Source organism: Cetorhinus maximus, chromosome 18 (genome assembly GCF_964194155.1).
Source record: "Cetorhinus maximus chromosome 18, sCetMax3.hap1.1, whole genome shotgun sequence".
In the NCBI taxonomy this organism is placed as follows: domain Eukaryota; kingdom Metazoa; phylum Chordata; class Chondrichthyes; order Lamniformes; family Cetorhinidae; genus Cetorhinus; species Cetorhinus maximus.
Window position 1 is genome coordinate 41009230 of NC_135896.1, and position 72089 is coordinate 41081318.

The 72089-nt window shown below is 45.3% G+C and overlaps 1 long non-coding RNA gene across 2 annotated transcripts; it reads right to left on the minus strand.

The window, feature by feature from the left end:
* Window positions 1–15115: 15115 nt before the first annotated feature.
* LOC144693477 (uncharacterized) lies at window positions 15116–49065 on the minus strand. 2 transcript variants are annotated; one of them, XR_013579545.1, is made up of 3 exons: window positions 48979–49065; window positions 38746–38979; window positions 15116–15406 (listed from the first exon to the last, which is right to left on the minus strand). It is a non-coding gene; the product is annotated as an uncharacterized LOC144693477 (long non-coding RNA). The 2 variants fall into 2 exon arrangements; XR_013579546.1 differs by lacking the exon at window positions 48979–49065 and adding an exon at window positions 44598–44673.
* Window positions 49066–72089: the final 23024 nt, after the last annotated feature.

A 72089-nucleotide genomic window follows, 5' to 3' on the forward strand; every position in this document is an offset into this window, starting at 1 on the left:
CTCCGGGTGCCATATTTAAAGTGCAGCCACACACAGCTTTCTCAATGTCAGCACCCCAGGACTGTTCCGCTGAAGACATGGCCCTGAAAGCCAAGAAGGCAGCAACCCCCAAATTCAGTGACACCTCACTGGAGTACCTGCTGGATGCAGTCGAGATCTGCCGCCATGTCCTCTACCCCCACACTGGCTGCAGTGGGTCTAGCAAGGTGACCAATCCAGCTTGGGAGGCAGTGGCAGCAGTGGTCAGTGCCAATGCAGTCTGGAAGAGGTCAGCCACCCAGTGCAGGAAAAGGATGAATGATCTCATCCTTTTTGCCAGGGTAAGTCAACCATCTCATCACTCTCAACTCACACGCTCACAAGCCCATCACACATTCACTGGCATCTCACTCACTGCCAGCTCAAGGGACATCACCAGTCACTCTCTCACACACCCTCACATCTCCATCTGGGCTCATCTCCTCTGGAGATTGCCTCCTCATCCCGTCTATGACTCCCTTCACTACCCACACATGCCGGGTGTCCTTATCATCAGCCCCAGCATGCGTCTTGCTCACACACTCTCTGTCTATCTTTATTCAGAACAAGCTCAAACACAATAAAAGGGAGAGGTGGAGTGCCCAACATCAAAGTCCACCCTCAGCGTGCCTGCACTGATGGTGAGGTTGGCAGCATACACACAAGTGAGGGTCCTGCACCAGCTCATCCCTCAGAAAACCATACTGAGTGCTTTTTCGTGTTTTAGAGTTGCCTGCCATGCACTAATTATCTCTCCTTTTTCAAATAGGCTCTTCTGGACAGCATCCGACAGCATCTGCAAGCCTCATCTCCAGGCCTGAAGACAGCTCGTATGAGGAACCAGAGGAGAGCACCATAGAAGACTCGTCACAGCGCTCACCCATACCCTCCACCAGCGCAGAGGCACACACCTCGGTGGGACCTGGCTCTAAAGCAGGCACGGGGTCGTAATCTGGTAAGCACTGCGCACAACCTAGTCTGCAGCAGGCAGAGACAGGGACGTCTGAGGTTGCAGGCATTCGGAGGATTGCTGGAGGCCAGGACTCTGCTGAGTCTGAGTCAGATGACGAGCTTTGGGACTAGGTCCTAAATCAGTTGCTGGAGCTGCAGCGACAGTCAAGGGAATGTCAGGAAGGGACATCAGCTGCATTCCTCAGATTGCAACGTACGATGGAGGAGTCTGAGGTGATAGTGCCAGCATGCCAACTCACTAAGGTCAACACTGACAGGTTGGCGGCCACCGTGGAGACCTTGGTCCAGTACATCGGTCCTGCACTGCTGCAGTAGCAGCACTCCATCGCTGAGCCCTTGGTGGCATCATCAGTGGCTATGTGTGAGGGAGTGGGGCACCTAGATCTCATTCCAGCTTCCCCTTCTCCTCAAGGAGTCAGCCAGGGGCTCTTGGGCACCCATAGGGAGGAGGACCAGCAGCTACACACCCTGGGTCCACCCAGCCAGGTGACTCCAGTACTCTCCAGCCGATCCAAATCCACTCTACCTGTGACCTGATCACCTGCAGCTCCACAGGCCGAGGAGCGTGCACCTGCCCCACAGCAAGACAACTAAAGCAGGCCGGGGCCCTCCAGGTCTCAGCCCCCCAGAGGACGCCCACCAAGGCCATCACAGACAACAGGGTGCAGCAGTCAGCAGGCTGCCTCCATCTCTGCTGTGGATGTACACAGACATAATGGCAGGGTAGGAATGTGAAAAAGTCTTAGGAACACAGTGATGGCATGAGTGCTCACAACATGTATGTAACATACACAAATATAAATAGATTCGCATCCATTTCATGTGTCCTCTTGTGTACGACTCCTTTTTATGATGAGCTGTCAATCAGGTGTGATACCGTGGTCCCTCCCCCAACTTATCGAACATGTCGCTATCATGGGCCTCTTGTCTATGTAGTGTACTTCCATATCATCACAGTGTGTGTCCCTTTTGCATATCATTCTAGACATCAGTGATACTTCAACCTTAATATTAAGTGTACTTGTGGAAGGAACCTCGTTCACATGCTTTGCAGGGTCATGTCATCTTTATTCTTAGCTGTGTAAGTTTAAGGGAGAGTGTTCTCCTATCTCATCTGCTTTCTTGAAAGGTGAAGGCGCAGTGTCTAAGGAAACATGTGTTCACACATGGAGAAGCGTCATACATCATGCAAATCCAATCTCTCTGTCTCTCAGCAGGGTTTTCAGGCTGAGTCCATACTTAGAGCTTGTGTTCACTGCTGTCAGCCAACCGTGTTTTTAACTTTCAGAGTGCACATCTGCTAAGCTCACCAATAAGTGGGGGCAACTTTCCACCTCAAGATGATGAAGCTTGGCCCTCTTTCAGTCGCATTATAGTCCTGGTGCTCAAACCTTAAGCATCTCCCACCGTGCGGTTGAGTGTTGTGCAGGGACAAGGCTCTTGTCACAAATTGGGAACGTAGCGCTGTGTGTCCCCGCCGAGGTCACTGATGCTAATTGAAAATGGTGCTTTCTGGTGGACAATGGAGGCTTTGAGCATGTTCTGGAAATGCACATACTTGCTTTAGACAATGTGGAGGGAGCAATGGGATAGGAGCGAGGATGTACTGAAGCTGAAGTATGATCTTTATTAGCAATGATGTGTGTCCTTAAGGGCTTCATGGTGTGTGTGCATTGTGGGCTTGGCAAGGGCCAAGCTGGCCATGAGGGCACAACGTCAGTGTTAAAGAGGAGCCATTTTAATGTCTGGCAGGCAAGTGTTTGACGTTGTCACGCGCAGATACTCCACATCCTCATTAAGCTGAGGATAAATACAGCCCAGGATTCTGAACTGAGAGTGCTGGGTGTCAGTGTGATTTGGAAGAATGTATCACAGATGACTGAGTCATCTCTAAATGGATTCACAGCAGTGAAAGGTCATCGGCTGCCTTGTCCCAAGTGGGAATTATCTGATTCACTATCGATGTTACACAGAGTGCCTCTTCTGGTCCTTGAGGAGCCCTGTCACATTGAAGGCGTACAGCTACGGGGCCAGTGAGGATCGTGCAACAGCTCCGGGGTCTTGTAGGCTGCCGTTGCGACTGGGATGCTGGACAGATGCTTGAAGAGACAGCACCTTCTGATGTCTGATGCCAGGATGCCCTCCTCCAGTTAACACCTCACCTCAGCAAGGACACATGTTGCCGAGGGTTCATCATCCTTTAAAGGATCAGGACAATGTGAGCCTGATGTGTAACTATTCACTCTCATATCAAAATGAGAGGAATTTCAATGCTGGTGCTCATGTTGGCCCATGATGGAGGGCGCTTGTCCAAGAGGGTGCCCTCTACAACTCATCCTCCTGGTGGTTATCAGGGCCTCACGCGCATGCCTGCCTCGTCTGGCCCGTGCTATGGCCTCTTCCTCGAACTCATCACCCTCCTCCCCTTTGAGGCCTCCTCATCTGAGGAATTGTGCAGCTCCTTCACCTGGTCATCTGGCAAGTGCTCCCCCATTTGCAGCGCCAGGTTGTGCAGCGTGCAGCGAGCCATGATGATCCATGTGACCCTCTGGGAATTATACTGGAGTGCTCTGCCAGATCTGTCCAGGCATCGCAATCGCATCTTTAGGATCCCAATGGTGTGCGTCACCAATGCTCGGCTAGCAGCCTGAGCCTCTTTGTACCTTCTCTCCGCAGGAGTCTGAGGCTGCCGAACAGGCATCATCAGCCACTTCCTTTGTGGGTACCCTTTGTCACCGTGGAGCCCGCCCTTGAAGATGTCCGGGATCTGCGATCTCCTGCCTGAGGCTACTTGCCCTCCTTCCCTAGTACCATCCCAGCCCTGAAGCCCCTTCTCCTGTGTGAGGCTACTTGCCCGCTCCCCCAGTGCAGGCCTAACCCTACAGCCCCTTCTTCTGTGTGAAGCCACTTGTCCCCTTCCCCAGTACAGGCCTAGCCCTGTAGCCCATGAGAATTCACCCCCCACCTTTCTGCTGGCCTGGTAAGTAGAGGTTTGTCTGTGACAACCCCTGAAAGGGAAGTGGTGCTGCTTGTGAAGCCTGGCGCTGATTCCTGTGAGCGCGATACGATGCAAGGTAGGTGAACTAACTTTGTAACAAGGAGCGAAGTACAGGCCGCCAAGTGCATGTCGCTTATACTCTGTTGTGAAACATGTCGTTCTAATTGCCGCCGATGTGCCCGGATGTCCCAGTGTTGGGGGGGGATGATTCCAGCAATGAGACCTTATAATAACATGCAAAAATATTGAAATGATGTTCCTGACGTGCCGCAGCGGGAAACGTGACCCGCCCTTGACAGCTGGGATGCAGAATCGCGGCCTGGTGTTACGCTGCCATAAATCCGACTTTTGGCCTCCTCGCGATATTTTCCGCTCCCACCTGCCACGATCGGGAGTGGAAAATTCCAGCCAATATTGTTTTAGCACCAATATCAGAAAATTCACCTGATAATAATTTAGGTGAGGACAGAAATATTGTATGGTAGATTTCAGATGTTGTTTAAATTTATTTGTATCTTCAGTGTTTAATGTATGAACCATGATGCATGGAGGCAGAGATGAAGAAAAATCAACGTGTCAAAAATTCTCTACTTTTAGTTGACTATTCCCAGTGCAGGAAGCTCTAGCAACAGAAATTTCCTGCCTATTGTTATATTCACAGTTCCAAAGAATAATTTCACAATGGTAAATGTTTACTCCTACAAAATCCCTACGTGTGTTGCATGAAATTCTTGGCATCAGCATCACTCAGCTATAAACCCACAAAAACTGACCATAAAGTGAAGGAGCTATCGGTATCAATCCATAATTACTGGCTAAGTTCAGCCATCTCTAGGACATGCCACAACAGACTGCTACTCCCCCCCTCCAACACCACCGCCCCCTCTCCCACTCATGTAATGTTGGGCAGTACCATCAACTGAATGTTTCCATCTTCAAAAGTCTTTATTCTGACTCCCAGGTGTGTGACTTTTTAAATTGTTTCGCAGTTGGAGTGGAGCAATTGTGAATAAGTAATTAAACTGTCACTGCCATTGATGTGTACATAATTAAAGAGGTAAACACACCTGTGTTACATATTTCTCTTTGACTGCAACCAAATATATCCAGTGGCATTGAAAAGCTATTTATTTTTTCAATTTATTTGTTTACTACACTTGGCATTGTGTCGGAGAATTTTGTGCTCTTCAAAGTAATGAGAATGACAGCCTGGGGAATCGGATGATTTTTTGCGATTTTAACACAGAGATAGTGTTAAAGACATTCGTATTGGTCGGGATTTTCTGGCTCCATCGTGGTGGGACCCGCCGTGGGAGATTTGGCGGTTCAGCCACAAGTCCATTGACTTTAGGTTGGACACAACGATCCCAGCGGCGGGCGAGCAAGGAAAATCCCGCCCAGGGTTAAGTAGATGGCTCTTCCCTAATAACTCCCCAGGTTCAAGGCTGAAAGAGGTGCATTAACCTGGTTAAGTGTCCCAATTCACAGAACAGCTGTCCAGAAAATAAAATAATGCTGCCGTTGTCCATTACAGAAGCAACTATTATAAAAATATATTTTTCCACCTTTATTAGATTTCCATCATGTAAAAGTTTAAAAAAAAATTAATCTAACAATGGTGGGGGGAGGTTGATGCCGTCATTCATTAAGACCATTCAGGCTAATCATGTAAAATTACAGGCTAAGCCTGTGCCAGTACTAGCTCTTCAGCTATTTAGTCTAAGCCAAGGCTGAAAGAGACGCAGTAATCTGGTTAGGTGCCCCAATTCACAGAACTACTGTCCAGAAAATAAAATAATGGCCTGAGCTTCACGCTTGGCGTGTGCGCCAAGCCGGAGGGAACGGAAGCAGATGTGGAATCCGCTCCCGGCCATGGTCATGTTGCAAACACAGTTTCACGCTGGATGGTTAATTAAGGTCCGCCCAGCGTGAAACGCGACTTCTCAATGGTCGGGAAGGGCTGGGTGGGGGCGGGAACCTGTCAGGCGCCGGGTCCAATGGCGATCTGGCAGGCACTTTAAACCAGTAGAGGCAGCTCCCTGAAGGCTGCCAGGGGAGAATCTTTGGAGTGGGTCCAGGAAACCATTTCATTCGAACAATGGCCTCATCAGCGGCTGGAGGCATCAGGTGGGAGGGCAAGTCGGGTGGGCCCTCCACCCCCGCCCCTCCCAAATTCTCGGATGAGTGCCTCGTGGCCCTTGTGGAGGAGGTTGGTGTCAGGCTGGACACTCTATTACCCAGGGATGGCAGGAGGAGACCACTGCGCCTGACCAAAAAAGCCTGGGAGGGGCTGGCAGCTGAGGTCAGCAGCCACAATGTTGTGCAGTGCACATGGGCACAGTGCCACAAAAAGTTCAACGATCTGCTGCACTCGGCAAGGGTGAGTACTGAGTTGGCATAGATCAGTGTGGGGAAGTGTTAAGGGTTGGCCATTTCCCCATGGAGCTCAGGGGTGTTAGAGCCTGAGTGCCAATTGTCACTGACACTGGCGCCGACCAAGGGGGTGAGCCCTGTCTGCTTGACCTGAGTGCCTTGTTGGTCAAGTGCCATGACTTGGATGTGCCCTGTAAGGTGTCCTAGAGAAGCGAGTTGGCCAGGCCACAATGGCGCTGCTGGTAGAGAGTGGACCAATCAATGCTCCTCTGTCATCTCAGGAGAAGAGAAGCTATAACAACAATGAAAGAACTAAGACAGACAGAGGCCCCCAAACCTCCTCATTCTGACGAGGTATGAGATGGATGTCTTGGAGCTGAAGAGCTGCCACCCACCTCATTCAGCCAGTCATGGAGAGGCAGGGGTCTCTGACAAAGGTAAGAGTGCATTGCACAGAGGTGAGAGTGTGGAATTGTGTAAACATTCTTGTGTAGTCTCATCATTGATGGGAGCCTCAAACTTGGAGTCCCCATTGATCATTGAAAGACGATGGCACCATGATGCAGGTCTCCATCGTTTTACCAGGGTGCCTGGCATGCACAGTGACAATGTGATGACTTAAACTAATGACATGTCCTTGTTCTCCCCTAGAATCACCAGCACGTACTCGAATGTAGGATCCCAAAGAGCCACGCTTGATGCCAGAGGATTACTGGGCTTTAGATGCACCTGTGCCATACTCCCTCTCTGCACTGTTCACCAGCTGGAACGTTGGCGCATAGCAGTGGGGGCACTTCACCATCACTTGAGGAGCAGAAGGAGGCAGAGAGTGCCCAGGGCACTGGCAGTCGGACGATTTCTGAGACTGGGACGATGCTGAATTGAAGGCAGGTGATGAGCCTCTGGAGTCATCCATTAGGTGGTAGATGCTGGATGTCTAGCGGGATGTGCAGGAGGATCTAGCGGAGATCCATGAGGGTATGTGTGCCATGGTCTCTGTTGTGGAGGAATCCATGTGGAGCTTGAGCACTGCTTTGACCCTCATGGCCGAGCGCACTGGCTCCTATATTGAGACAGTGGTGACTCTCATGGAGAAGCAGCTCCAGGGGCAGAATCAGGGGTTCCTGGGGTTGCGCTCGGACCTGCAAGCCCTCACACAGGCACTGACCTAGTCAGTATCAGTGTGGGAGGTGGATGAGGCACCCAGTGTCCCAGCTAGCTGCCTGTCCATCAATGGTGAGCAGGGAAGTCCAAAGTGACTTCACAGTGGTGCATGAGCTGCTTGTCATCTCCTCCAAGGGCACCCTGGATGACAGCAGCAGCTACTCTGCCTCTCTGCCAGTGGCATGGCGTCTGATGAGGCTGCGATGACTGGGGAGATGCCAGCCATGGCGCTGGACTCTCCCTCCCAGGCGGAGCCAGAACAGGCTCCACGAGCCAGAGGACAACCGCCAAGGTCATCAAGGCCAACAGGACAGCAGAGTCAGCAGGCTGTCTCCAATGCCACTGCCAGTGAGGGGCTGGGGGGGTGGGGGGGGGGGGGGGGGGGGGGGTGGGGGGGTGGTGGGGGGGTGGGTGGGTGTGCGGGCGGGTGGCACCAAGACTCGCAAACGTGAGTTTAAGGTGCCAAGAGCTCAAGAGGGACGGGTCAAGGGTGATTTTTTTTCTGTCATGTTTTGTTAATATGTTTACTGGTGTGACCATTAACACCATATATTGTTCTGTTCATTTGATGTGAGTGCTAACATGATATAAATATTGCTTTTGTCTTAATGGCCTGAGTATGCTTCGCTTGTTTTGTAGGTGCAGGGCACGCTAATATCTCATGCTGGACATGAGTGGCTCTAAACTTTATTGCACAGGAACTGAGTGGACTTTGGGTTCAAAGGAAAGAGTCATTTTAAACATCCAGGCTGGAGGTGGCAGCCCTGTCATGAGGTGGAAGCAGATTTTTGCCAGCATGACTGACGGAGCGTTGGATCAAGGCCCTGGTGTCCTTGCCCCCCTGAAGGATCCAGAAGTCTGCCTCCATGCCCTCGGTGTTCTCCTCACCCCGCTCCTCGTCTGACTCACTACTGGATTCATCCTCTACGGCCTGTGGAGCTGCCTCAAGATCCTCTTCCTCTAGTGGGCCCCTGTTGCCAGAGCCAGATTGTGGAGGGTGCAGCATGCAACCACTATCAGTGAGGGCATTGTAGTGCACCCCCTGAATGGTCCAGGCATTGGAAGCGCATTTTGAGAAGACCTATGGTCCTGTCTATCTTGTGGAGGCATGACTCTAATTATAACGCTGCTCTGCCTCTGTTCTTGGGTGGTGGAGAAGCGTCAGAAGTCACCTTTTCAACAGATAACCTTTGTCACCCAGAGGCCATCTATCCAGTTGAGCTGGAGCAAGGAACAGCCTCGGTACCTGGGAATGTCTCAGGATGTAAGCATCATGGAAGCTGCCAGGGTACCTTGCACAGACCTGCAGAATCTGCATCTTCTGGTCACAAACTATCTGGATGTTCATCGAGTGGAAGCCCTTCCTGTTGACGAGGGCACTCGGCTGACCCACTGGCACCTTGATGGCCACATGTGTGCAGTCAATTGCACCCTGGATGCGAGGGAACCCAGCAAACACTGCAAACCCTCTGGCTTGTTCAGCCTGGCTGGCCTCATCCATACGGAAATGAATAAATGTCGTTACCCACCTGAACAGAGCTTCTGTCACCAGCTTGACGTAACTGTGGACACCTGATTGGGACACTCCACAAAGATCCCCCACTGACCCCTGGAAAGAGCTGGAGGGCCACTGTGACCTTCAGAGCCACTGGCATGGGGTGTCCACCCACACAGTTGGAGGTGATCTCAGGCCCAATCATCTGACAAATGGAGGTCACTGTCTCCCTGGAGAGGCGGAGCCTCCTTCGGCATTGCACCTCAGGTATGTTGAGGTAGCTGCATCGCTGCCTGTAAACACTGGCAGCAGGATAGTGATGTCTTTTATGGCCCCTTCTGCCTTGGACTACCTGCTGGCCCTGCGCCCCTTGTGCCTGTGCCTCTCCTCCCACAGGTCGCTTCCCTGGAAGCTGCATTGAGACACCTGGCCTCCTCTCCCTTCTGCCCATCTCTTCCTTCTCAGAGGAGGAGGTGCCACCAGCAGAGAGCACAATCCCACATGGTCTACATGGTCAAAATCCTCCATGAGCCTTGGAGGCATCAATGAGTCTTGAAACGAAGCCTGCAAATGCTAAGACTGAAGCTCAGAACCGAGATGTCGCTGTCAAGTTCCAATAAGCAACCAGCAGCAAACTATCTCCAAAACTCCTCACTACTCACAATGGCAATGCTGCTGAACCTTTTTATCCCGCCCTTGGATGAGGTTTTGTTAAAAATGGGCTGCCTGCCTGCCCGTTTTGCCTGTGTGATGAGCGCAAAATTGCACAAGCAACGTAAAATCAGGATCAATTAGCTTTTTAATAGCCTTAAATGGCCCTTTAATTGTTGGCAGGCGTGGCTCCAACGCCCATGTGCGCCCGCCGACCTGAAGATTGCTCACGTGCGGGATGATGTCGTCTTGTGCTATTTCATGTCTGTTCGGGTCTGGCACGCGGTTGCCCGTCTACGAGAAGTAAAATTCTGGCCAATGTTGCCGTTGTCCATTACAGAAGCAACTGTTTTAAGAAGATACTTTTCCCCCTTTATTAGACTTCCATCATGTGAAAGTTAAAAAGAAAATTAATCTAACAATGGGGAGATGATGCCGTCATTCGTTAAAGAACCTGGATTTAAACCCATTCAGAATAATTATGTAAAATTACCAGCTATGCCTGTGCCAGTGTCTTCAACTAGTCTTCAAATAGTCTTCAACTATTTAGTCTAATCCCACTTCTCTGCTCTTTCTACATATCCTTTAATATTCTTCCCTTTTCAAATATTTATCCAATTGTCTTTTAAATAATGCCACAGTCGCTACCTCAATAGCCAACTGTGGCAGTGTATTCTCTATTCTGACAATGTTGTATATGGAAAATAATTCTTAAACTTACTGCTCTGCTCTTCCAATGATTTTCCTGAGTGAGTAGCCCTGCTCTACTGCTGTTGCAGTGAAAAAACCCTGATTGTTCAATCTTTTCTTAGTGTAGGTAAAAGAAAAAAACCCTCTTTAAATGAATTCTTATAACTTATGTTTAATATCATTTTCTAGTTATTCTTATCCATACATTTTCCATAGCTTTTAATATCCTTCCTATAATGAGTGCCCAGACCTGCACACGATACTCCAGCTGAGGGCAGATAAATATCTTGTACTCTCTTGCTTTTACATTCCAATGTCACTACATTAAAAAACTGAATCTCATTTACTTTTAATGTGTCCATTATTGTCTGCACTTCCATCTGTGAAGATCTAGGTATCTGCAACCCAGCTTTCCCTGTTTGTTTATTTTATTAAGAGGTATACTATTTTTGTATTTCTTCTATTCACTGTCCTTTCTTCCAAAGTTTTCAGCTTTATATTTCTCTGAATGAAAGTGTATCCGTTACCGCTCTGATCACTCCACAATCTTCTGCATCAACTTACAATCCCTTGCATTCTTCCTCGTGATGTGGGGCGACCAACTGTCCTGTATTTTAAGGGGTTGACCCTTATTTTAACTGTTTGTCCCATGTCCGTTAAGAGATACCCCTTGTCCTGTATTTCAAGCCAGTCTGTGGAAAAATGTACTCCTGGGAGTCTCCATGATGTGCTTAAATGATTCGAGTGGGACTGCAAGTGAAGGACTCAGCAGCAGAAAGATGATAATGTTGTGACTCAACAAGATAAGTTGTAAGTTTTAGTTGATTTTAATCCCCTACCGCTATGAATATGATTCCAAGACTCCCCCTCCCATGTTGAAACACCACCCCACTCTTCTCATGCTTACCTTACCCCCCCACCCCCACTCTAATGGCTTCTTGCTTTTACGATCACCAGCTCAGCACCCCTCATACCCCTCCACCACCCATCCCCAATGCCCACCCCCACCTCCTCAACCCACCCCCCACTTCCCCAGTCAAGGTCAAAGTGTCCTTAATTTTATTTCATAAGAGCTGGAAACCCTGACCTCGTGGTTTCCTATACCCTTAATTTGATATCATCAGCAACATTTACTTGGATGGTTTCTTGTACTACAGATGGTACGAAAGCAGAAAGCAACAAAACTATACTCCCTAATTTATAGTTCTGCCAAATTAAACTTGCTTGTTTGATGTTTCTGTCTCTCTGATCAAATACGCTGTAAAAATGTTTAAAACTTTTTCCACAATATTTTTCATATACTCCTTCAGAATTCATTTGTTCAAATTTTATTTTCAATAAAACTGTTCACTAAAACACGAAAAAATGTAGGATTATTACAATTTCTGCTGTCTGGAATGCAATTTTACAACATTTTGTGAAGTGTTTTAGCCCTGTCATCATTTCCTCTCGTTTCCCTGAGGTGATAGCAGCCTCTGGCAAAATCAACACCACACACCCAGGGCTGACATTGAAATGGTTTTAACTCTCCCTTTCCCCCAAACTTGGGAATGGAATATTACAACTTTTCTGTTTCAGCCAGTAGTGGGGTTTATCTACTGAGGTACCTGTACTTTTCAAAGGATCAGAAGTAAAGGGTGTTTAGTTACATTAAACTTGATTGTTTCTGTCCAACTTTTTGGTCATTCAACAATTTCAATTCAAAACTCCGTCTGTTTTCAAATGACAGAGAAAAAAAATTCCTCATATGCTCAAACTGTTGCAAAGGTCTAAATTACCATTTAATTTTGTGTAAGAAAGAATGAACTTGTATTTCTATCATGCCTTTCATGAACTGAAGACATCCCAAAGCGCTTTACAGCCAATTAAGTGCTTTTGAAGTACAGTTAATGTTGCAATGTAGGATATCTCAGCAGCCAATCTGCCCACAGCATGGTCCTACAAACTGAAATGTGATAATGATCAGATGATCTGTTTTTTAGTTTTGTGGGATAAGGGATAAATACTGTTCAGGGCACTGGGATGAACTCCACTCCTCTTCTTTGAATAACATCGTGAAATCTTTTATATCAAACTAAGACTGCAGACCATAAAGCAAAAGACAGATTATAATGGGTTGATTTTAATTTGGAGCAAGATTAATTTGTGTGGTCACCTGAAAATGGATACTTTGAAAGCTAGCAAGTTCTGGCTGCACTTAACTGCCGATCTCATTATGGCAAAGTTGGTGAGCTGGCATGCATGCCAACACAGCCCAATGACAGCCACAGAAACTGGCTTTTATTGACAGTAACATTTGTAATGGCATTAGTGGTTTGACAGCATTGGGAGAAGCCCACAGGAGCTTCCTTCGATGGGTCTCATGTACTTCAGCCTGATGCTGTCAGAGTTGGTTTCCTAGTTAATAGTTCGGTAACATAAATAGCATATTAACAGGACCAACTACAATGTAACCCTGCTGTATTTCTATAACAACCTTACAACTCCATTCCCAGAAACAGGTTCCCTGTCCAATTAAGAGTGGTGGGTAGACTGTCGAAGCTGGACGGCCAATCAGAGATCTTTCAGCTTCAGAGGAGCAGCTAGTTGCAGTAAAGGATAAGTAGGTGAGAGGGCGTTTCAGCATGAAGGTTCCCTCTCACCAAAGTTTTAAGAAATTCAAATAAAGCATGGAGAAAGATAAACAGGCCACCACCTCTTTCCAGTGGCCAAAGGGCTCCTTCCAGAGTCACAGTGGGGTTTTCGTTCATCAAGAGGCACCACAGACATGATCTTCACTACACAGTAAATCTAAGAAAAATGCAATGAACAGCTTGGTGCTGTACATGACCTTTTTCAGCTTCACAAAAGCCTTTGACTCTGTCAACCATGAAAGCTTATGGAGAATCCTCCTCATATTTGTCTGCCTTCTGTCACCATACTCCATTTATTCCATGATGGCAGGCAAACCATGATCTTTACCAACAGAACCACCACAGACCCTATCTCAGCGAGGACTGGGGTCTGACAAGGCTGTGTCATTGCACCAACACTCTACTCCATTGTCTTCATGCAATAGTGCACCTCACCTCCAGCAACCTAGCCACAGGTGTAGAGATAATTTAAAGATCAGATGGGAAACTGTTCAGCCCTCATCACTTTCAATCCAAAATCAAAATCACTCCATCTTGAGCCATTGGGCTTCAGTATGCAGATGATGCTTGTCTGTGCATTTGCTCAGAAACTGAGCTTCAGGTCATTTTCGACTCCTTATCTGAAGCAGATGAGAAAATTATCCTTTCTCTAAACACCCGGAAAACTAAGGTTCTCTTCCAACCAGCCCCCATAGCATTACACATTCCCACATGAATTAAGATCAATGGCGAGATCCTGGAAAATGTGGACCATTTTCCATATCTTGGGAGCCTCCTCTCAATGCAGGCACACATAGATGACGAACTTCATCATTGCCATCACTGTGCCAGCTCAGTCTTCGGCCAACTGAGGAAAAGAATTTTTGAAGACCAGGATCTCAAACCCAAGATTAAGGTCATGGTTTACTGGGCAGCAGTGATCCCCGTGTTTCTTTACGCTTCGGAGACTTGGACAACTAAAGCAGGCACCTCAAAGCACTGGTGAAGTAACACCAACAGTGCCTTTGCAAGACCCTCCAAATCCGGTGGCAAGAAAGATGGTGCAAGAGCAGTGTCCTCTCCCAAGCATCTCTGAAGAGGTCAAACATTCCCGCAAACTCATAGGAGTCCCCAGCCTGTGGCTAACCAAAATGGAGAAGGTTAATTTGGGAAGACACTGAACACAATGAGAGACTTCATTGGGAACACGCAGAGGCAAATTCGAGGCTTCAAAGAGAGCGGACAAGCCTCCCAATAACTCATGTACCCTACCCTTCAAGCATCACCTGTCCCGCATGTGGCAGTATCTGCAGACCCACGATGGACTTATCAGCCATCTCAGGACTCATCGAACTGAAGTGGAAGCAAGGAGTCGAAGGACTGCCTAAGAAGAAAAGAAGGTGTTGGGGAGGGGTTGTGGAAGGGCAAGAATCCCTCTAAAAGGTGGTCTGTGGCTACATCTGCATCCATGCAGGCAGGGAGGGCCTGAAGGCCTGGCTGGAGTGCTGGCACCCAGGCCTGTTGTTGGGTGCCTACCTCCAAGCAGTTGAACTGCCTCCTTCGCATCAGAAAACTGTTGACCGACTAGAAAATCCTAATCAGCTTTCATTTAACTGTCCTTAGTGAAAGTGAAAGATGCCGTAGTCCTAGAGGACCATAGGCTGCTGTCTCATTAGAGAGAGATGACTGGTGGTGGGTTTAACCTGAGGGCCACCACACCTCAGGCAAGGGGCAAGTTTGAGAAGGGGGGGCCTTCATGAGTGACCTCAGCCGGTACGGGAATTGAAGGCTCTTAAAGAGCCAAATTGACTGCTCGCCTTGTGGGGGTAGGCTGTCTTGTCAGGCCCTGGAACCACCTCCCTAAAATGGCTGGCACCAGGGAAGATGTTGAAAAGCCGACATGTTGGCCAATGCTAGTATTTTCCACATCCTCCTCTGTTCCCAACCATGGCAGTGATTGAAAATCCTGCCCTCTATATCATTGAACAAAAATGCCTTTAGAACCACATATTCTATTACTATTTTGACAAATAGCATTGTGACTGATTAGGTAACTATAGGTTCATCATTTAATAATGGTATTCACTTATATCTGTGATCTTAAAATCGATTAATATAAAAATATAAATTTGAAAGCAGCTCGTGATGCACCTGCTTTATTAAAGGAGACTTTCTTTGTATTGCAACCTTTTCACTTAGTAGCACCATACAGTTCTTATGCAGACTAACCATTATAAATAAGATATCAATGCCCAAAGATATAAAGTGATTTTATCCATTCATAATTAATCCAATTCAGAAGGTGCTAGTCCTTGATCCTTAGCTGCTACTGATGTGATTGGCAGAAACTCGCAGTTTATTCATGTGCGTCCCTGCTCATAAGAACCGTATTATGTCAATTTAGTATTCCCAAGTGCTGGAAACACATTCCATCTGATGTCCAAAAGGGAAAAAAAAGGAAAATCCATTAAAACATCTATGATAATTCCGGACCACATCTATTAAAAACAACCCAAATAAAGAAATGAAAACAGCAAAGTATTATTTTAAGCATATTTTTGAATAGAACATCAATGTAAACTCGTCTGTTATCTGATCAAGTGATGACAGTGGTGCAACTCTATCAGAAAACAGGACACAGCTGATAAAATAGACAGCTGTCGGTAAAGGAAAAATAGCAGGCTGCATGTTTGCATTATACACCTCCCTCTCTGTGCTCCTGCATAGTATCAAATTGGATACAGTGACTGACGCACACTCTTGGGCAAAGGTCACCCTGTGAAGCTGGGCGGCTTTTACTCACACAGTCTGTATTCAGGATGGAAAAAGATTTTGTATAATTTACAATTATTATTATTAGCGGGCGTTTGAATCATTCAGAAGAAATTATTTGAAGTCTGGAATTAGGTTGTGCTTTGAGTTTCGAGATTTGGAATGATGGGTTTCAATCAATGGACGGGAAGTAAAAATTAAAACTGAAAATTGAAAAAGGGGATTGGAAATTATAAACAAAATTTTGCCCAAAGAAAAGATCTTACAGAGATTTACAGTGATGTTTTTGACCTTCCTAAAATGTATTTTTTTCTCCAAAATAAGATTGTGACCATTGTTCATTTTAACACTTTTCAAATATTCAAAGCTATTATTGTAGATCTTAAGAATTAATATTAAAAGTAAAGAACAATTCAAATAACTCCAAACATAACACAGCAACGTTCTTACAACACAATGTGAACTATTTGCTAACATCTGTTTTTAATGCCTTCAGGCAGTTACTATAATGAGATGACTTCTTATCACAGGTTTCATTTGTGCACTCATCTTGTCACTCACACACTCACCCATATATCTATTCACACACACACCCTGTCGCGGAGTATGTCACAAACACCTGCTGCTGCATTTTAAATCTGTCTCAATACATAATCCTGGAATGGCTTCAGGAGATTAACCCTGTCTTTAGCAACCACCTCTGGGCACCTGCAGGTTATTTCTAAACAGTGTAGCTAAGATTACAACACTAAGATCATGGTTTACCGGACAGCAGTGATCCCCATACTCCCATGTGCTTTGAGACCTCAAAGCACTGGAGAAGTACCACCAGTGGTGCCTTTGCAAGGTCCTTCAAATCCGGTGACAAGAAAGGCAGTCCAACAGGAGCAACCTCTCCCAAGCCAACATGCCCAGCATCGAGGCGTGTGAAGAGATCAAACATCCCAGCTGGCTCATGGGAGTTCCTGGTTTGTGACCGAACAAAATGAACACGTTAAGGGACTTTGTCAGGAACGTGCAAAGTCGAGGCGTTGGAAAGACCGCACAAACCTCCAAACAACTCATCCATCTGATCCTTCAAGCACCAGCTGCCTCTCACGTGGCAGGATCTGCAGGTTGCGCATTGGACTCATCAGCTATCCCAGAACCCATCGAACCGGAGAGGAAGCAAGTCATCCTTGATCCCAAGGGACTGCCTAAGAAGAGCTTAGATTGGCCATTGAGGCTTGTAGCAAGTGAGAGTTTCATCCTGCTCAAAGCCCAAAGACTTTGCTGGGCACAGTACATTCTACTGGCCTGGGAGTGGGCAATGGACGATAAAGGTGCACTATGTCCTTGTCAGAACAGGCGTTTATTCCCTATTTATTCCCTTGGGTCTAGGACACCCACCATGTGAATTCTTGATGTAGAATGTTATTTCTAAAATGGGTTTGTGAAGTGGGAATCAAACATTGCTGGAAATCAGCTGTGCCAGTGATTAATTTAAAGGGGGGAATTTTTAAATCTGCAGTATTCTAGCCTTTTTTATTACACTGGTACTTAATTTCATAAGAACCTTTGTGTCACTTGTTTGGTTTTTGCTGTCCCCAGCATTATTACTGGCACTAATGAATTTCCCAGCAGGGATCCACTATTTAACGTGTTGGAAGACATAGAAGAAGACCTGCAGAGGGATACTAGGCAAGATCAGCAGCACTGTACTGACAGATGTTCTGTGTCCACCTGTTGAGTCCCTCTGCAACTGGAATTGTCCACCTTGCTTTGGTGGATAATTTTGCCAGCCTTTGCAATGATTTTCTTATGCAAAATACAATTTGCGTTTTATGTGTCAAACTGATGGGGAAATTTGTAATTTTTTCATCTTGATTAACACATTGGTTATGTGTCTCCCTTCTTGAGGTGGACCCTACCACTGCTGGGCAGCAGCCGGTACATTTGGTCTCACTTGGTACTTTGGCTTGACATTCCTCTGTCAGGCCAGGGACAAGGAATCTCCCATCCTGGGAATACCGCCTCTAGCTACTCTTATGCTGGAGAAGCTGGAAGATCAATACAAAGAACTATTCCCTTCCTAAATCCTTTCCACCTCCAGCTCTTACTCCTCCTTAAAGTCACCCCTTAAATCTCACATCTTAATGTTTTCTTCTATGCCTTAGTATCCATTTTTTAGTTATGCCTCTGTGAAACACATTACGATAATCTTCAACACTAAACATGGTATATAAATGTAGGTTGTTGATGTCATTGATCACACTATAAGGACAGTGAAAGTGACAATAAAGTTTCTTGCTTAGCTGTTGATGCTCAGTTCACACAGTAAATTTCCATTGAAAATAAATCTAGGAATATAATTTCTAATAATTATTAACTTTGAATAAATGCATTGAATATTTATTAAATGAAGCTGAACATTTGTGGCAAAAGTTTGTTGAGTAGAATTTGCATTTTGGACGCAATTGGGAAATTGCATCCAAAATGCATTTGAATTTACACTGCTTAGGTTACAGTTCAAGTTTCTGTAACATTAATTGTATAATTGCAAATGTAAAATCTTCCATAAAGGAGTGCAATTATCAATAACAAAAATAGTTAATTGGTTATTTAAAAATGGCAACCTGGTGCAATTTTATGAATGAAAATCTCCCAAAATAAGTATTTTCAATAAGACTGACCCGTTCTCCAGTGAATAACCTGATTTGAATCACTGAAAATTACTTTTAAAAAAAACCATATTCATGGTATGTTAATTGTATTGTTAAAGGCAGGGTACTGATTAAGTATATTGAGCATGCCCCCTTAAGGGGCTATTAATGAGCTTATTTGTTTAAATGGTATATTTAAAAGAGTATATAAATGGACAGCTGGGAAACTGGATTGATTGGTAGTTAGGAGGCAGAGATATGTAATGCTGTGTTCTGTAAATAAACCTACTATCAAGAAAATGATTTGTGTCTAGATGTATACTTCCAACATCTGGTTTGGGATCCAGTTAACATATTGAACCATGTAATATTTTAATTGTTGTACACTAGTCAGTTAACTAGTAATTTAAAAGTTTTTAATATGAAAAGACTTTTAAAACATGCCTACTAGTGCCTGTGCGCTGAAGAAAATGAATGCAATGTGAACAGTCTCTTTGAATGAATGCAATCAGAGGCATTTTGCAATTTTCACCTGGGGAAGTGGCCAATTTAGTGGGAGAGGCCTGTTCTGGCGAACTGAATTTTGAGTCAGTGTATTGCAATGCATCTTGGAAGGTCTAATACAGGTAGGAATTATACAATAAATGGCAGAAGCCTTAAGTGCATCGACGGGCAGAGGGATCTGGGTGTACAGGTCCACAGGTCACTGAAAGTGGCAACGCAGGTGGATAAGGTAGTCAGGAAGGCATATGGCATGCTTGCCTTCATCGGCAGGGGTATTGCGTATAAAAGCTGGGAAGTCATGCTGCAGCTGTATAGAACCTTGGTTAGGCCACACTTGGAATATTGCATGCAATTCTGGTCGCCACATTACCAGAAGGATATGGAGGCATTGGAGAGGGTGCAGAGGAGGTTTACCAGGATGCTGCCTGGTCTGGAGGTTATTAGCTATGAGGAGAGGTTGGAGAAACTCGGATTGTTCTCACTAGAGCGACAGAGATTGAGGGGTGACTTGATAGAAGTTTACAAAATTATGAGTGGCATGGACAGAGTAGATAGTCAGAAGCTTTTTCCCAGGGTGGAAGAGTCAATTAGGGGACATAGATTTAAGGCAAGAGGAGAAAACTTTAGAGGAGATGTGCAGGGCAAGTTTTTTACGCAGAGGGTAGTGAGTGTCTGGAATTCGCTGCCAGAGGAGGTGGTGGAAGCAGGTACGATAGTGGTGTTTAAGAGGCAGCTTGACAAATACATGAATAGGATGGGAGTAGAGGGATACGGACCCTGGAAGTGCAAAATGTTTTAGTTTGACAGGCAATATGATCGGCGCAGGCTTGGAGGGCCGAAGGGCCTGTTCCTGTGCTGTATTTTTCTTTGTTCTTTGTTCAAAAGAATTACAGAAAACAAGTGGTTTTGGCATAACTCAGTTCCATTTAAAATTCTCTGATCTTTTATACCGGTTCAGGGGATTCTGCCTGGATTGCGCCTACATAATACTAACATAAACAAGCATAAATGCAGCCTTGCATTATCATAAAACCCATTTAACATTACCTTTTTCTATAGTCAATGTTAACTGATCTGAAACGTTTTGCCATGGAGTAAAATTAAGTGCTGTAAAGCTAGCTAACATTAGTCCTGGGTTAGAACACATCACTCACTTCACATATAGTTTAAGCCCTAGTTTTACCAGATGCTTGGGAGTACAAGTTACACGTGTCTATGCAATCCCTTAGCATACAAAGTATGCCCGTTATTTTTCCTGAACAACCACTGCCTCCATTGGGGAGAGCATGGGGCAACCTCAGCATTGATATGGGAGGTCCAGATCCTAAAGAGCCACGTGCAGAGGAGGCAAATAAGCGGCTTTAATATTGGCAATGAAGAAAGTCTGTCAGGTAATAATTACTCAAAGAACAATGCTGCTGTCCTGGTGGTATATTGCATATGAACTTTACTGCAATAAAGAAAACATTGGCTTTGCTATAGGTCATCAGTCTTGTATTGCATACCATTCCCAGATTTTGTGGAGGCACAGTCCATCATTCATGTGATTGTTGCTTCTAGTACCTGGATGTATTACATGCACCTGCAGCCTAGCAATTTGGGTGGATGGGTTGATTGAAAAATACCTGAGTAACAATCATTCAAGCACTTAAATAAAACCCTCCTGCACTTGGTGCTGTCGGTCAGCATATGTATTAATTACCTCACAATGTTCTTTAACAAGGGAATATTTAGAGATTGTATTTACCCTAAATAATATGGTAATTTATGATTATTACAAGTGAAGTGAAAGGCTTCAAACAGGCTGGTGTGGGTACTTTTTGATGACACATACAATAAAGCTGAAAATATAATTTTCTGTCAAAGGTGGACACTAAATGTTTTCTATTACAATAAGTATGATAAAGTTCCAACCTAAGACTTACCTGAACAAATAGACATAACTTCTGCAATAGGTGCAACATTATACAATCTTCTGCTTTCTGAGGGTTTAAGATTGTCAAGAAAATGTTATGATTTCAAGCCCCAGTTCCAGGTTTTGATATAGCATAGGCTGATAGATTAGTGCAATGCTGAAGGGATCCTGCATTGTTGGAGGAAGCATCAATTGTTCTTTGGATGAGATGTTAAACTGAAGTCCCATCAGTCTGTTCAAGTGGATCTTGAAGATCCCATGGCATTCTACGAAAAATGCAAGGTTTCCTTCAGGTACCTGGCATTCTTTTCTCAAACAATGCCAACAAAAACAGATCAATTAATGAAAGGTCACAAACCTCAAACATTAACTGTTTCTCTCAATGCTGCCAACCTGCTGAGTATTGTCAGCATTTTCTGTTTTAATCTCTGATTTCCAACATCCACAGTATTTTGTATTTATATTAAGTGATCATTTATTATATTTCTGATCGTGAGATTTTGTGTGTATAAAGTGCTGCCCCATTTGCCTACCTAACAACATGCATTCACATTCAAGCAATAAATTCTATGTGAAGCACCTTATGATGATTCTGAGAGATGATATAGTATGTGATTTAAATGCAACTTTTTCCTTTTCTTATTCTGATGTGCTTCATTATTTATGTCTCAGCTGGTAACCTGAAATCTATAGCTTCTTTGCTCTTCTGATATGCAAAGTTCCAATTTCTTAAGATTCTTCCACAAAAGAAATTACATTTTTATATTCACTTTAGGACATCAGGATATCCTTCACAACCAATAAAAAACTTTAAAAGCCTCTGCTGTAATATAGGAAAATAAGACAGCCAGCCAGCTTGCACACAGCAAGGGCCCATGAACAGCTATGAAATAAATAACAAGAAATCTATTTTAGTGATGTTGCTTAAGGGGTGAATGTTGGCCTGTTGAACACTGGGAGGAAATCCCCTGCTCTTCTTTGAATTCTGTCAAGGGACCTTTTACATCGACCTGAGAGGGCAGGCTGGAACTTGATTTAATGTTTCAGTCACACTGAAGTGTCAGCCTAGATTACATACTCATGTCCCTGGAGTAGGAGTTGGACTAGCAGCTTTTTAACTGAGGAAAGAGTGCTCAAACTGACCCAAGCCATAAGTTTCTTAGTAAATGTTCTTTCAGACTTTAACATACTCCTCTGTGAAGCCTATTTTACACATTTGGTAGATAAGCCAGTTCTGCAGTTGTTTCTGATTACTACTTGAAGATGAGTAAAGTCATCCTTCTGCTGTTTGAGGCAATTTTTCAGGAGATGCCAGCACACTGAATCCAACTACTTTGAATGATGAAAAGGTCTCAAACACTATTAACCCAAACTAATACCTAAAGAGGAAGTTTAGAGCCAATTTCAGGCTTAAGCACCAACTTGGTTCAGTGGGAACACTCTCATCCCTAGGTCAGATGGTTTTGAATTGAAGTCCGACTCCAGAATTGCATGGGTATACTAGACTGATGCTTCAATGTAGCATTGACAGAGTGCTGCACTGTTGCAGGTGCCTTCTTTTGGATAAGGTGTCAAACCGAGAGCCTTTAGGTAGATTTAAAGATCCACTGGCGCAATTTGAAGAAAAGCAGTGGAATTCTTCAGGTGCCCTCACTAATGTTTATCTCTCAAACAACACCAGCAAAATCAGGGCAAGTGGTAATTTACCACATTGCTGTGTGCAAATTGGTAACAGCACCTGTCCCTACACAACCAAGTATGTTATGCTTGCAGATATTTCACTTGCATGATACGCTTTAAAAGTAGTTTATTTGCTTTGGAACATCTCAAGGACGTGTAAGGTGCGATATAAATATAACTTTCTTTCCTTCGTAAACCTCAAGGAAAGAATTTTTATACAGTGTCATTCAAGCCCTCGGACATTTCAAAGTGTTTTATAACCAATTAAGTACTTTAAACTGTAGCCACTGTTGTAATATAGGAAAAGAGGCAACCAGTTAACAGGCAACAACACAGCAGTGAGATAATAACCAGATCACCTGTTCTTTTGGTGATTTTGATATCTCCACTGTATTTCTTTGAAGAAGTGGGATCTTTGCATCTGCCTGAGAGGATAACTTCTCATCCAAACATCAGTGCAGCACTTCCTCAGTCTATGGGCAGGCGCGATCGGCGGGGCTGGGAGTGGCCAGGAAAGGTGCTGCTGCCCGCGATTGGCCCCGATCGCGATTTCATGCTGCTGGGCCAATAAAGGCCTGTCCAGCGTGAATGGCGGCTCCCAAATGGTTGGGAAGGGCTGGGTGGGAGAGGGGCCTGTTGGCCACCAGGCCCAATGGCAACCCGGCGGCCGGTTTAAAAACGGTACAGTCAGCCCCTGGAAGGTTGCTAGTGAAAAAGACATCTCCTGTGTTGCTGCAGATGCCAGGCAGGTGGGCGGGTCAGGTGGGCACTCGGCCCCCCCTGGTTTTCTGATGAGTGCTTTGCGGTCGTCCTGGAGGAGGTGGCTGCCAGGAGGAACACACTTGTCCCCAGGGATGGAAAGAGGAGGCCACCGCCGTGCCTTACAAAAAGAGCTTGGGAGGAGGTGACAGTGCTGGTCAGCAGCTATGATGTTGTGTGGCACACATGGGTCCAGTGCCGCAAGAGTTTTAATGACCTACTGTGCTTAGGAAGGACGGGTACCGTGTTGGCATGGATTAGTGTGTTGAAGTGTTAAGATCTGGCTGTACCCCCGTGGAGCTCAGGGGTGTTAGAGTCTGAGTGCCAACTGTCAATGATGCCGGAGCTGGCCAAAGGGGTGAGCCCTGGTTGCTTGCAGCTCAAGGGCCACGACTTGGATGTGTCCTGCAAGGTGCTCCTCAGGTGGGGTTGGCCAGGCTGCAGTGGCACTTGTGGACTAGTCAATGCTCCTCTGTCATATCAGGAGAAGATGGTTTATAACAACATTTAAAGGTCACGGACCGGCGGAGGACCCTAAAACCTCCTAATCCTCACGAGGGTATGAGCAGGATGCCTTGGAGATGGAGAACACTTCAGTGAACTGGCCGCGGAGAGGCTGGGGTGTCAGATGAAGGTAAGGGTGCAGTGCACAGAGCTGAGAGTTTCGGATGGTACAAACATTCTTGTGTTGTCTCATCATTGATGGGAGCCTCGAAACTGGATTTCCCATTGATCACTGAAAGACGATAACACCATGATGCAGATCCTCATGGCCTCAACAGGATTCCTGGCATGCACAGTGACAATGTGATGACTTAAACTAAGGACATGTCATTGTTCTGCCTTAGATTTGCCACCACGCACCCAATCGCAGGATCCCACACCTGACGCCAGAGGACCACCAGGCTCCCGATGCACCCGCGTCACACCCATTCTCTCAACCAGGCACCGTTGCAAATACCAGCACCTCGGGCGTTAGATCAGCAGCTAGAATGTCAGTGCACAGTGGTGAGGGAACTTCACACTTGCTTGAGGTGCAGGCAGAGGCAGAGAGTGCCCAGGGCGCTGGCAGTCGGAGGGCTGCTGGAAAACAGGACGATGCTCAGTCAAATCAGATGATGAGCCTCTGGAGTCGTCCATTAGGCGGCAGATACTGGATGTCCAGCGGGATGTACGGGAGGATCTGGCGGAGATCCATGAGGGTATGCGTGCCATGACCTCCATTATGGAGGAGTCCGTGTGGAGTATGAGCACTGCTTTGACCCTCATGGTCAAGCACACTGCCTCCTCCATTGAGAGAGTGGCGATTTTCATGGAGAGGCAGCTCCAGGTATAGAATCAGGTGTTCCTGGGGCTGCGCTCGGACCTGCAAGCCCTCACACAGGCACTGATGTCAGGTGGTCAGTGTCAGTATGGGAGATGGATGAGGCACCCAGTATCCCAGCTAGCTGCCCGTCCATCAATGGTGAGCAGGGAGATCCAGAATGAGCTCAGATTGGCGCATGAGGTTCCTGTCGTCTCTGTGGGCTCCTCTCAGGGCACTCTGGATGATGGCAGTGGCTCCTCCGCCCCTCTGCCAGTGACCGTGACATTTGATGAGGCTGCGGCGACTGGGGAGATGCCAACCATGGCACTGGACACTCCCTCCCAGGCAGGGCCAGCACAGGCTCCACTGGCCAGAGGATGGCCCTGAAGGTCATCAAGGTCATCAAGGCAGCAGACTGAGCAGGCTGCCTCCAATGCTGCTGCCAGCGAGGGGGGAGAACCAAGACGTAGCACTTGCAAACGTAAGTTTAAAGCACCATGGGCACAAGAGGGACTGGTCATGGGTGATCTTCTGTTGTGCAATGTTATGTTTATGTTTATTGGTCTGGGGCTGAAGACCAGAGAAGGCTCTGTTAATTTGTTTGGACTGTCAAAGTGAGATAAACTTCCTTTTGTCGTAATGGTCTGAATATGCTTCACCTTTTTTATTTAATGTGATGCAAAGTACGCCAGTATATAATGCTGGATGTGGGTGACTCTAAACTTTATTGCACAGGCACTGAGTGGACTTTGGGGTCAAAGGAAAGGGTAATTTTATACATCCGGGATGGAGGCAGCAGCCCTGGCATGAGGTGGTAGTGCTTATTGGGCAACCTAGCTGACCAGCATTGGATCAAGGCTTCCTTGCCACCCAGGACGTTACAGAGGTCTACATCCATGCCCTCAGCGTTCTCTTCACCATGCTCCTCTTTGGACTCACTATTAGATTCATCCTCTGTAGCCTGTGCAGCTGCATCAAGATCCTCTTCCTCCAGGGGGTACCCCCTTGCCAGTGTCAGATTGTGGAGAGCGCAGCATGCAACCACTATCAGTGACACCTGCTCTGGGGAGTATTGTAGTGCTGCACCTGAAGGGTCCAGGCATCGGAAGCAAATCTTCAGAAGACCTAAGGGCCTCTCTATCACCGTTCTTGTGGAGGCATGGCTCCTATCATACCGCTGCTCTGCCTCTGTTCTTGGGTGGCGGAGAGGCATCATAAGTCACCTTTTCAACAGATAGCCCTTGTCACCCAGTAGCCATCCATCCAGTCAGGCTGGAGCACTGAAGAGCCTCGGCACCTGGGAGTGTCTCAGGATGTACTTGTCATGGGAGCTGCCAGGGTACCTGAGATAGACTTGCAGAATCTGCATGTGTGATCACACACTATCTGCACGTTCATGGAGTGGAATCCCTTCCTGTTGACAAAGGCTCCCGGCTGACCCACTGGCGCCTTGATGGCCACATGTGTGCAGTTGATTGCACCCTGGACAAGGGGAACCTAGCAATCACTGAAAAGTCTCTGACTCGCTCAGCTTGACTGGCCTTGTCTGTACGGAAGTAAATGAAAGCCAATACCTGCCTGAACAGAGCTTCTGTCACTAGCTTGACGCAACTGTGGACAGCTGATTGGGAGACTCCACAAAGATCCCCCACTGAGCCCTGGAAGGCATAGAATTTGAGGGCCACTGTGACCTTCAGAGCCACTGGCATGGGGTATCCACCCACAAAGTCGGAGCTGATCTCAGGGCCGATCAGCTGACAAATGAAGGTCACTGTCTCCCTTGAGAGGCGGAGCCGCCTTCGGCATTGCAACTTGGACACATTGAGGTAGCTGCATCGCCGCCTGTAAACCCTGGCACAGGATAATGGCATCTTCTGCGGCCCCTCACGCCTTGGACTTCCTGCTGGCCCTGCAACCCTTGTACCTGTGCCTCTCCTCCTACAGGTCTCTCCCCTGCAAGCTGCATTGGGACACCTGGCCTCCTCTCCCTTCTTCCCCTCTCTTCCTCCTCTGAGGAGGTGCCTCCAGTGGAGACCACAATCCCCATTACCAGGGTAAGGGAAGGCTGTCTGATACCTGGAAGGGTCCACATGGCCTGAATCCTCCAGGGTCCTTGGAGACACTAAGGAGACCTGAAGTGAAGCCTGGAAATGCTAAGAATGAAGCCCCAAACAGAGATGAAGCTGGCAAGTACCAATAAGTCACCAGCAGCAAGGTATCTACCAGTCTCCTCACTACTCACATTGGCAATGCTGCTGGCCCTTTTTATCCCACTCGTGGATGAGGTTTTGCAAATTGTCGGCTGGCCACCTGCCCGCTTTGCACTTGACGAGCACAAAATCGCATGGGCATCATAAAATCAGGTTCAATTGCCTTTTTAATGGCATTAACTAGCATCTTAATTAATGGCGGGTGCAGCCCTTGCGCATGTGCACCCGCCAACCGAAATACCAATTGAGCACAGGATGATGTTGGGGCGCTCGCCTGACGTTATCGCGTGCGATTTCACGTCCAATTGGGTCGGGCGCACGCCTGCCTGATACACGTAAAATTCTGCCCTATATTTTTGGACTCAAGTCTCCGGAGTGGAGCTTGACACCATAGCCTTCTAACTCAGAGGCGAGAGGGTGCGGAGGGAGCCTCCTGGATTTTATCCAAAAACTGCAGCCAGATGTCCAATCTCTCCAAATTGTATTCCACTCACTTCCTCCAAATAAAACCTGCTGCTATGGGTACACACATAGGTCCTAGCTATGCCTGCCTTTTTTTTGAATACATGAAACATTCTTTATTCCAGTCCTACTCAGGCCCCCTCCCTCAGTTCTTTTGCTGGTGTATTGATGACTCTATCAGTGTGGTTTCCTTGCTCTCACCCTGAACTGGGAAATTTCACCAACTTTGCTTCCAATTTCCACCCATTCCTCACCTTCAAATGGTCTATCTCTGACTCTTCCCTTTCTCGAATTCCCTATGTCTCCATTTCTGGGAATAAGCTATCAATCAACAAGCATTTATTATGTGCCCACTGACTCCCACAGCCACGTTGACCATATTTCCTCACAGCCTGATTTCTGTAAGGGCTCCATTCCATTCTCCCAGTTTGTCTGTCTCCATCGCATCTGTTCTGATGATACAACTTTCCACACCAGCATACCTCCTTTCCATATCTCCTTTTATCTCAACCGAAAAACTCCCTCTCCATGTTTGACAGGGCCCTCACCTATGTCTGATCTATTTCCCACACCTCCACTCTCATCCCTTCTGCTCCCTCCCAGGACCATGTTAGGGTTCTCCTTGTCCTCAAATTCCACCCCGTCAGCGTCCGTATTTAATGGATCATCCTCCTCCATTTCCGCTACCTCATTCCATCACCAGACACATCTTCCCCTCCCCTCACCTTTCAAAATTCCAAAAGGACTGTTCCCTCCGTGACACCCTGTCCACTCCTCAATCATTCCCAACTCACTCTCCCCTTCTTACGGCACCTTTTCATGATTTATTTCAAAATCCTGGAAATCTCTTCCTAACAGCATTGGGCGTGTAGTTAAACCACATGGACTGCAGGGGTTCAAGAAGGCAGCTCACCACCACCTTCTCAAAGGCAATAAATGCTGGCCTAGCCAGTGACACCCACAACCTGTGAACGAATAAACTAGAAAAAAAAATCAGGAGATGCAACACCTGCCCTTTTACCTCCTCTCTCCTCACCGTCCAGGGCCCCAATTACTCCTTCTAGGTGAATCAGTAATTTACATATACTTCTCTTAATTTAGTATGCTGCATTTGCTGCATTTGCTGCCCACAAAGTAGTCTCCTCTACATTGGGGAGACGAAATGCAGACTGAGCGGAATACCTCCCGTCAGTCCACAAGTGTGACCCTGAGCTGCCGGTGGCTTGCCATTTTAATCCGCCACCTGACCTCTGCCCTTGGCCTCCGGCAGTGTTCCAGTGTTAGCCTGAAGAACAGCACCTTATCTTTCAATTAAGTACTTTCAGACTCAAAATTGAGTTCAACAATTTCAGACCGTAACCTCTGTCCCCATTTTGTTGCCTTTTTCTTTGCAGGTTTCTGTTTTATTTTTGTTTTTCTCTTGTTTTTGCTTTCAGGCAGCAGCTGTTCATCATTCGGCCATTCACGCCTCCTCTGGAGACGTCTTTTGTTTCTTTCCTCGTCCCATTAGCACTCCCTTTGGCCTTGCACCACCAATGCTTGTCATTTAATCTCTCCTGTCTTCAAATTTATCACAGACCTTTCCTTTTGTTCTTTTCTCATCCTCCCTCCTTTAACTTACCAAAACCTAACACATTTCTTTTCTCAGTTCTGATGAAAGGTTAATGATCCAAAACATTGGGCAAAATTTTCATTCCTGGGTCCCAGTGCTACTGTCAGGATGAGATGCGGATTGGGAACCTGGGGGAGATTTTAGAAGTGGCGACCAATTAAGCAGCCCCCTTCAGGAACCCCATTCAGTTAGGGGCAGTAGATGGGCTGTGCAGCAGGGAGGGCCCATGGGAGATCCCGACGCCCTTGGTAACTGGCAGCACCACCATAGGATGGCCAGTAGCTGCAGCTGTGGCCAACTGGCAATCGTGGGTTGCTGCGTCCATCCATCCTATGGGCTTCTGCCTGAGTGGGTGAGTGGGACATCTGGAAAATTTGTGCAGTGCCTTCGATAGACGCTTTACTGAGCCTAATTGGCTACCTGCTGCTGGCGGACATGTTAGCGGGCATGTTGGTCAACTGGCATGACAGCCAGTAGTATGCAATTTCAGGCACAGCTGCCTCCAACCCTGCCTCTGAGCCTTGCTCCACCATGCTTTCAAAATCCAGTCCATTAACTCTGTTTCTCCACAGATGCTGCCTGACCTGCTGAGTATTTCCAGCATTTTCTGTTTTTATTTCAGATTTTCAGCATCTGTAGTATTTTGTTTCTGCACCTCAAAATGTTGTTTGGTAGAGGTAAAGAAATTTACTTTTATTATAGATCAATCTTCGTGCTGTCTGTTCCCCTCATGTCTTTGAATTTTCTCTAGATGAGCAACTACGTAGTCCCAATGAGAGGAAAGTCAGGCAGACCAGACAGTTGCACCTTTCATCTCATTTGCATGACTTTGCCAGTCGGAGTGTCACTGCTGCAAACCCTCAGAGGATCTCCAGGATATTCCATGTAACACAAAAGTGATGGAGACCAGGGATGTGGATGTGAAAATGGGAGACAGTGTGGAGCTTGGATCTGATGAGTCTCTTGACTGGGTCTGCAGACATTTCAATGCTCAGTCTTCCACATGAAGAATGGCCAGGAGGATAAGATAAGGTAGCAGCAGGCTCCTGTATCTGGTGCGCTTTACTTCAGTCATTTTGGCTGGAGAGGCGTGGTGGGTGGAGAGAGGTATTGCAGTGGTGAAGACATTTGGAGGAGAGGGTAATGGAACATTACAAATAAATCCATAATTACTACTATGTTGGGTATCCCTGAACTTGGCTGCTTAATGAAAGTTTCAATTTCAGTGTTACAGGAAACTGCAATCCCTTTTAAGATTTTAAAAATATAATTCTATCAACAAGTCTCCCTGCTTCCATCTCCAAAGCATCATCCATATCTCCACCTACCACATTTCCACTGCTGCTGAAACTGTCAACTGACCCTTTATCACCTCCAGACTCAACTATTCTAGTGCCTTTCCTGTTGGTGTTTGAGCTGAACCTACCAACTCATCCAGAATGTCACTGCTTCATCCAATCCCACCCAAAATCCCACTCACCTAATAACTTGTTCCTCCAATAACTCCCACTCATCAGATTCAAATCTTTGCCTTCATATCCTTCCATAGCCTTGATGCCCTCATGGCTGCACTCTCTGCTTTTTGAATGCTGATCTGCCTCCTGTTTCTCCACTTTTCACTCTGCCCTCATTGCCAAAGCCTTCACCTACCTAACCTCCTGACCATGTAGACCTTTTACCTTAGAAACATTCTTGCCTAACTTCAAAATCATACCTAAAATAGCACTTTTAGCCTCTTGTAACATCCTACTACTATAGCTTGGTCCAGCCCCCTGCTAATTATGCAACATCTTGGGAATGTTCTGCTATATTGAAAACATTATATAAAAACAATTATTATTGTCATGAACTGAGGCTGAGCCCAATTACCAAGAAAGGGATTAGAACAATTGTGTATACTGATGTAGTATTACAATACCAATGAAACATGGCTGGGGGTCTTTTATGAATCTTCAGGGAGCCTCACCTATAAGCAGTGCAAATCAGAAATTTAGATGATTACTGTCAATGACTTGCAGATTTTGAAGTCATAATTTGTTCCCATGATGATCAGAAGTGACATTTGGAAAGGAGTATATTTGTCTCATTTTAACCTATGTACAAAGTACCTAATCTCACTTCACTTTCAAAATCCTCCCACAAAATACCAGTAAATTAAAACTTTAACAATGAGAATGCTATTTTTCAATATTTATTGTGTTTTATTATATATTAATTCTGTTTCTCCACCCATTTATAATCCTTCTGCTAATGTTATGTTGTCTGTTCAAAAGAACATAATAGCCATTATCTTTAAGGAATTGGTGAGTTAAAGAAGTAAGTTTTATGTATGCATTCTACAAAATAACAGGTGGTAATGGTGAACTATGGAAAGGTAAGGAGGTGTATTCTGTAAGACCAGAGATCGTATGAAATTGCATAATATGTTCTGACCATATATAGCTCCTGCTTCCTGTAGTATTTATCAATGTTGTTTTCCCTGTTAGACTGCATAATTGGAGAAAGATTGAGGATATCTGCAGTGCATGTAAATTCCACTATTATTTATTGATTAAGAGTAACAGTGACAAAAATATTTCAATAATTTTGTTTACTGTACTATTGGTTACTGGGAGTAAATAGATTGATGTCTATTTAACAGAAGAGGTGTATACTAGGCATGCTCACATATTATTGTGGGTTGAATGTTTGGCACACAGCAGAAGGGATGTGATTTCCATGTTTTAGGTAGGAAACATCATGACTTGATACAAATTATTGTTACATGATAGCAGTTTGCAAAGATATTTTATAATTTCAATCTTGCAAAAAGCTTCTATTAGCAAGAATCATATTTGCCTCATAATATATAAGGATCTTCACTACTTGCATCTTTGAACCAGATGACGGCTTTCAATTCCACTTTTAAAAAGTATATTTCATAACCTTTTTCTACAAGGTAGGACATCTCATAAGCTCTAATGTGTTCTAACCTGGCTTTACATAAATCCACACTTTTAGCACAAATGCCTTTCCTGCAAAAATGCACTCCAACCACCTGATTCTCTGAGATAAAACAGTTCCTTGCCCCTTTTTAGTTGACTGGCTTCTAAAATGGTGCAGCTTCAGTTGCCTGGAGTTTCAAAAGCTTTATAAAAGCATTTTGTACCCTAGCCATGCATGGATATTTCCATCTCTTGCAAAAGTGATTTCAGTTCCCTCAGGTAATAAACAATCTCCAAATCCATAATGTATTTCCTGATTGACAAGTGACATAAAGATGGTTTCAACTGCTTAGAGGAGGTGAAAGGAACGAAAACATCAAAAAGCTTGCAGAATATTGAGCTTTCCTGTCTGCGTCATTTACACTACACAGTGTCTTGTCTGAACAAGACAGAATCTTGATTTAACAAGAAATGCACTGAGGTTCCAATTGTAAGAAGAGTACAATGAAAACTTTATAGTACATAAATAGAGTGTATTCCCTTAAGAAAAATTATATTTAAATATAATTTTGATCTAACCCAAGGAAACGGCTTTCATTTCTTTGATGCAGAAAGATGTAAGAACAAAACTTGTGAGCATCCTTTTATGCTTATTGCAAAACACAGAAGAAAAAAAATCACTGCAAAATAAGAGGCATTGGATTAGATGCTCTTCCAACAGTAGATCCATCTCTTAAATTGGAGCATTTTACTTAGCAATAACAGTCATCGCCAAATAAACTGATTGAGCCACTTGTATCAAGGTGTCGCCATTGAAAGTGCAGGGTAAGGTATTCAGAATGGAGTAGGGAATTATCAACCCATCTCCCAACAACTCACATTTTTCCATATCATTGATGGCTGATAGTAATTACACACAAATGATTATATTTTATTATTTTATTTTTAAAATTCCCCACTGTTCTCATATATGACTGGAATCCTGAAATCAGACAAGGAATAACTCTGATCGTGACAAAAACAGAATTACCTGGAAAAACTCAGCAGGTCTGGCAGCATTGGCGGAGAAGAAAAGAGTTGACGTTTCGAGTCCTCATGACCCTTCCGCAGAGTTTTTAACTCTGACCGTGGTTTGAAAAGAATTCCTAGTTTACACAAAATTTCATTATTTTAAACCCAGACCTATGTGTTGATTTTTGTTGACTTCTTGACTGCTTGTATCCACAGCAAATACAAAATCAGTGTTAGGTGGATAGTCAAATATGTTAATGTCTTGTTTATCATTGGGGATCTAAAATGAAGCAACTGATCGCTGGGGAATTACTAGCAACAGAAACCATTCCCTTCACTGGCAGAAATAAATTCAATTAAAATTTACAATGTTTAAAAACAGATTTTAATACATTTTGGTGTTTATGACGTTCCATCTTTGGAACATTAAGCACTGCCCAGCCTAAAACAAAGGGCAGGATTTTCTGGTCCCGCCCGCCACAGGTGGGACAGGAAATTTGACAATCCAGCAAAAGGTCCGTTGACTGCGGGCGGAAATTTCTAGTCCTGCAGCAGACAGGACCAGAAAATCCCACTTGAAGTAAACATCTCATACTCTGTTCCAACAGTGCACCTTAATTGCAATGTCAAGAAAGGATCCCCTACTCCTTCATTGTGACATATAAGCCATCATTACCGTACCAGTTTATGCCAAATTATGGATGATTTTGTCCTTCATGCTACATGTACATGTACAGCAGAAAATTGGCAGAGCTGTTGCAAATTCACTGTCTACTGCAAATGTTCTGTCTTTCATTACTTGGTGGGTATGACTGTGATTAGTGCTTCTTTGAATTTACCTCTGTATTTACTCCTAAGCTGCCTGGATATATTCCTATATTGAACCATAAAAACACTTATGGCGCGTTGTGTCCATGCTGGCCGATAGTTATCCAGCCTAATCCCATCTTCCAGCTATTCTGTAGCCCAGCAGGTTGCAGCACCTCAAGTGCACATCCAAGTAGTTTTTAAATTGCGATAAGAGATTTGGCCTCTACCACCTCTTTAGGTAATGAGTTCCAGATTCTCACCACCTTCTAGGTGAAAAAAATGCTCCTCAACTCCCCTCTACTCCTTCTACCAATTACTTTAAGTCTATGCCCTCTGTTGTTGACCTTCTGCTTAGATCCTCCATATCCCCTCTATCTACATCCCATATAATTTTATACACTTTACTTCACTATAATCTCCTTCAGTCCCCTCTTTTCCAAAGAAAACACCCTTTCTACCCAATCTTTCCTCATAGCTAAAATTCTCCATTCCTGGTAATATCCTCATAAATCTCCTCTGTACCCTCTCCAATACAACTACATATTTCATTTCATGCATTGACTAGAACTATAAAGTACTCTAGCTGTGGTCTAGCTTGTGTTCTATACAGTTCTAGCATAACCTTCCTGGCTACCTATCTACGTGTCCTCATGCCTTCTGGGATCTGTGGCAAACATTCCAAGGTTCCTTTGTTCCTCTAGACTTCTCAGAATCTTTTTCCTCTCTGTATTCTCACTTGGTTATCACATAGACTGCTACTTCATTCATTGCCAAGACTGCAAAGCTATAGACCTCATCACCGTTGTGAGTTTTCCCTTCATTTTATTATCAACAGGCTTTGAAAAACTCATGTTCAGAGTTGCTTTTTCACTACATTCCTATTGAGCTCACTTTTTCTTCCAACCTTTACAACCTTTGTTATGCCCTGCAATGTAAGTCTTCGCCTTCAGCTTGGACTAAAAAATATAAAATAGTTGTGCACCTGGACCAAGAAAGAAAACAATAAAGCACAATGTTTTCTCTGTGGAAATTTAAGCAAGCCGATCATTTTCTTATTTCTCTGATCCACTGTCACCTAGATTTTCATTTCCCATTGTTCTTCATTTGTTGGACATTGAAATAATTGAGACATCAGGTTCCCTCATATTAATATAATTCATTCTTGTTGATTTAATTAGTAATTGATATAATCTGCTGCTGAAATCCTCATCCACATCTTTGTTACCTCTAGACACAACTATTCCAATGTACCCTTTGGAAACTTGAACACCTTCCAAAACTTGCACCATGTCCTTTTCATCCATCGCCCCTGTGTTCACTGACCTACATTGGCTGCTGGTCCAGCACTACTTTAAATTTGAAATTCTCGTCCTTGTTTTCAGATTCCTCCTGGGCTTGTACCTTTCTGTCTCAACAACCTTTTCCAGCCCTATAAACCTTCATGATCTCTGTGTTTCTCCAATTCTGGCCTCTTGTGTATCCCCTATTTTAATTATTTCACCATTGGAAAATAGGAAAAAGCATTTGAACAGCCTCTATACTCCTCTAGGGCTTCTGCTGTTTTGAGCCCTTGGTATCTGCCATAAGCTTCCCTTTTTCTCTTTATCCAATCCTGTATGTCCCTCGACATGCAGGGATCCCTGGGTTTGTTGGTCCCACCCTTTGTATTTACTGGAATATGTTGGTCCTGTACTCTCCCTATTTCCTTCTTGAATGAGTCCCACTGCTCTGACACAGCTTCACCTAAAACTAGCTGCTCCCAGTCCACTCTAGCCAAATAATATCTGATCCTATTAAAATTGGCCTTTCCCCAATTTAGAACGCTAATTTCTGGCCCATCCTTGTCCTTTTTCATAACAACCTTGAATCTAACGGAGTCATGATCACTATCTGCAAAATTCTCCCCCACTGATAACTCTACCACTTGCCTGACTTCATTCCCTAAAATTAAGTCCAGGACTGCCCCCTCCCCCTCTCTTGTAGGACCTTCTACGTACTGGCTTAAAAAACTTTCTTGGATGCATTTTAAGAATTCTGCTCCCTCTAAACCTATCACACTATGATTAACCCAATTAATGCTGGGGTAGTTGAAATCCCCCACTATTACTACCCTATTATTTTTACACCTCTGAAATTTGCCTACATATCTGCTCTTCTATTTCTCTGTAACTGTTTGGGGCCTATAGAACACTCCCAGCAATGTGATAGCTCCTTTTTTGTCTTTCAGTTCTACCCATATGGCTTCATTTGAGGAGCCTTCTAAGATGTCATCCCTACTTACTGCTGTAATTGATTCCTTGATCAATATTGCAATATCCCCTCCTCTTTTACCTCCTTCCCTGTCTTGCCTGAAGACCCTATATCCTGGAATATTGAGCTGCCAATCCTGCCCCTCTCTTAACCATGTCTCTGTGACAGCAATGATATCATCCTTCCATGTGTTAATTTGTGCCCTCAACTCATCTGCCTTATTTGTCAGACTCCTTGCATTAAAATAAATACCATCCAACCTTACCAAACTCCCATAATTTTTATGCCTTCCAGACTCACTTGCTCTCTCTTCTAATTTTGGCTGTCCATCTCCCTCTGCTGAACCTCCTCTCAGTATCCCATCCCCCTGCCAAGTTAGTTTAAACTCTTCCCAACAGCACTAGCAAACCTCCCCGCAAGGATGTTGGTCCCATTCTGGCTCAGGTGTAACCCGTCCGCCTTGTGCAGGTCCCAATACCCCCAGAAATGGTCCTAATGTCCCAGAAATCTAAAGCCCTCCCTCCTGAACTATCTCTCCAGCCATGCATTCATCTGGACTAACCTCTTATTTCTATACACACTAGCGCGTGACACAGGAAGTGATCCAGAGATCACTACCTTTGAGGTCCTGTTTTTTTAATCTGCTTTCTAGCTCCCTAAATTCTGCTTGCAGGACCTCATCCCTCTTTCTGCCCATGCCGTTGGTACCAATATATACCATGATCTCTGTCTGTTTGCCCTCTCCCTTTAGAATGCCCTGCAGCCATTCCGTGACATCCTTGACCCTGGCACCAGGGGGGCAACATACCATCCTGGAGTCACGTCTACTGCCGCAGAAACACCTGTCTGTTCCCCTTACTATCGAGTCTCCTACCACTATTGCTCTTCCCCTCCATTTCCTCCCCCCCGTGCAGTTGAGCCACTCACAGTACCATGAGCGTGGCTGCACTCCCCAGGGGAACCTCACTGTTTTCCAACACAGATAAACAGTTCTTGAGTGAGATGCACCCTGGGGATTTCCTGACTACCTGCCTGATACCTTTCTTCTGACTGAAGGTCAACCATTTCCTCTCTGTCTACACTTCTGTAAGCTGTGGGGTGACCATATCTAAAAATGTGCTATCCACAAAGGTCTCAGCCTAACAGATGCACCTCAGTGCCTCCAGCTGCTGCTCAAGCTCCAAAACTCGGAGCTCAAGTAGATGCAGCTGATGGCACTTCCTGCACACGTGGTCGGTCAGAGCACAAGGAGTGCCTAGGACTTCCTACATGTTGCAGGCGGTACATAGCATGGGACTGAGGTGCCCTTCCATGCCACTTGTTGAAAAAAAACCCTTACTTTAAGTTAAATACAGTGAAGAAATGTTAAATTATTTACGTACTTTAAATAAAAACTAGAACTCTTACCTTTCCTTAGCTTAATCTATTTTAAACTGGAGAAAAACTGGAGAATAAACTGGAGAGAAACACTTACCCAGAACTCACCAATCAGCTCTCAACTTTGTGCTGACATCACTTTTTGAAGCTTCCCTGCACTCGCGCTGGTTCTGATCTCTCCGCTGCTCTCTTGCACTGTCTTGTGATGTCACTCCTGTTATTTTCAACAAGAACTGACTGCAGGACACTCTTCCCAGACTGCTTCACCGTGATGCTGACTGCAGGACGCTCTTCCCAGATTGCTTCACCGCGATGCTGACTGCAGGACGCTCTTCCCGGGCTGTTTCACTGTGATGCTGACTACAGGACACTCTTCCCAGGCTGCTTCACCGCGATGCTGACGGCAGGATGCTCTTCCCAGGCTGCTTCACCATGATGCTGATGGCAGGATGCTCTTCCCAGGCTGCTTCACCATGATGCTGACGGCAGGATGCTCTTCCCAGGCTGCTTCACCGTGATGCTGACTGCAGGACGCTCTTCCCAGACTCTACCTCTTTGACCAAGTTTTTGGTCATCTGGCCTAATATTGCTTTCTCTGTCACATTTTGTTTGCTCATGCTCGAGCGAAAAGTGCCTTGGAATTTTGCACTATCAATTCAAGTTGTTGTTGATTTTTTTGTATCTGAATCTTGACATCCTTCTCTTTGTTTCTCTTTCCTACAGCTAAAACCAATAAGCATTTCCAGTAACAGGTTCATGCGTGAGAAGAAAGGTTACAACAAGATTGTCCATCATATTTTCAGACGTTCATCTTGATTTCAATTTCATTGTTTTCAAATGCTAAGATTGAAGCTTTTTTTTGTCAAAATGTGAGGGGTGATTTTTGACTTTGTATTATTGGTGTGGAACATTTCCCAATTGAGACATTATGTGGGAAACTCAGGCAATGGCTACGTGGGATTTTCCAACTGCAGTAATGGCCCAGATCTTCCGTTCTCCGGATCGTCGGAGACCAGACATACCACCCAAGATACACCTTGTGACTGACCCTGTGGGAAAATCCTGGGAAGTTTGAACTTCTGATGTGCAAGTCTCCTGCTTCCCAGGGCCTTCTGAAAAAGTCTCAAACTTAGACTTAATTACTTGAATAGGTACCCAGGAAATGTTAGACAGAAAAATCCTAGTCTAACTCCTTGGTAACTATACAACTGACCCACCCCTCCCGACACCCCCCTCAACCCCCTGACTACCCCCTCTCGGAACACCCCCCCAATTCCCCCTGACCCAACCTGACCTGACCTCACCATTCTACCCGGTTGCCATCCTACCCTCTTACCCTCTTACTTCACCCACTTTGTCTCACCCACCCTATTCCCTTACCCACTTACCTCACCCACCCTACCCCCTTACCCGCTTACCTCACCCAGCCTATCCCCTTAACCACCTGCACATTCACCCATTCATTCATACACTCACACACCAACGCACTTAAAAGCTGCTTAAATGTCCTACTTTTTAGTGTGTTAGTGAACACTTACCAGAATACAGCAGCGAGTGCTGTAAAAAAGGGGTGTGGCTTTTCTTCCTCTCAACTATTTTTTAGAAGCAGTTGGATTGAAGATACATTCTGCATTTCTGAAGAAGCCGGGTTCAGAAGTCCTGGCCATAATGTGTAGCAGCTCCAGCATGGTGCAGAAAAGTAGGAGCAGAGCCGCAATCCCGACAGTGATTTCTGCCCCTCGGAAGATTCAGGCCATTATCTCAACTCCTTCCTTTGTAAGCAGATATCAAAAGTTTTAGTTTAAACTGCTATTCAACAACTCTTTGCTCATAAATTGTAAAACTGAAGAGAATGGTGATGTAGAATTTACATTTCTTTAATCTAGGAATGTTGGGGTTGGTTTTTAAGCTCCTGATTATCGTTTTATATTGAATGACAACTTATATTTATATAGTACCTTTAACATGCCTTTAAATGCCCTAAGTAGCTACACAGGAACATTAGCCAAAATGTGACATGAACCACATAAGGAGATGGTGTAACAAAAACAGAAAATGCTGGAAAAACTCAGCAGGTCTAACAGCATCTGCGGAGAGAAAAAAAAGAGTTAACATTTCCAGTCCTTATGACTCTTGTTCAGACTCGAAACGTTAACTCTGTTTTTTATCTCTCCACAGACGCTGTTAGACCTGCTGAGTTTTTCCAGCATTTTCTGTTTTTGTTTCAGATTTCCAGCATCTGCTTTTATATTATGGAGATGGTGTGTCAAGTGGCCAAAGGATTGGTGAAAGAATCTTAAAAGGAGGAGAGCAAGGTAAAGAGGCACAGTGGTGTAGGTAAGGTAGCCCAAAGCTTAGGGTCTAGTTGAAGTCATAGCTGCCAATGCTGGAGCGATTAAAATCAGGAATGCGCAAGAAGCCAGAATTAGATGAGCACAGATATCCTGGATGGCTGTGAGGCTGGAGGAGATAACAGAGGTAGGGAGAGGTGAGATCATGGGGGAATTTGAAAGCAAAGTTGATCATTTTAATATTAAAATGTTGTTTGATTGGAAGCCAATGTAGGTCGATGAGTACTGGGATGATGGGTGAATGGAGCTTGGTGTGAGTTAAGACACGGCAGCAAAGTTTTGGATGACCTCGAGTTTACAGAGGGTAGAATGTGGGACACCAGCCAGGAAAGCATTGGAATGGTCATTTTTACTATTCTTTCATGGGATGTGGATGCCACTGGCAAGGCCAGCATTTGTTGCCCTTCCATTGTCCTTGAGAAGGTGTAGTGAGCCACCTTCTTGAATTGCTGCAGTCCATGTTGTGTAGGTACACTCACAGTGCTGTTAGGAAGAGAGTTAACTCTAAAAGGGACAAGAGCATGAATGAGTGTTTCAGCTGAAGATAAGCTGAGTCGGCCAGTCAGGCAGTGTTTTGGAGGCGAAAATGGGCAGTCTTAGCATTGGCATAGATATGTGATCAGAAGCTCATCTCCGAATCTGACACCAAGGCTGTGAACTGGCTGGTTTAATTTCAGACTATTGTCAGAAAGAGAGATGGCGTGGGTGACTAGGTAAGAGATTTTGGAGTGGGGAAGAAAACAATGGCTCCAGCCATCCCACTATTGAATTGAAGGAAGTTTCTGCTTGTCCAGTATTGGATGTTGGATAAGCAGCCTGATAATTCAGCAACAGGGAAGGAGTCAAAAGAGGTGGTGGTGAAGTCGAGCTGGGTGTTGTCAGTTGACTGTGAAAACTAAAACTGTGCTTTCAGATGACGTTGCCAAGGGGCAGCATGTAGATGAGAAATAGGAGGGGGCCAAGGATAGATTTCTGGGGGACACCAGGGATAATGGTGCAGGTGCAGGAAGAGAAAACATTGCAAGTGACATTCATGATACAATTAGAAAGATAAAGAAAGAAAAGTCCCATCCAGCTGGATGACAGTGGGAGGCATTGGAAGAGGATGCTGTGGTCAGGCATGTCAAAGGCTGAAGATGGTTCGAGAAGCACAAGGAAGGATTTTTTACCTTTGTCACAGTCACTTCATATGTGGCTTTGATAAGAGCTGTTTCAGTAGTGTGGCAGGAGCAGAAACCTGATTGCAGAGATACAAACATGGAGTTCTGGGGAAGATAAGTGGATTTGGGAGATGATAGCATATTCAAGGACTCCAGAGAGAAAAGGGAGGTTGGAGATGGGATAGTTGCTTGCAAGGACAGCGGGGTCAAGGAATGTTTTTTTGAGGTGAGGGGGGATGACAGCAGATTTAAAGCAGAGAGGGACAACACCTGAAGAGACAGAACCATTAACAATATCGCTAGATGAATTTTTCATGCATGAAGGGAAGAAATTAGTAATTCATTTAACTAAATGGCAATTTACATAAAGCTCCTCTGAGAAATTGGCTTGCTAATTCCTAAATTGAAGGCAAATCCCCTTTACTCGGTATTAACTCAAATATTGTTGGCATTGACCTTATTTATAAAATAATAAACTGGGGAGAGCAGTTCATTTGATCATTATACAGTGCTATGTTTCATGTAAAGTCAAGGTTACTATTGAGTAAAATAGTAAATAGGTATATTAGTAAAATAAATTAATGTATATATTGAGTCTGTTGAAATCAACCTAGGCACTGGAAACGACAATGGCAAATTCAGCCCTGTTGACCCTGCAAAGTCCTCCTTACTAACATCTGGGGGCTTGTGCCAAAATTAAGAGAGCTGTCCCACAGACTAGTCAAGCAACAGCCTAACATAGTCAACCTCACGGAATCATACCTTACAGACAATGTCCCAGACACCACCATCACCATCCCTGGGTATGTCCTGTCCCACCGGCAGTACAGACCCAGCAGAGGTGGTGGCACCGTGGCATATGGTTGGGAGGGAGTTGCCTGGGAGTCCTCAACATTGACCCCAGACCCCATGAAGTCTCGTGGCGTCAGGTCAAACATGGGCAAGGAAACCTGCTGCTGATAACCAAGTACCACCCTACCTCAGCTGATGAATCAGTGCTGCATCATGTTGAACATCACTTGGAGGAAGCACTGAGGGTGGCAAGAGCACAGAATGTACTCTGGGTGGAGGATTTCAATGTCCATCACCAAGAGTGGCTCAGTAGCACCACCACCCTCTGAGCTGGCTGAGTCCTAAAGGACATAGCTGCTAGACTGGGTCTGCGGCAGGTGGTGAGGGAACCAACAAGATGGAAAAACATACTTGACCTCATCCTCACCAACCTGCCTGCCGCAGATGCATCTGTCCATGACAGTATCAGAAGGAGTGACCACCGCACAGTCCTTGTGGAGATGAAGTCCCGCCTTCACATTGAGGATACCATCTATCATGTTGTGTGGCACGACCACCATGCTAAACGGGATAGATTTCGAACAGATCTAGCAACTCAAGACTGGGCATCCATGAGGTGCTGTGGGCTATCAGCAGCAGCAGAATTATACTTGAACACAATCTGTAACCTCATGGCCTGGCATATCCCCCACTCTACCATTACCATCAAGCCAGGGGATCAACCCTGGTTCAATGAAGAGTGCAGGAGGGCATACCAGGAGGAGCACCAGAAATACCTAAAAATGAGGGGTCAACCTGGTGAAGCTGTAACTTGGCTACCTGCGTGCCAAACAGCATAAGCAGCAAGTGATAGACAGAGCTAAGCGATCCCACAACCAGAGGATCAGATCTAAGCTCTGCAGTCCTGCCACATCCAGTCTTGAATGGTGGTGGATAATTAAGCAACTCACTGGAGGTGGAGGCTCCACAAGTATCCCCATCCTCAATGATGGGGGAGCCCAGAACATCAGTGCAAAAGATAAGGCTGAAGTATTTGCTATACTCTTCAGCCAGAAGTGCCAAGTGAATTATCCATCTTGGCATCCTCTGGAGGTTCCCAGCATCACAGATGCCAGCCTGCAGCCAATTCGATTCACTCCACGTGACATCAAGTAACAGCTGAAGGCACTGGATAGTGCAAAGGCTATGGGCCATGACAATATTCCGGCAATAGTACTGAAGACTTGTGCTCCAGGACTTGCCGCGCCCCTAGGCAAGCTGTTCCAGTGCAGCTACATCACTGGCATCTACCCGGCTATATGGAAAATTGCTCAAGTATGTCCTGTACACAAAAAGCAGGACAAATCCAACCCGGCCAATAATCGCCCCATCAGTCTGCCCTCGCTCATCAGTAAAGTAATGAAAGGGGCCACTCAGCTCCTGACCTCATTACAGCCTTGGTTCAAACGTGGACAAAAGAGCTGAACGCCTGAGGTGAGGTGAGAGTGACTGCCCTTGACATCAAGACAGCATTTGACCGAGTGTGGCATCAAAGAGCCCTAGCAAAACTGGAGTCAATGGGAATCAGGGGGAAACTCTCCGCTGGTTGGAGTCATATCTAGCACAAAGGAAGATGATTGTGATTGTTGGAGGTCAGTCATCTCAGCTCCAGGACATCATTGCAGGAATTCCTCAGAGTAGTGTTCTTGGCCCAATCACCTTCAGCTGTTTCATCAATGATCTTCCTTCTATTATAAGGTCAGAAGTGGGGATGTTCGCTGATGATTACACAATGTTCAGCACCATTCACGACTCCTCAGGTACTGAAGCAGTCCATTTCCCAATGCAGCAAGACCTGGACAAAATGAAAGCTTGGGCTGACAAGTGGCAAGTAACATTCGCGTCACGCAAGTGCCAGGCAATGACCATCTCCAACAAGGGAGAATCAAACCACCGCCCCTTGATGCTCAATGACATTACCATCACTGAATCCCCCACTATCAACATCCTGGGGATTATCATTGACCAAAAACTGAATTGGACTCGCCACATAAATACTATGGCTACAAGAGCAAGTCAGAGGCTAGGAATCCTGCAACAAGTAATTCACCTCCAGACTCCCCAAAGCTTGTCTAGCATCTACAAGGCACAAGTCAGGAGTGTGATGGAATATTCCCCACTTGCCTGGATGAGTGCAGCTCCAACAACACTCAAGAAGCTTGACACCATTCAGGACAAAGCAGCCCGCTTGATTGGCACCACATCCACAAACATTCACTCCCTCCACCACCAATGCACAGTAGCAGCAGTGTGTACCATCTACAAGATGCACTGCAGGAATTCACCAAGGCTCCTTAGACAGCACTTTACAAACCCACAATCACTACCATCTAGAAAGACAAGGGTAACAGATAGTTGGGAACATCACCACCTGGAAGTTCCTCTCCAAGCCACTCACCATCCTGACTTGGAAATATATTGCTGTTCTTTCACTGTCGCTGGGTCAAAATTCTGGAACTCCCTTCCTAACAGCACTGTGGGTGTACCTACACCACATGGACTGCAGCAGTTCAAGAAGGCAGCTCACCAGCCGCCTTCTCAAGGGCAACTAGGGATGGGCAATAAATGCTGGCCCAGCCAGTGATGCTCACATCCCGTGAATGAATAAAAAAAAGTAAACAGTTTTTTATAATATATTGCTTAAGCCACACTTAAACAACCTTTTATCAAATTTTGGTCTAGTATTTTGAAGATATTGTTACATGAAAGAGCAATTGGGATAACTCCTGATTTAAAACCTTTATACCAGTGAATTAACACTCCATCAGCATTCCTGTAATGATCAGCAAAATGATGGAAGGAGTGATCAATAGTGCCATCAAGTAACACATCCTCACCAATAACCTGCCAGCAGATGATCAGTCCAGCTTCTGCCAGAACCACTTGGCTCCAGACCTCATCAAAGCCTGATTCAACCATGGACACAAGAGCTAAATGCAAAAATAGAGGTGAATATAATTCACCATGACAGAAAAGGGCTGGAAACCAGAGGAAAAGTGAGGTTAATGGAGGTCAAGGAAAAGAAACTTCTAATATTTAGGATTATACCTGACACACAAAGACATACACATGGCTGTGAATCAATTCAGTCTCGGGATGGTGCTACAGGAAGTCCTCGGTGAAGCGTCTTTAGCCCCAACCATCTTTAGCTGTTTCATTAATGACTCTTCCTTTCTTCATAATGTCAGAAGTCCAGCTGTTCATTGTTGATTCCAGTATTCAGCTCCATTCTCAAATCTTTCAATAATAAATCAGTAAATGTCAGCCTATAGCATGAGCTGGAACATATCTGGGCTTGGGCCAATAAACCTCAGGGAACAATTATGCCACAAAAGCTCATCACCAAAAGGAATTGGCAAAACCATTTCCCTTTGATCTTCAATGGCACCAGTAATGCCAAATTCCTCAACTTGAACATCCTGGGCATTACCACTGACCACAATCTTAATTGGACCAGCCATATCAACATGATGTCTACAAGAGCAGACAGAGGCTGGGCACTATATTGCGAATGGCTCACTTCCTGATCCCTCAATGTCTTTTCACCATCTTCAAAGCTGAAGTTGGGAATGTGATGGAATAATCAACACCTCACTTGGATGAGCGTAGCCTCAAACACATTTAAGAAGCTCCAAATCATACAAACAGTCTGTTCAATGGGTGTCCCTGCCATTGTACTTAACATTCACCCCTCTATGGCTGCCATATATATGATCCACAGAATACTCTTAGCTAGTCATCAAAGTTATTTCAACTACCAAGAAGGACAAGAGCAGCAGGGCCATGGAATCACTATTACCCCTAAGTTCTACTTCCAGCTACACACCATCCTGATTTGGACATATCTCACTATTCCTTAACTGATGTTGGGAAAAAATCTTTCATTCCTTACATAACATCATGGTGTGATTCAAGGAAAAGGTCCACTACCATCTTCTAATGACAGGTAGGGATGACTAATAAGTGAGACTTTGCCAGTGTCACCCACATCCCAAGAACAATCCTTTTTTGTTCTTGTTATTATCCATGTTCAGAGTTTGCAAAACCCTGTTGACAACATTTTCCTGTGCCAATCTGTAAATCCATCCGCTGTGAGAAAGGGTTCCATTTTGACCTATGACAAATACAGTGAAGATCACTCTTGGACTGTCCATTTTAAGACAATGCCATAACATCATTACAAGAGCAAAAAACTGCAGATTCTGGAAATAGGAACTAAAAACAAAAAATGCTGCAGATATTCAGCAGGTCTGGCAGTAACCGTGGAGAGAGAAACAGATTTAACGTGCGGAGTCTTCTGCTCTAAGGATATGAGTGTGAGCATGTGTTCGAGCTAACCTCCAGCTCTTAAAGGCAGTAGACTCCTCTTAAAGGGAAGCTGCACTGATTCACAGAAAGAAGCTGTTGGACTCTATTGCAACAATTCTGAAAAGGGAAATTGAACACCAAAAGTGAGGCACCGCAAGAGCCACATGGGTTGCACTGGAGGCAGGCAGAAATGCAAACAGCTCCATTTGCTTGCCTCTGGGGTTCCATAGTGCTGACACTAGTGGCATTACGAAGCCCAAGTTTGCCCCCCTTATTTGAAATTAACAAAACAAATGCAGCCTATTCTTACAATTCAGCATCTAACATTGTCAATAGTGGTCACAATAATGGCATCCACACCAAGGTCTGCTGCCCATATTTAAAGCAGGAGAAATGATGGTTGTCAGCAGGCGAATCAAATAGCAAACAGCCAGAAATAGGAAGAGCAAAATCCAGACTGATGTGTTGTTCAAAAATAAAAAGATGGTGTATCATATGACTTAGCAGCATTTCGACTTAGGAGTTTTTTTAAGTACTAAAATTCCTGTCTTTGTTAATTTTAGCAACAAAATACAGTTGAATAAAAGGTATATTAAAAATAGTAAATCTCAAATAGTCCAGAATTCTCTCTTTAAGTAATTTCAGTTCCTTGCCCTTTATTTCATGCAACATGTTCTGTATTTTATTTATAACATAAGTATTGTTGAAATACTGTTAAATGCTTTCCACGAGATAAAGGCAGAACGGCCCAGAGAGCAAGGTAAATGGATAGGGAAATTGGTCCTGTAGACAGAGGCCATTGGAAATTGGGCCTAAGGCCTCGTCTACATGCCAGTGAGCATCTCAAAAGCCTTCTGTTCACTAAAAGCCTATGTTTTCCTTTGTGTAAATTTTGACTTTGTTGCTCACTTTAACATCAAGATCATTCCTTAGGATTAGATGGAGATGGTGGAATGAGGCTTGTGTGGAGCATAAACACCAGCATGGACCAGCTGGGATGAGTGGGTTGTTTCTGTGTGGTCAAAGCTGGTCTGGAGGTTAAGTCCAAGGTGGGGAGGAGGTGTGGTGTGGGGACACACTTCTGGGGAGATCAGGCCTGTGAGATCAGGTTTATAAATTGCCCTCCCCTGCCCAGCTCCCAACTCTAATTTTGTGCCCAGAAATCAGGGGTAATGGTGGTTGTTTCACCACGGTAGGCAAAAGGGCCATAAAGAGATGGAGAACTGAGACACACAAAAGAAGGAAAATGCAACCACAGCTAGTGAGGCAGAATTAGATCATAAAAGTATATTTGTTAGCAACTGCATTTGGAAAGAAAAGTCATGAAAAAGAACTTTCTTACAATCAGAGCCAGAGACACAACACCAAAGGACATGATGGCAATGGTGACAACAGACCACAAAAAGAAGCTTGGTTGCAGCAACTGGAGAGACAGAGTATAAAGCAAAGGTGTGAAAACAACCTCATTGAGAAAGACAACAACTTCAAATAGAGAGACATCACAAACCAAATTGTAAGTAATAATATTTCTTGAGGCAGGCTATGAAAGAGAACTTGATGGCAGCAACAAGGAAATCAGATAAAGGGCAGAATTTTAACATTTAAGTGCTCTTGCAGTGGGGAAAGCGACAGCAGCCAGGAATCAGAAGGTCAGTGGAGCGGGCTTTGCTGTGGTTCCATAACTTAGCCTCGGGAGTGGAATTTCCCGACCAATCCGATTGGGCGGATGTGATGACAATCTGCTCCTGATTGTTAACCACTCTCTATTTATCCTGCCAGCTCTATAATGTTATGAGTGACAGATGAAGTGTACCAGATGGATAAAATCCACGAGGGAAACTTGACCACGCGATCACAACTGTTTTGCAATTTGTATCTTATTTCAAGATGCGTGCCTTGAATTCAGAAGTAATAAGACTACCGTGTCTTTAGAGGTTTTTAGAAAACTAAATTAAACATTTATTAACAAAAGAAAAGATTTCAAGCACATGCATAAGCCTACAAATTACTACCATAATAACTCCTAAAACCCCTAATTAACCTGACTCCCAATTACACCTCCTTTAAGGCAACAATAAAAAACAATAGATTTAAATAGACCCAGGCAAAGCACACAGTACCCTGCATATTTCAAATTCAAAGTGAGTTTTCTCAGCTTCGGTTGCTGTAGACATCAATTTAGTGCACAGAGGCTGGAGGCTCTTCACACTTGTGTTAGATCTTAGAATGCCTTCTCATGTTACACATAGCTTCATCTCCTTTATACAAGTTTCTCCCTTTTTCATGCAAATTCCATTCTTCCCATATGTTTTTGCAACTTTACTTTTCTCATAATATAAAGCTTTCATTGTACTAATTTTATCAGTAACCCTTGGAAAAAATAAACACACTGTTTGGCTTAGCTTCTTCTGGCTAGGTGTAACACCTTACCATCTCTTTGAAATTCAAACTAACCTAATTTATCTAAAAATGCAAATGTTCCTTACACCTCATATTCTAAAATTTTAGCCATGTTTACGTATTTAGCATTTCAAACCTAGCTTCTTTTTGATAATTCAAAGCCTCCAGATCAACTGTCTCCAATTCAATTAAATACCACACACATATACACAGAAAAACTAATCCAAACCCCACTATTAACCCACTTTTACAATAAATCACAATAATATTATGAAAATTATTATATTTTCATGACAATAATTAATCCATTTAGAGAAAACACACGCAATGGAGGCTGCAAGAGGGCTACCTCTGGAGAAGGCAGGTGTGGATGTAAGTGGCTGAGGAGGTCAGCAGCAGGAGTGGGGTCCCTCGTTCATGAATACAGTGCAGACAGAGGTTCAATGACTTCATCACAGAACCAAAGGTGAGTGATTTGCTCCATTCAACTGCAAACACACTCACTCTGCGCTCTCCAGCCTTCTCCTGCACAGCACTCCTCAGGTCATTACACCTTGCAGCTCTACTCATTCCTCTCTCTCTCGAGGCCTCTCCTCACATCCCCATGTCAAAAACCGCCAATGACACTCAGCTTTATCTTATTGCCTTCACACATCCACCCCTCACAGTCACCCTCCTCAAATGCTGCCCTTGCATCCTCTCAAAACATTTCATTTCTCACACTCATAATTCCCTGATTTCACTTCTGGCAGGAAAAGAGAGTGCAGAACTCCAGGCAGAAGCAGAGAACGGGGGGGTTGCTCTCCAGTTATTGCCATTCTGACCACTGCTTGGGAGAGGCACTAGAAATCAGAAGACTGTCGGAGTACCTGCATGACGTTGGAAATGGAGAGATGTGGGTCTTTCAACTACCTGGTGACAGAATTAGTTATCACACAGCCTCATGGTACACAGCAATCACTCATGTTGAATAGATGTCAGCAGCCACTGAAATATGATCACCTGCACAATGATGACTTTGAACTTTTTCCCCTTGTCAGTTCTAATTCATGTCTTTCATCTCCCACAGGCCCTTCAAGTGTCACTCAGGACTTGGTGCTGGAGGAGAATGAAGATTTCCTCAGATGAGGTCGCGTACTCTGAAAAAGCACTGATATATGACCAATGCACACCCTCTACCAGCTCAGATGCGCACACCTCAGTGGGGCCTTCAAGGCAGGCAGTTGGTTTGTCAGATGGTAAGGCACACATCACAAGTGAGCAGAAGCAGATGTTGAAGACAGGGACAGCAATGGAGAGTCCCCAGTAGAGGATGCAGGACCCTCCAGGCTCTTGTCAGTGGACAGAGATACTGAATCTCAGGGCTCATTGACCAAGAGGATTATTCTGGAAGCAGCAGAAAATGTAATATGTTCTGTCAACATTTCCAGAGGCAATGCACATCATCGGAGCATGGGAACATTAGACATAGGAACAGGAGTAGGCCATTTGGCCCTTTGAACCTGATCTGCCATTCGATAAGATCATGGTTGATCTGATTGTAGTCTCAACTCCACCTTCCTGTCTGCACCCCACCCCCACCACATAACCCTTGCCTCCCTTGTCTATCAAACATCTATCTAACTCAGCCTTGAATAAATTCAATGGCCCAATCTTCACTGCTCTCTGGGGAAGAGAATTCCACAGAATAATGACCCTTTCTCTTGAGAAAAAAAAATCCTTATCTCCATTTAAAAAAGGGAGACGTCTTATTTTAAAACTGTGTCCCCTAGTTCTAGCCTCTCCCACAAGAGGAAACTTCGACCCAGTATCCACCCTATCAAGCTCCCTCAGGATTTTATATGTTTCAATAAGATCACCGCTCATTCTTCTAATCTCCGATGGGTTTAGACCCAACCTGTTCAAGCTTTCTTCATAAGGAAACCCCTCAACCCAGGAATGAGTCAAGTGAACCTTCTCTGACCTGCTTCTAATGCAACTATGTTTTTTTGCAAATAAGGAGAACAAACTTTTACACAGTACTCCAGATGTGGTCTCACTGCTGCAGTAAAACTTCCTTACTTTTATAATTCATTCCCCCTGCAATAAATGTCAGCATTCCATTTGCCTTCTTAATCACTTGCTATACCTTGCATAATAACTTATGGTGATTCATGTACCAGGACACCCAAATCCCTCTACACCACCAAGTTCTGCAATCTCTCTCCATTTAAATAATACACTGCTTTTCTATTCTTCTACCTAAGTGGAAAAGTTCACACTTTCTCATATTATCCTCCATCTGCCAATTTTTTGTCCACTACTTAACCTATCTACATGTCTTTGTAGACTCTTTATCTCCTCTTGACAACTTACTGTCTTACCTATCTTTATGTCATCAGCAAATTTAGCTACCTTACGTTCAGTCCCTACATCCAGTTCATTCATATAGATTATATGTAGTTGAGGCCCCAACATTGATTCCTGTGGAACTCCACTAGTAACAGCTTGCTAACCTGAAAAAGACCCATTTATCCCTACTCTCTGCTTGCTGTTAGCCAACCAATCCTCTATCCATGCTAACATGTTATCCCCAAAGGCTGCAGATGTCAGCAATGACAATACATGAAAGTCTGAGACTCTTCAGACACTGTTGTTCAGTTATGTCTGGAAAATTCATTCTCTGCCAGTGTACCCTATGCTCGGGGCGTGATCACCTGCAATTGAGCTCTGAGTCCATCCTGTCTGTCCTGTGGAGTGGTAGGTGGCTGAGGAGAAGGCAGCTTCTGTTGCTGATCCTGCTACTCTTGTTCCTCATCAGAGTTCCAGTCGAGCTGTATAAGCTGCTCCCCTACATCATGAGCTCTTATTTTGTGTAGTAACCTGAGGGAGATTATAGGAAGTCCACCGCTATCATAAGTGCGATGTCTTAGGCCTTTGTGCTAATGTCCATTTCCATGGAAAGAGTGCCTCCTGCATGGAGAGTCAGATGCCACCCTCACCAATGGTCTGCACATTCAGTCTGCCAGTTTAAAAAGGATTTAAGAACGCCTTGCCTTCGGCATGCAATACCTCACTGAAGTGCAACAAAGTTCTCTCCAGCTCTTGGCTAGCAGGGAAGCGCAGGTGGATCATGAAAAAAAAGATGAAGAAAGGGGACATTGAAGTGGGAACTCTGCTCAAACTGCTCCCATTTCTCCCCCCTTGATCCCAGTCAGTGTCCTACTTGCTGGCTGAGTCTGCTCCTGCACAGGTACAGGTGGAGCTATCATTGGTGGGTTCTTTGCCAACTTCAAAACCAGAGGATGTCTGCCACGAGTATCTTAGATATCAGAGCTAAAGAACAAGCAGCCTGCCTCTAGCTCCACTGAAGACACAGGTGTAGCATAATGTAGGAGTCATCATCATTGGCTGCTCCTCGATTTGAGGATGACGTCTACTCAGGGTCGCGAGTGCCTGTCATGGGTCTTCATGAGATGAAGCAGGCTGATTCTTGACCCGCAGATCTTTGAGAATATGGGACAGGATGTCACACAAGGCAGTGGGATCCAGATTGCAGGATTTGCTTCCTTTTCTTTCCTTCTCTGCTGCCACTCAGCTTCATCATCAAGATGTTGTAACTAACTGGTGGAGTTGCATTGTTGTTTAAAGAGGAAATTAACGCAATAGTGAGGAAAGATATTAGCTCCGAAAATGTGGAATCTGTATGGTTAGAGCTGAGAAACACTAAGGGACAAAAAATGTTAGTGGGGGTTGTATATAGACTCCCAAACCGTAGTGATGATGTTGGGAATGGCATTAAACAGGAAATTAGAGATGCATGCAATAAAGGAACATCTGTAATTATGGGTGACTTTAATCTGCATATAGATTGGACAAATCAAATTAGTAACAATACCGTAGAGGAGGAATTCCTGGAGTGTATACGGGATGTTTATCTGGACCAATACATTGAGGAACCAACGAGAGAACAGGCCATCCTCGATTAGGTATTATATAATGAGAAAGGAATAATTGGCAATCTAGTTGTGCGAGGCCCCTTGGGGATGAGCAACCATAATATGATAGAATTCTTCATCAAGATGGAGAGTTATGTAGTTGATTCTGAGACTTGGGTCCTGAATCTTAATAAAGGAAACTACGATGGCATGAGGCGCGAGTTGGCTATGATGGATTGGGAAACGTTACTTAAAGAGATGACAGTGGATAGGCAATGGCAAACATTCGAAGGTGAACTGCAACAATTGTTTATTCCTGTCTGGCGCAAAAGTAAAACAGGAAAGGTGGCCAAACCATGGCTTACAAGGGAAATTAGAGATAGTATTAGATGCAAGGAAGAGTCATACAAATTGGCCAGAAAAAAACAACAGACCTGAGGATTGGAAGCAGTTTAGAGTTCAGCAAAGGAGGACCAAGGGATTGATTAAGAAGGGGAAAATAGAGTACGAGAGTAAGCTGGCAGGGAACATGAAAACTGACTGGAGAAGTTTCTATAGGTATGTGAAGAGAAAAAGATTGGTGAAGGCAAATGTAGGTCCCTTACAGTCAGAAACAGGGGAATTTATAATGGGGAGCAAAGAAATGGCTGACCAACTAAATACATACTTTGGTTCTGTCTTCACAAAGGAGGACACTAATAACATACCAGAAATGTTGGGGAACACAGGGTTTAGTGAGAGGGAGGAACTGAAAGAAATCAGTATTAGAAAGAAAGAAATGGCGTTGAGGAAATTGATGAATTGAAGGCCGATAAATCCCCGGGGCCTGATAATCTATGTCCCAGAGTACTTAAGGAAGTGACCCTAGAAATAGTGGATGCATTGGTGGTCATCTTCCAAGATTCTATATACTCTGGAACAGTTCCTACAGATTGGAGGGTAGCTAATGTAACCCCACTATTTAAAAAGGGAGGCAGAGAGAAAACGGGGAATTATAGACCAGTCAGCCTGATCTCGGTAGTGGGGAAAATTCTGGAGTCCATTATAAAAGATTTAATAGCTGAGCACGTGGAAAAAAGTGGCAGAATCAGACAGAGGCAGCATGGATTTATGAAAGGGAAATCATGCTTGACAAATCTACTGGAATTTTTGGAGGATGTAACTAGTAGACTGGATGAGGGGAAGCCAGTAGATGTGGCTTATTTCGACTTTCAGAAGGCTTTCGACAAAGTCCAACATATGAGATTGGCATGTAAAATTAAAGTGCATGGGATTGGGGGTAGTGTATTGAGATGGATAGAAAACTGGTTGGCAGACAGGAAACAAAGAATAGGAATAAACGGGTCTTTTTCCGAATGGCAGGCAATGACTAGTGGGGTACTGCAGGGATCGGTGCTGGGACCCCAGTTATTCACAATATATTATTAATAATTTAGATGATGGAATTAAATGTAATATCTCCAAATTTGCAGATGACACAAAGCTGGATAGGAGGGTGAGCTGTGAGGAGGATGCAGAGATGCTTCAGTGTGATTTGGACAAACTGAGTGAGTGGGCAAATGCATGGCAGATGCAGTATAATGTGGATAAATGTGAAGTTATCTATTTTGGTAGCAAAAACAGGAAGGCAGATTATTATCTGAATGGCTATAAATTGAGGGAGGGAAATGTGCAACGAGACTTGGGTGTCCTTGTACACCAGTCGCTGAAGGTAAGCATGCAGGTGCAGCAGGCGGTAAAGAAGGCAAATGGTATGTTGGCCTTCATAGCCAGAGGATTCGAGTACAGGAACAGGGATGTCTTGCTGCAATTGTGCAGGGCCTTGGTGAGATCACACTTGGAATATTGTGTGCAGTTTTGGCCTCGTTATCTGAGGAAGGATATACTTGCTATAGAGGTTTATCCGACTGATTCTGGGATGGCGGGACTGACATATGAGGAGAGATTGAGTCAATTAGTATTATATTCACTGGAGTTCAGAGGAATGAGGGGGGGTCTCATAGTAACCTATAAAATTCTAACCAGACTAGACAGGGTAGATGCAGGAAGGATGTTCCTGATGGTGGGGGAGTCCAGAAGCAGGGGTCACAGTCTGAGGATATGGGGAAGACCATTTAGGACTGAGATGAGGAGAAATTTCTTGACCCAGAGAGTGGTGAGCCTGTGGAATTCGTTACCACAGAAAGTAGTTGAGACCAAAACATTGTATGTTTTCAAGAAGGAGTTAGGTATAGCTCTTGGGGCGAAAGGGATCAAAGGGTATGGGGAGAAAGCGGGAACAGGCTATTGAGTTGGATGATCACCCATGATCATAATGAATGGCGGAGCAGGCATGAAGGGCTGAATGGCCTACTCCTGCTCCTAGTTTCTATGTTTCTATGTAAAAGCTTGATGCTGCTTAATGGACGAGTTGTTGCCATTTTGAATGATTGCTACAAGTTCTTGCCAATCATTAAGACCAGTGCTGCCGTGCTTCAAGGAGAACTTCAGAGTGGGTTTGAAACATTTTCTTTGTCCTCCCCTGGAACACTGGACATTTCACTCTCCTGGTGGGAGAGGTGATTTTTGGCCATCCGGACACAGTGTCCATTTGATTTTGCAGGAGTTTTACCTGAATACTTGTGGACCTGACTTCAAAAATTTCACTAGCATTTACTTGCCGGTCCTCCCATTGAATCTGGAGGAGGCAGTGGAAGCATTGTTGATAGAATTTCTCTAGTGCTCTTCCGTGTCCCTTTTATACAGATCCAGGTCATACCGCAGTACAGGAGTGTGGTGATGCCAACTTCTCTGAAGACTAGGATTTGACTTGCAGCAGTCTTCGTTGTCAAACACTCACTGCCATTGTTGGCTGAGCTGTCACAGCTGATCCAGTGTTGGATCTCATCAATGTTGGCCTCTTGAGACAGATAGCTGCTAAGGTGTGGGAAGTGCTCAACATATTTCAGAGTTTCTCCTTCAACATATGTGGGAGGTGGAATATTTGGCTGACTAGGTGTGGGTTTACGTAGGAGTTATGTTTTGACAACTTTGAAGGACAGGCCCAGTTTCTTGTAGGCAGAATTGAAGAGATTGAGAGGAGCTTGCAATTCTGGTGTAGAGTGAGCAATGACACTGCAGTCACCCACAAACAATAGATCATGCATGTCATGTATACCACATAGGAGTAATAGGGAAAGGAAGAGAAAAGCTTTGTTGTTTCAAAAGGGAATCATTTGGGTGTTTAAATGTTTGTTTAAATGTTACTTTTATTGTCAATGTTTATGCATCATTAACTTTATTTCAAAGCTCCATTGTCCAGCCATTCCCATCGTTACGTGTGACCTGTCAAGTCTTTACCAACTTTGAGGAGTAGAGAGGAGCAATGCATGTCAGTGGGAGGGATGGATTGTTGACTGGGAATGCTTTGTGCTGAGGGCTGGGGTGGTCACAGTGGGTTCAGCATTGGTGTGCCTGATGGCTGTAGTACCTCAGATTAGCTTAAACATTCATGAATGAATCCACTCCAAGCATCTCTGGAGATAATTCTGTGGCTGCAGGCATCATGGCAGCTTCCTGGATATCTCCCACACACATGCATGACATCTTTTATTGGCTATGTACCAACTGAGCATCAATGGAGTGGGATCCCTTTGGAGTGCTGAAAACTACTGTTTGATTTGAGGGTGGCTGACTGCTGTATGTGTGCAGTCTATAACTCCCTGGATCAGAGGGAATCCAGCCAAAGCAACAAACCCAAGGGCCTTCATCAATAGCCTAAGTGGATGCAAGTCAACTGGCAAACATGGTATTGTCGCCCAGGAAATGAATTTGCACGCAGAAGATTGTGAAGTCCTGCAGGTGTTACCAATAGATCCCTGGGAGGAGCTGGAGATGAAGAAATTCAACGGTGTGATGAGCTTGATGGCCTCTGGCATGTATGCTCACCTGGCCCACTTGGAGGGAGGTCTTCTTCCAGGAAGCTGCAGATGTCAGCAATGACAACAGAGACTCCTCAGACACTGTTGTTCATTCATGTCCAGAAAGGTCATCCTCTGCCAGTATTCCCTACACTGGGGCATGAATGCCTGCACACTTGAACTCTGTGTCCATCCCCTCTGTCCTGTGGAGCAGTAGGTGGCTAAAGAGAAGGGAGCTTATTTTGCTGTTGCTGCTACTCTTGTTCCTCATCCGATATCCAGTCGAGCTTTTTTTCTCATTCATTCACGGGATGTGGGCTTCGCTGACTGAGCCAGCATTTATTGCCCAACCCTTGTTGCCCTTGAGAAGGTAGTGGTGAGCTGCCTTCTTGAACTGCTGCAGTCCCTGTTGTGTAGGTACAGCCACAGAGTTGTTAGAGAGGGGGTTCCAGGATTTTGACCCAGCGACAGTGAAGGAACGGTGATGTATTACCAAGTCAGGATGGTGAGCGGCTTGGAGGGGAACTTCCAGGTGCTTCTGTACCCATTTATCTGCTGCCCTTGTCCTTCTAGATGGTAGTGGTTGTGGGTTTGGAAGGTGCTGCCTTGGTGAGTTTCTGCAGTGCATCTTGCAGATGGTGCACACTGCTGTTACTGTGCGTCGGTGGTGGAGAGAGTGAATGTTTGTGGATGGGGTGCCAATCAAGCAGGCTGCTTTGTCCTGGATGGTGCCCAGCTTCTTCAGTGTTGTTGGCGCAGCACTCATCCAGGCAAGTGGGATGTATTCCATCACAGTCCTGACTTGTGCCTTATAGATGGTGGACAGGCTTTGGGGAGTCAGGAGGTGAGTTACTCGTCGCCGGGTTCCTAGCCTCTGACCTGCTCTTGTAGCCGCAGTGTTTATATGGCTAGTCCAGTTCAGTTTCTGGTCAATGGTAACCTCCAGGATGTTGATAGTGGGGGACTCAGTGATGGTAATGCCATTGAAGCCGCTCCCCTCTACAGTGAAGGCTGATGGTTGGAAAGTATAGATTGAATTTGAAATTGTTCAGGATAGCATAAATGACTTTTAAAATAGTGGAAACTGCTTTGATGCAATGGCCAGGATTTTCTCTGTTGTTGGGCGGGCTTGAGGGGGGGAGGGCGAGAGGGAGCGGCTGCAAATCGGACCGTCGCCCGTGATCGGCCCCCGACTGCGATTTCACACTGGTGAGCCAATTAAGGGGAAGGGGTGGGAGGAGTGCGGAAGGTTGCACAGGTGCGTGCAGGAAAAGCTCCCTGAGGAACAGAGCTGCCTCAGGGAGATGAGGATTTTTGAAAATTAAAAAACAAGATATTAAAAATGTTAACCGATCACCTCATGTCACATGAGCAGGGACATGTCAGAAATTACTTTGAAAAATCTTTAATTTTTTTTAAATGACTGATCCTTATCCCGCCCGTGGATGACATTTCGCAAAAAATCCAAAGGCCGCTTGGCCTTTTCACCTGCCTGCCAACCGTAATGTTGGATGGGCAGCAAAAGATTTCATTTAATTAGATCTTTAATGGCCTTAATAGGCCTCTTAATTGTCAGCGGGCGCGCTGCCAACTCCCGCACGCCCGAAATTTCGCGCGAGTGCGTGATGACGTCGGGACACTCGCCCGACGTCATTGCGTGTCATTTTACACTCATTCAGGTCGGCACAAGCCCACCCAATGGGCGCAATATTCTGATCCATGAAGTAGGCTTCATAGTCTAGAGTATGTTAACAGCAAGTCTTTATTAACAACTCGTTAATGTACCCATTTACAATACAGTGCCCTGACCCCATTCTAGGACTGAATTTTATGCTGATCAGGCGGGAGCGCGCCTGACCAGATCGGGCGTGAAATCATGCGAGATGACGTCGGGTGTGCGTCCCGATGTCACCCCACGCTTGTGCGATATTTCGGTCAGTGGGCACGCTACCGACTTTCGCAAGGGCAATTTAAGAGGGTAATTAAGTCCATTATATCTGTCATTTTACATATCCTGTCCAACTTTACGTTTGGCGGACAGGCAGATCGGCCAGGCGGCCTTTGCATTTTTCATCAAACCTCATCCATGAGCGGGATGAGATTTCTGTGATGAAATGAAATATAAAATAAATTTCTGTGGACAGCATTTTCATTAACTAAATTTTCAGGTGACTGATTATGATGCGTGGACACTTTTTTTCACCTTTTGAAGCCTTAATTTTTGCTGTTTCAGGTCTTCAGCTCCGTGAGACAGCTCTCTGCCTTCAGGGAGCTTTCTGTCAGTGCTGGCCCGCACCCGCATTGACGTCATTGTCCATCCTCTTCGCGCCCCCACCCTGGCAGCGTTGAGCTTATCAGCATGTGTTTCACACTGGCTGGCCGTTAATTGGCTAATGAGCGTGAAATCGCGGTCAGCGGCCTGTTTCCCAGCAGAACCCGGGCCCGCTGATCACGCCCGACCGCCGAGCTGAAAATTCAGGCCTAGGTCTTTATGCAACCATGTCCATCTCTAGACTGACCCTGGCTCTGGGTCAGATGTCTACTTACATCACTTACAATGATGTCTACTTACAGTATGGGTGGCACTGCAATCAGCCTTACATTAAACCTTTATGTACCAGACCTTTCTAATACACCTTCCCCCATGTCTTTTTCCCCTGGATATAGAGTTACTTTTGTTTACTTCCAAGTCTTACATTTTTATAAGTCTTGTGCATTTACCTTATCATTACGACCTTCATGCTATTTGAACATTTTTGCTATGACAGTATTAACATTAATAACATTTTCATTACCCCATCTCCCCCACTCAAGTCTTTGAAGTTAGAAGTTCAGGTGGTCTGGAGGCCTTATAGCCCTTCCATACCTCGCTCACTGTTCTGTCGGGTGAGTGATATGTTCTGGTGTTGCATGTTCTTGTTGTTGGCTTGGAGGTTGGGCTGGTGTTTGTATATGGTTCATCCCTTTCTTACATTGTTTGATGTCTAACCACGCCTGCAGAGTGTTGTAGCTGCACTGGAGCAGCTTGGTTAGGGGTGCTGCAAATTCTGGAGCTCAAGTCTTCAGTACTATTGCCGGAATACTGTCAGGGCCCATTGCCTTAGCAGTATTCAGAGCCTTCAGCTGTTTCTTGATATCACATGGAGTGAATATAATTGGCTGAAGGCTGGCATCTGTGATGCTGGGGACCTCCGGAGGAGGCAGAGATGGATCTTCCACTCGGCACTTCTGGCTGAAGATTGTAACAAATGCTTCAGCCTCATCTTTTGCATTGATGTGCTGGGCTCGCGCATCATTGAGGAAGGGGATATTTGTGGAGCCTCCTCCTCCAGTGAGTAGTTTAATTGTCCACCACCATTCACGGCTGGATGTGGCAGGACTGCAGAGCTTAGATCTGATCCATTGGCTGTGGAATTGCCTAGCTCTGTCTATCACTTGTTGCTTATGCTGTTTGCTATGCAAGTAGTCCTGTGTTGTAGCTTCACTAGATTGATGCCTCATTTTTAGGTTTGACTGGTGCTGCTCCTGGCATGCACTCCTGCACTCTTCATTGAATCAGGGTTGATCCCCTGGCTAGATGGTAATGGTAGAGTGGGGGATATGCTGGGCCTTGAGATTACAGATTGTGTTCCAGTACAATTATGCTGCTGCTGATGGCCCACAGCACCTCATGGTTTCCCAGTCTTGAATTGCTAGATCTGTTTGAAATCTATCCCATTTAGCATGGTGGTAGTGCCACAAAACTCGTTGGAAGGTATCCTCAAATGTGAAGACGGGACTTCGTCTCCACAAGGACTGTGCGGTGGTCACTCCTACTGATACTGTTACGGACAGATGCATCTGCGGCAGGCAGGTTGGTGAGGATGAGTTCAAGTATGTTTTTACATCTTGTTGGTTCCCTCACCACCTGCCATAGACCCAGTCTAGCCGCTATGTCATTTAGCACTCGGCCAGCACATTCTGTAGTGGTGCTACCGAGCCACTCTTGGTGATGGACATTGAAGTCCCCACCCAGAGTACATTCTGTGCCCTTGCCACCCTCAGTGCTTCCTCCGAGTGGTTGTTGTTTGTCTTGATTGTTTCATGTGGAGTGGACAAAAATGGTATTTATCCACTGGGCAGTGTTTTTTTGCTTCCTTTTCCATTTAGGCTGTCTGGAGGCTCACTGAGGTTGAGGAAAAGCGTTCCTGTGGCAAAAAGAATATCGAGTAACATGATCACCTCTGCTTTTTGCTGTTGATGATGCACAACTGCTACCAGGTTCCAGCATCCCTTGTGGTTTTGGCACACTTGCTGGAAGTCGCTGTGTGTGCACAGTGCTTGGTGTGTCTACCGACTGTAGCTGGAGGTAGAGGCTGTTCAGGCTGTTGATCCTTCTCTGGTATTACTTCCACCGGTGGTGCCATGGTAATCTTGTGTGTGGTAGTCCGGTCTGACAATTGGGAACTTTCCAGAACCTAGAATGATGATGGACAAACCTGCTCGGCAAAAAGAGAAGAAAGATCACAGGTGAAATCAGAGTTTTATGTTTTTGGTTATCAGGTTCATTTTGTCCAGTGAACATTAGCTGTGCCCTTGATATTAACACGTTATTTGGTGCTTGAAACAATATCGGCAGAGAGATCGATGAACTGAACAAGCACTGGTAGTTTATCGAAACTACGAACAGAGTACTAACACCATGTGTGCTTCTTCAATCACCTCCAGCTCTAGGCTTACAGTTACCCAGAAGCCCGTGCTGTGTAGCGATTGGTCAATACAGTCACATGGTCAACTAACGACATTCTCTTAAAGGTACATAGCACTCCACTTTACCACGTCCCTCTCCCTTTACTTGAAAGTACAATTGACAAGCTTCACAACATCCCAATTATTTACACAAATAACTATTTACAAGTCAAGTCTCTCAGGAGGCTTGCTCGGACGTGTAGAGCATAGAAGCTCAACGGCCTCAGCTGGTTTTTCCAAGACTCCATTCTCAGGGGTCAAGTGTCCACCAGGCTCTTCAGTGGAAGTGGGCAAGTTTGTGTCTTCAACCCTCTCGGATCCAACAAGCCCCACCAGTGCTTCCAAATCGTGTGACATTTCTTCCACGTGCAGTGCAGACTCACATGCAAATGATGACGGCATTCCTTCTTGTGGGACTGTCTCTCTTCTGCAGAGATGATCCACGTGTCATCTAGTTACTCTGCCATTTACCAACACATTATAGGAGAGAGGTCCTGTTATGGCACTTACTTCGCCTAGTAGCCAATTGGGCCCATCTCCAAAGTTCTTTGCAAGAACTGTGTCTCCCACTGTGAAATTTCTTTCATGATTATGGCCATCATGTCTTCTGGGCCTCTTGGGCTTCTCTCCACCCTCGCCTCTAAATTTGGCCTGCTAAGAATTAGATGGAGTGCAGAGACTTCTTTCATTAGTAATTCAACGGGGGCAATACGCCAATACCGGTGGTCGTATATGGCGTTGTCCAGTATGCGAACAGGAACCGTGACAATTTGGTGCTGATGGAATCCCCGTCCAGCTTTTTGATCCTGGACTTAAAAATTTGGACCGCCCGCTCAGCCAAACAATTAGAGGCGGGGTGGTAAGGTGGGGTTTTGACATGAGTTATTCCGTTGAGGGTTGTGGAACTCCCTGCTAGTAAATGCAGTCCTGTTGTTTGACACAAGCACCTCTGGTAATCCATGCACTGCAAAACCCTGTTGCAAACGGTCTATGGTGGCTACAGATGTGGGTGACCAGACTTCATAGACATCCATCCTCTTGGAGTGGGCATCTATTAGTAAAAGGAACATCGTGCCTAAGAATAGTCCCGCGTAGCCAATGTGGAGGCGCACCCATTCTCAGCTGCCCCAGCCATTCCCAGGGGTGCAATAGAGCTAAGAGGGATAGCTATTGTATCTGCTGGCATTGAAGACAGCTTATGACTAGAGTTTTGATGTCCATGTCCATCCCTGGCCACCACAAGTAGCTGTGCGCAAGCATCTTCATCCTACTAATGCCAGGGTGAGCGCTATGTAATTTGGCCAGTAATGGCCTTTGCCCTCTCAGGGGCACGATAACCCTTGGTCCCCAGAGCAATATGCCGAGCTGGTAGGTGAGCTCATATCTGCTATTGAAATAGGGCTTCATGTCATCAGACTTTGGCTCACCTGACCATCCATTCATTCAAGACTTGATCCCGGATGTGAGATAAAAGCGGATCTTGGCTTGCCCACACACGGATTTGTTTGGCCTGGACAGGGGAGGAATGCAAAAGATTTAGTACTAAGACAAGTTACTGGGGAACTGGAACCTTCACGTGGTTATCTGGCAGGGGGAGGCGGCTCAGTGCGTCAGGATGTGCGATCTAGCTTCCCGATCGGTGGATAAAAGTGTATTCGTAGGCAGCCAATATCAGTGCCCACCTCGGGATGCGAGCAGATGCGATGGAGGGTATCACCTTATCCTCTCCAAATAACCTCAGCAGAGACTTGTGGTCGGATATAATGTGAAAATGGCGACCATGAAGGTATTGATGGAATTTCCGAACACCAAACACAACAGACAAGCCCTCCTTCTCAATCTGAGAATATCGTCGCACTGCAGCACTGAGCATGCGAGGTGTATAACCAATGGGTCATTTGGAGCCATCCGCCATCCGATGTGAAAGTACAGCCCCTACTCCATAAGGGGATGCGTCACAAGTTAAAATCAATTCAAAGTGGACCAGTAGGGCCGATGAACTTAACAATTGCTTTACCTTCAGAAACACATCCTGGTGTGAAGCTTGCCAAATCCATTTATGATTTTTCTTAAGCAATGCGCATAATGGAGCCAGTATGGCTGATAGATGTGGGAGAAATCGCCCGTAATAGTTTATCATGCCAAAGAAGGCCTTTAGTTCTGTCGTGTTTCTCGGTGCGGATGCCTCGTAAATAGCCTTGACCTTTTCTTCCACGGGATGCAGGCCCTGCACATTGACCTTATAGCCCAAGTAAACTACCTCTTTGGCTTGGAAAATACATTTTTCTCGCTTCAGGTGTACCCCCCGCTTATGAGAAGTGTTTCAGCACCTCCTCCAAATTAGATAAATGTTCTTCATCAGTTCATCCAGTGACTAAAAGATCATCCACATAAACAACTCGGGGCAGTCCCCAAAGCAGATTATCCATGATACGCTGGAAAATAGCACACGCCGATGAGACCCAAAAGAGTGGTCGAATATATTGATACAACCCTCGATGTGCATTGATGGTCAGGAATTCCCTAGAGCCTTCTTCCAACTCTACCTTCTGGTAGGCGTGGCTTATGTTGAGTTTTGATGCCCCCTGCCAATTTCGAATATAATTCTTCAATCTTCAGTATCGGGTGTCTATCAAGTTTGGCCACTCTGTTTACAGTTAACCTATAGTCACCGCATAAGCGAACACCTTGGTCTGGCTTCAGTACGGGTACTGTGGGCGCTGCCAACTTGGAAAATTGCACTGGTTGTAAGATACCCAACTTTTCCAGCTTGTTTATCTTGGTCGACCTTGTCCCGTAGAGCATAAGGGACTGGTCTGGCTCTGATAAATCTGGGGGTTGCATTGGGGTCCTTGTGGATTTTGTCTTGTAGCCCATGAATCCTTCCTAGCTCATCACTGAAAATGGAAATGTACTTTTGTAACAATTCCTGTAAGTTTCTCGTTCTGATCTGAAAAATCTTGGTTCATTGCAATTTAATCTTTTTGAGCCAGTTGCGACCAATTAAACTGGGGCCTGCCCCAGCTACTGCTATAAGGGGTAAATTTGCAGACTTGATCCTCATGCTGCACAAGGGCTTAACATGTCCTTTTCATTCTTATGTCTTCACCCATATATGTTTTTAATTTAGTGTCCAATTCTTCCAAACTTAAAGGATGGACTCCTTTATTCAAGTGTCTGAACGTATGTTCTCCTATGACAGGCATTGATGCCCCAGTATCGGCCTCCATCTTGATAGGTTGTTCATTGACTCTAATGACTACCTGGATTGGCTCAGTTCTACCCGCTTTCAGGTTGTATGATGAATAGGTGTCAGATTCTGCTTCCTCTGGTTCTTCAACGAGACAGATTTCACAATTTATACCTTTGTTTTTAAAATGCTGTCCCATCCTATCTTTACAGTGCTGCATTAGGTGACCATTGCGGTGGCAGAAATAGCATTCGATACTTCTGAGCTGTCGATCGCCTGCAGGCTGCCTGGATGCATTTCTCTCATTAATGTCGTGGATTTTCACTATAGTACTGTTGTTCTTCAATGGTGTGTACATAGTGGGCGCTCCCGCCTTTCCGTGGAGTCTGACATTTTCGCACCTTTTGTTACCAGTCTTTCCCGCCCTGCAAGATGGATGGCGCCATTTTGTGTATCTTTTATTGCCTCCGAGTCTCTAACAGCGCTCTCCATGGCTGTTGCCAATTCTAATGCCTTACTGACGTCTAGATTCGTTTCAGATAGCAATCGCTTTTGAATAGCATCGTCCCTGATTCTGCATATCAATTGGTCTCTCAACACGTCATTAATTGAAGTTCTGAACTCACAATATTCTGTTAATTCCTTTAAAGCAGCTACATATCCAGCGATTGTCTCTCCTGGAAGCCTATTCCTCGAATTGAATTTAAAATGCTGCATAGTGACTGAGGGCTTTGGCTTCAGGTAGTTTTATACAATGTTTACTAACTCGTTGAAAGTCTTCATATCGGGGGTGTTTGATGACTTGAGGCTGCAGATCAGCCCATACATTTTGCTCCCACATGAGGACAAAAGGATCGCCCTCTTCTTGTCCTCCCCCATGATATCATTAGCAGTAAAGAAGAACACTAGGCATTCGACATAATGAGACCAGTCATTGGAAATGGGATCGAATGGTTCAAGATGCCCAAACCGTGACTAAGGAGATTGCGTTTTCAAACAGCTTTCAAGGTAGTGGTGATGTAACTAGCTGGCTTACAGCAACTTTCTTGATTGCCATCAATTGATCCGATTTATCCTCGTCGCCAGTTTTATGTTTCTGGTTATCGGGTTCGCTTTGTCCAGCGAACGCTAGCTCCGCCCTTGGTGTCAACACATTTGTTGGTGCTTGAAACAATGTAGGCAGAGAGACCGATTAACTGAACCAACATTGGTGGTTTATTGGAACTAAGAAAAGAGCACTAACACCATGTGTGCTTCTTGAATCACCTCCAACTCTAGACTTACAGTTACCAGAAGCCCGCGCTCTGTAGCGATTGGTCAATACAGTCACATGGCCACCTAACTACATTCTCTTAAAGGTACATAACACTCCACTTTTCCACACAGAGTCTGAATACTCTTTAGTGTTTAAGGACTCAGGACCATGCTGTTCTGGCTGACTACGACTGTGGTAGTTTTGACATCTTCTGCTGGCTGGATAAGATCGAGGGCTGTGCAGGCATCTCTGCTCAGAAGAGAGGAAGGCTAATTGTGGACTACATACATCAGCTCAAAGATTTGTTTGTCACCATATCTCATGCCGAGGATCGGGAGTCGGGCTCCCCCTGCTCCATACAGTGGAGTGTCTGTCGTTCGAGTCCATTGACCTTGGAGCCATGGTTCCTCGTCTGAGAGGACTGCCATGCTGGCACTTGAATCTAACTTAAAATTGGTTAACTGACCGTTTACCAAGATATCATCATTCCAAAACAAAGAACCACATTCTCTGATGTCCCCCAAGAAGAATGGCTCTGCATCTTCTAGGTCTTCGGTGTTGATCCCATGGATTACCTTTGGGATGTCTGTGCAGTGCTGGAGTTTTGACCTGCACTGTTTAGCAGTCTAGCTAGATGAATTGCCTTGTCCAGGGTCAGATTATCTTAAGCTTGTTGGTGGTTAGAGAGTGAATTATCAGCAACACAATTCTGTCTTGGATGAGCTCAGACTTTAAATCGTCATATTCATTCACATCCTTCTGCTATCCTATGGAGATCGGTAATGAAGGAATCAACAGATTCCCCAGGGAGTTGGACTCTCATTAAATTTAGCTCTCTCCAGTATTTTATTGGATTTCAAGTTGAAATAGATGTCAAAAGATTTCAAAACATCTTCAAATTTGGCAGATGATTTATCAATAGCTTGACATGCCATGATGTTATCTGCTATTGGCCCAATCGAGTAAAGAAGCGTACTAACTTGTTCTGCCTTGGATTTTGTATTGATACTGTATCTTAGAAATCTTCAAAGGCTCCAGTTGTGTGACTGGGCTGGGCCATGGGTGAATCCCAGTGGAGCTGGAAGTGTGGAATTGCAATATGTTTTTGGTGATTTTAGAAAGTCTGGGTACAACTTTAAGAGATTATGGATTGCCAAGATGACATCACCGGTTACCGCTGAATAAAGGAACTCCCTGTGCTTGCTGGCTTTTGGCAGGCTTTTCAAAATGGGAGCGGCACATTTCTGCCTGAAGAAGAAGAGAGCGAGATGGCAGCGTAGGTCAACGGCTGCCGGCTTGATTTGTTCAGCGGTATTGTGTTACAAGTCTGGACTCTTGGAAAATAAGCATGCCTGCTGTTTCCGAACCCGGGCAACTGCAAGGTACCCCAGGTGGATGAAATGAATTATTAATTAGTTTCTTTTCCTGCCAGACTCGGGAGCCACTCGCCGAGACTCAGAGTCTGGAATCGGGTTTAGTGACAAGCTGCTTTCAAACGGCGCTTCTGACTGAATGACTTAAAAGGTTTTTCTCAGGATGAGCTGGCCTGGAATTTAGAAATGTTATCTCCCCCTTGTGGGCTGCAAGCACTATTTGCTGAAGTTGGACTTCCAAGGGAGATGGAATGGAGTCTTCAGCTTGAGTAAACCTTTTACCTTTCTTGTCTAATTCCAGCTCTTGTGTCTCTGGAGCTTTTACTTTAAGGGAGGTGATGGTGTAGTGGTATCGTTGCTGAACTAGCGACACAGGATAATGCTTTGGTGACCCATGTCCGAATCCCGCTGTGGCAGATGGTGGAATTTGAGCTCAATAAAAAAACAATATGAAATTCAAGTCAAATGATGACCATGAAACCACTGTTGTAAAAACCCATCTGGTTCACTAATGCCCTTTACATATGACTCCAGACCTACAGCAATGTGGTTGACTCTGAAATGGCCCAGCAAGCCACTCAGTTGTAACAAACTGCTACAAAGTCACAAAAAAGGAATGAAACCAGACGGACCACCCGGCATCGACCTCGGTGCTGGAAACGACAACAGCAATCTCAACCCTGTCGACACTGCAAAGTCCTCCTCACTAACATCTGGGGGCTTGTGCCAAAATTGGGAGAGCTGTCTCACAGACTAGTCAAGCAACAGCCTGACATAATCACCCTCAGAGAATCATACCTTACAGATAATGTCCCAGACATCACCATCTCTGTGCATGTCCTGTCCCACTGGCAGGGCAGAGGTGGCGGCACAGTGGTATACAGTTGGGAGGTAGTTGCCCTGCGAGTCCTCACCATCGACTCTGGGCCCCATGAAGTCTCATGGCATCAGGTCAAAGATGGACAAAGAAACTTCCTGCTGGTTACCATGTACCTCCCTCCCTCAGCTGATGAATCAATGCTGCTCCATGTTGAACACCGCATGGAGGAAGCATTGAGCGTGGCAAGGGAACAGAATGTACTCTGGCTGGGGGACTTCAATGCCCATCACCAGGAGTGGCTCAGTAGCACCACTACTGACAAAATTGGCCGAGTCCTAAAGGACATAGATGGGGTCTGTGACAGGTGGTGAGGAAACCAACAAGAGGGAAAAACATACTTGATCTCATCCTCACCAACCTGCCTGTCGCAGATGCATCTGTCCATGACAGTATCGGTAGGAGTGACCTCTGCACAGTTGTTGGGGAGGTGAAGTCCTGCCTTCACATTGAGGTTACCATCCATCATGTTGTGTGGCACTATCACTGTGCCAAATGGGATAGGTTTTGAACAGATCTAGCAACTCAAGACTGGGCATCCATGAGGTGCTGTGGGCCATCAGCAGCAGCAGAATTGTACTGGAACACAATCATGGCCCATCATATTCCCCACTCTACCATTACCATCAAGCCAGGGGATAAACCATGGTTCAATGAAGGGTGCAGGAGGACATGCCAGGAGCAGCACCAGGCATACCTAAAAATGAGGTGTCAACCTGGTAAAGCTACAACACAGGACTAGCTGCATGCCAAACAGCATAAGCAGCAAGTGATAGACAGGGCTCAGCGATTCCTCAATCAACGGATCAGATTTAAGCTCTGCTGTCCTGCCACATCCAGCCGTGAATGGCGGTGGACAGTTAAACAACTCACTAGAGGAGGAGGCTCCACAAATATCCCCATCCTCAATGATGGAGGAGCACAGCACAGCTGTGCAAAAGATAAGGCTGAAGCATTTGTTACAATCTTCAGCCAGAAGTGCCGAGTGGAAGATCCATCTTGGCCTCCTCCACAGGTCCCCGGCATCATAAATGCCAGACTTCAGCCAATTCGATTCACTCCACGTGATATCAAGAAACGGCTGAAGGCACTGGGTACTGCCAAGGCAATGGGCCCTGACAATATTCCGGCAATAGTACTGAAGACTTGTGCTCCAGAACTTGCCGCACCCCTAGCCAAGCTGTTCCAGTACAGCTACAACACTGGCATCTACCCGGCTATGTCAAAAATTGCCCAGATATGTGCTGTACACAAAAAGCAGGACAAATCCAACCTAGCCAATTACTGCCCCATCAGTCTACTCTCCATCATCAGTAAAATGATGGAAGGGGTCATCAACAGTGCTATCAAGCGGCATTTGCTTAGCAATAACCTGCTCACTGATGCCCAGTGTGGGTTCTGCCAGGGCCACTCAACTCCTGACTTCATTACAGCCTTGGTTCAAACATTGACAAAGGAACTGAACTCCCGAGGTGAGGAGAGAGTGACTGCCCTTGACATCAAGGCAGCATTTGACAGCATTTGTGGCATCAAGGAGTCCTAGCAAAACTGGAGTCAATGGGAATCAGGGGGAAAACTCTCCGCTGGTTGGAGTCATACCTAGCACAAAGGAAAATGGTTGTGGTTATTGGAGGTCAGTCATCTCAGCTCCAGGACATCACTGCAGGAGTTCCACAGGGTAGTGTCCTCGGCCCAACCACCTTCACCTGCTTCAACATTAACCTTCCTTCCATCATAAGGTCGCAAGTGGGGATGTTCGCTGATGATTGCACAATGTTCAACACCATTCGCGTCTCCTCAGATACTGAAGCAGTCCATGTCCAAATGCAGCAAGACCTGGACAATATGCAGGTTAGGGCTGACAAGTGGCAAGTAATATTCATGCTACATAAGTGCCAGACAATGACCATCTCCAACAAGAGAGAATCCAACCATCACCCCTTGAAGTTCAATTGCATTACGATCACTGAATCCCCCACTATCAACATCCTGGGTGTTACCATAGACCAGAAACTGAACTGGACTAGCCATATAAATACTGTGGCTACAAGAGCAGGTCAGAGGCTAGGAATCATGCAACGAGTAACTCACCTCCTGACACCCCAAAGCCTGTCCAGGATCAGGCACAGGTCAGGAATGTGATGGAATACTCCCCATTTGCCTGGATGACTGCAGCTCCCACAACACTCAAGAAGCTTGACACCATCCAGGACAAAGCAGCCCGCTTGTTTGGCACCACATCCACAAACATTCACTCCCTCCACCACCGACGCACAGTAGCAGCAGTGTGTACAATCTACAAGATGCACTGCAGGAATTCGCCAAGGCTCCTTCGACAGCACCTTCCAAACCCACGACCACTACCATCTAGAAGGGCAAAGGCAGCAGATAGATGGGAAAGCCACCCACCTTGAAGCTCCCCCCCAAGTCACTCACCATCCTGACATGGAGATATATCGCCATTCCTTCACTGTCGCTGGATCAGAATCCTGGAACTCTCTTCCTAACAGCACTGTGGGTGTACCTACACCACATGGACTGCAGCAGTGCAGGAAGGCAGCTCACCACCACCTTCTCAAGGGAAAATTGGGATGGGCAATAAATGCTGGCCTAGCCAGTGACGCCCACATCCCATGAATGAATTTTTAAAAAAGCTTTCAGGTGAATTTTCTTCACGTCTGTAGCTTCAGTTGGGAGCTAGGTTCCGTGCAGAATCCATTGAAGGTGTCCATTTTCTTAGTTTCTCAGCAGTCTTGTGAGGATGGGTGTTTTAACCCCGAGGCTGCCACCATGAAGAATTCTGTTTCGGACACCATGAAGTAGGCTTCACAATTAGGAGTATGTTAACAGCAAGTCTTTATTAACAACGCGTAACTATGTACATATTTATAGTAGAAGGTACAGGGATGGAGCTGACCCCATCCTAGGTCTTGACTCAACTGTGTCCATCTCTAGACTGACCCTGGCTCTGGGTTATGTGTCGTCTTACATCACTGTGTAGGGGGTACTGTACTCAGTCCCACATTAACCCTTTATGTACCAGACCCTCTACTACAGAAATCACCTCCAAATCGGTGAAAGCACACTTTCAGAACAAGCCCTGTGAGCAAGAACCTTTCAGCTAGGCAAAGAAGCAGCTATCAGATCTCAGTATTTAGAGCTCTTCAGTCTGCTCATTTCACAGCCCTGTCAGTCCCAATATCCTCTCACCTTGTCCAACCTGGCGAGTTTCAAATCGCCCGCAAAACCTGCATGCTGGTCATTAAAGTCAAGATCCAAGGTTAAAGCCAATTGTTTTTAACATATGTTAGTGCCAGATCCACTTGCCCCATGGGGATTTCCCAAGCACTAACAAACACTTACAAGTTAAACACAGATGCCGGCGGGTTACTGCCAACTTGCAACAATATGCTGGCAATTTTTGCTTCTTTGACCATCCACGCACACTGACCCCTGCCCACCCTGGCAGGTTAGCATTTAGACCAATGTGTCAGGTCGATAACCTTTCATCTGAACTGGAAAGAAAAGTTAAAAATGGACAAGGTTTGAAACAAGTACAGAGGCAGAGAAAGTGGGGGTGGGGTGGAGGGGGGGAGCGGGGGGGAGGGGTGGTGGGGGGAGGGGTGGTGGGGGGTGGGGGAGCCGGTGGTGTTGGAGCCGGTGGTGATGGCGGGAATGGGAAGAAAGAACCAAAGGGCTGGTCTGTCAATGTGTGGAAGGCAGGAGAGCTTAATTGACAAAGGGATGATGGGACAAGGCCAAATGAACATGATAATGTGGTTCCAGTAATACTGATATCAGGAATAAATTGCTTTGAAGAAAGCTGTTCCTACTGAGACAAAGTGGCGCTGGAAGAGCCACACAAGCAGCAGAAATAAATTCTTGATTTTTCAAGCCACTGCAGTTTATAAATCGGATTCAAACGAATAGCCCCCACCTGTGCAGATGCCATTCTGTTCATTGTTCATCTAATATTCCTTTTAGGTTGCCAAATCACTGATTCCACATTATGCTTTGACTGCAGGTGCTGTAGGGTGTCCCCAGTTACATTCACCACAGCTTTTGAAAGCTTCCCAGCTGCAGACTTTTTCCACAGTGAGACAGGAAGGGTCAGTACAGAGCAGAAAGGGAGAAGGATGCAGCTGACAGGGGTGACCATGATGTCTCAGGAAGAGCTGTCTAGTGCCACTCCTCGAGGCGGTTCCCAGCTCCTCTGGTAGTGGCATTGACCTTTATTACAGTACAGGACTGCCACCGAAACTGCACCAGCGGCCAGCAGAACTACCTGAAAATATGACGGGAGCATGCTTGGCTCAGTTTAACCCATCGTTATTCTCTATTAAAAGATGCTGTGCAACTGGAGTTAAATTTGAAAATGCTAGACACACTCAGTGGATCAGGTAGCATCTGTGGAGAAAGGAACAGTGCTAGCATTTCAGGCCTTATAACAACTTTGTTTGGTGAAGGTTATAAGCGGTGAAATGTTAACCTTAAGATAAAAGCAAAAAGCAAAAAACGGCGGATGCTGGAAATCCAAAACAAAAATAAAAAATACCTGGAAAAACTCAGCAGGTCTGGCAGCATCTGCGGAGA